The sequence below is a fragment of the Protomyctophum parallelum genome (genome assembly GCF_964188405.1).
Source record: "Protomyctophum parallelum genome assembly, chromosome: 2".
NCBI lineage: Eukaryota > Metazoa > Chordata > Actinopteri > Myctophiformes > Myctophidae > Protomyctophum > Protomyctophum parallelum.
The window spans coordinates 39564114-39636202 of NC_139699.1; the positions used below are offsets into that span (position 1 = coordinate 39564114).

The 72089-nt window shown below is 41.6% G+C and overlaps 3 protein-coding genes across 10 annotated transcripts in view; all 3 read right to left on the bottom strand.

Annotated features, from left to right (window-relative positions):
• Window positions 1-22972: 22972 nt before the first annotated feature.
• Window positions 22973-40766, bottom strand: LOC310879709 (kinesin-like protein KIF23). Of its 6 annotated transcripts, XM_083794528.1 has the most exons (24): window positions 40683-40766; window positions 38907-38973; window positions 38642-38770; window positions 38152-38257; window positions 37554-37690; window positions 37347-37459; window positions 36796-36966; window positions 36208-36249; window positions 35641-35753; window positions 34943-35064; window positions 34576-34678; window positions 34047-34126; window positions 33834-33953; window positions 33376-33535; window positions 32237-32398; window positions 31897-32063; window positions 31365-31538; window positions 30466-30669; window positions 28325-28639; window positions 25466-25702; window positions 24728-24816; window positions 23954-24011; window positions 23702-23742; window positions 22973-23329 (listed from the first exon to the last, which is right to left on the bottom strand). In XM_083794528.1, exons 1-24 carry the CDS (start codon window positions 40694-40696, stop codon window positions 23314-23316), a joined length of 2940 nt encoding a protein of 979 aa, XP_083650654.1. In that variant the 5' UTR covers window positions 40697-40766; the 3' UTR covers window positions 22973-23313. The 6 variants fall into 6 exon arrangements, with proteins under 6 accessions (XP_083650654.1, XP_083650655.1, XP_083650657.1 ...); XM_083794529.1 differs by lacking the exon at window positions 36208-36249; XM_083794531.1 differs by lacking the exon at window positions 28325-28639.
• Window positions 40767-48164: 7398 nt separating this feature from the next.
• On the bottom strand, window positions 48165-59963 carry LOC310855256 (membrane progestin receptor gamma-B-like). 2 transcript variants are annotated; one of them, XM_083760190.1, is made up of 8 exons: window positions 59821-59963; window positions 58648-58775; window positions 54267-54472; window positions 53394-53520; window positions 52723-52767; window positions 50671-50767; window positions 50136-50280; window positions 48165-49283 (listed from the first exon to the last, which is right to left on the bottom strand). In XM_083760190.1, exons 1-8 carry the CDS (start codon window positions 59872-59874, stop codon window positions 48985-48987), a joined length of 1101 nt encoding a protein of 366 aa, XP_083616316.1. In that variant the 5' UTR covers window positions 59875-59963; the 3' UTR covers window positions 48165-48984. The 2 variants fall into 2 exon arrangements, with proteins under 2 accessions (XP_083616316.1, XP_083616317.1); XM_083760191.1 differs by having other exon boundaries at window positions 58648-58799; window positions 59821-59930.
• Window positions 59964-64131: 4168 nt separating this feature from the next.
• The window catches only part of bbs4 (Bardet-Biedl syndrome 4), a 19835-nt gene continuing 11877 nt past the window's right edge, over window positions 64132-72089 (bottom strand). For both annotated transcript variants that reach the window (XM_083760188.1, XM_083760187.1), the window contains exons 10-15: window positions 71853-72005; window positions 70028-70199; window positions 69699-69768; window positions 68947-69091; window positions 67540-67744; window positions 64132-64969 (exon numbers count right to left, since the gene is read on the bottom strand). In XM_083760188.1, coding sequence (XP_083616314.1) covers window positions 64818-64969; window positions 67540-67744; window positions 68947-69091; window positions 69699-69768; window positions 70028-70199; window positions 71853-72005 — 897 coding nt within the window. In that variant the 3' untranslated portion in view covers window positions 64132-64817. The remainder of the gene's footprint in view (window positions 64970-67539; window positions 67745-68946; window positions 69092-69698; window positions 69769-70027; window positions 70200-71852; window positions 72006-72089) is intronic.

Below are 72089 nucleotides of genomic sequence, written 5' to 3' on the forward strand. Positions count from 1 at the left end.
ATTTCTGACCACCCACAGTATATCAATAGGGTGGTCCTACTCCTATTAGCTTTAAATAGCATGTGCGGGGAAACGTATAGGTCTCTTCACCTCTCTCTCTCTCTCTCTCTCTATACAGTGTATCGTTGGTTCTCCATAAACCTGCTGGCAGGAATCCCTCTAGCGTTTATTTGCCCACAGCATCAGATTGAAACGTATAGGCTGTTGGCATTGCGTTTTCCTTTTCCTGAGATGTTATTCTACATAGAATATTAGGCCTTTTTTATTTTCAGTGGTCAGCTCATGTCTAATTCATTCAAAAATGATATGCATTCCTCCTGGTCTGGTCTGCATACATATAACACTCTCCTTGAGTTTAGAGTGGCCTCCAGACCTGCAATGCCAATGGTTGAAACGTGAATGAAGAGAAACTGGCTGTTTTGACTGTAACGTGGTTTAGTAAAACACTAAAAAATTATAATAATTATATGCACCACATGGGTTGTGGGTTCGAATCCACCGCTGGTGCAACCAGCTTTGTCGGGCGTCTGTGCGAAAACAGACACCCATGCAAGGTTTTTTTTTTTTTTGAGCACTGAGTGAATTAATTTACATGTAAGCGATACAAATGTATAGCCTCTACAATGAATTCATACTACTGTATACGTTGTGTCGTTTGATAATCAGTTATATGATATTATTTAGCATGACTTTTTGTACAACATGTGGGGGAGAGAGGAGGGAAGGAAAAAGAGGCTCAGTCTGCATTCTATGATCCTATAGTTTACTGAGACACTACACTGTCTCTCTGCATTCTATGATCCTATAGTTTACTGAGACACTACACTGTCTCTCTGAATTCTATGATCCTAGTTTACTGAGACACTACACTGTCTCTCTGCATTCTATGATCCTATAGTTTACTGAGACACTACACTGTCTCTCTGCATTCTATGATCCTATAGTTTACTGAGACACTACACTGTCTCTCTGCATTCTATGTGATCCAATAGTTTACTGAGACATTACACTGTCTCTGCGCATTCTATGATCCTATAGTTTACTGAGACACTACACTGTCTCTCTGCATTCTATGTGATCCTATAGTTTACTGAGACACTACACTGTCTCTCTGCATTCTATGATCATATAGTTTACTGAGACACTACACTGTCTCTCTGCATTAGATTATTAGACTAGATTATGTATTTTCTATGACGGTACTAAATTGATTGACATTGTTTTATATTTACAGACATGTCAGCCTTCCGCTGCTGCTGCTGCGGATGCTATTGAGGCTGCTATTGATGCTGCTGTTTCCATGTAAGAATGCACAAAACATAATAAGAATAATAAGAATAAGAATGCACAAAACAATCATGTGTATAGTTATTATAGTCATCACAGGTTACAGTAAAAAAGAAAGTTTACTAATTTTATGGTTTTGTGTATTCCTGTCTTAGATGGTGAGTCTGCAACTCCGGGATGGTCTAGAGTCGGGTGGCAGCCGACAGAGATCCGTTTTACTGCACAGCCTGGGAGCAGGTGGGGGTATAGCCGAACTACCAAATGTACTTGAATTACTCCCCCCCCCCCCCCCCCTCCCTTTTGAATACTGTAAAGCTCAGGTTTACATACTGTTTGCACTACATGTTTACTACTTGACATGATTGCACAACTGTATATTTATATATTGTAAAAAGTCTGATGTGTGGTGGAAATAAAAAGGGACAGGCATTCACAGTTCACATCATAGTTATGCCTTCTGTCTATTCTGCACACTTCCCAGGTTTTTGGTAGGGACGAAGTGTTATAAAACGGCAAAATGGAAGATGATAGAAACTAACTTTTTTTTGGAGAGTATAGACTATACCTTCAAATCTTTGGATATATAATATGTTCACATGGTCCGAACAGTACATTTTCTATGGATGCATGTTTCTTGGTTTGGTTTTAGTCAAACAGATTTTTGAGAAACATGGATCCACAGAGAATGTACTGGTCTGTCCACGTGGACATAATATATATCAAAATATACCGTGGAATGTCTGTATGCATCACACACAGAAAGTGAGTTTCTATCATGTTGCATTTTGGCGTTCTGGACCGTTGTAGACAGATCGGTGTCACTACATACAGCCATCTGTTGAAAAACCATGCTATAATCTGAGGTTCATATTTCTATAATGCAAAATGTGAGAAGCTTATTTTTTTTAATTATAGTCGACACCATAAGGTTTAATTTGAGATATGTCATGGATATGTAGTCCTAGTAGAAAGTACTTTGAAAGTACTTTGAAAGTACTTTGAAAGTACTTTGAAAGTACTTTGAAAGTACGTGTAACTCTGAAACTTTTTCTGTGTGCTGTTTTGGGTGAAAACGGGCTGTATTCAGCAGCTTACAGCTTCATACCGGTACATTTTATCAAATCAGTTTTTTTCCCCATGATAGCAGACATGTTAATCCTTATTTTAAGATATTGTGTGTTCTCAAAGACAAAACAGGGAATATTCAATAATTCTTTAGATATGTCTCTAAATGCTTGGCTCTTGTCTCCAACCCCTTGGCTTTCCGTATCACATGGCTCGAATCTGGCCTCGGCGCTAAGAGTGTTAACCACTTATACATACACTGATGAAGGCTGGACAGCTGAAATGTCATTTTGATGTAGAACATTTTAAAATAACAAAAAAAACAATGTGTCGCATTGCGACACATTGTGCACTTGTGTCTGTAGATCTGCTATTTTCAAAAGATTTGTATGCATTTGTAAACTTGACATTCTACATAATGAGTATTTTCTACTTTTGGTAGCCTACTTAAAAGTAGTCTATACATTTTGATACCAATACTTTTGTACTTTTATTTAAGTAACAGAGACAAAGTATTTCTATATTGCAGTATTGATACTTTTACGTAAGTAAGAAATGGGAGTACTTTTTCCACCATTGATAAACCAACATACCATTCTAAGCTAACACAACACCGACTCCCCCACCGCCACAAATCACTAAGCAAATAAATAGACTAGTGGCTCACGTTAGCAGGCCCCGGCCAAATCCGCGGAGGAATTTCAAATACTTTTTCGATTCATTTTCCATGAGGTCTTTTTAAGTAATCATTTTTATCAATATGAAAAAAATATTGTGTAAATATTTTCAGGGAAGCTTGGCCCTACTTGAAATTGAATGGTTTTCCCCTTTGCTTACCCCCTGCCCTGCCTTCTCCAAACAAACAAATACACACGCACGCACGAACACACACGCGCACACGCACGCACACTCTCTCTCTCTCTCTCTCTCTGTACAGTGGTGGGTAAAGTATTCACATTTTTTACTAGTAAAAGTACTACAGTGTAGAAATACTCTGTTACAATTAAAAGTCCAGAATTCAACATGTACTTAAGTAAAAGTACAAAAGTATTGGTACCAAAAAAGTATAGAAAGTACTCATTATGCAGGATGTCCCGTAAATGTATAAAAAGCAGATCTACAAGCTCACAATGTGATGGCTGAAATGTATAGACTTAAGTGGTTAATGTAAGTTTTGTAATAATAATCCAAATCTACAGAGTAACTAATTTGAGTTTTTCGCTAAAGAAGCGGCTTGGACGCTCATGTATTGAAGTAGGCATGACTCAGTCCGTTGCTCTCCCCAGGTTGGCGGAGGGTGTGTAGAGCCCAGGATCACATTAGATAATTGTCACAGGGTGAAAAATGGTTGCAAAATCGTGGGATCAAAATTATAGAAAAAAAAACTGTACGTAAGTACAGCACTTGAGTAAATGTACTTAGTTACTTTACACCACTCTCTATGAACCACTGCACCTTCTCCAGATACAGAGGGTTAAAGAGGGGGGGGGATTGATCATTGTTGCTCCCCTGCTGCTAGCCAGATAGACATGAACAACGTGAACACTTTTGCTGAAAAGGGTCTGTGTGTGTGTGTGCCCATGCAGGCCAGGCCGGGCCAGGAGGACAAAAAGTTATATCAACAAGTCACTTACATCAGTGTTGATTTCGTCAACAAAAACTATGACCAAAATTGTCCGTCGACTGCCTTTTTTCACTGACGAGAACTAAATAAAGACTAAATGAAAACTAAGCTGAAAACTATGATGACTGAAACAAGGACTAAATATAATATATTGACAATTTGGACGACACATTTCAAACTACACTAACTCAGGTGGAAATAGTTGATCTACAGAATACAGATCTGTATACGGCTATTTTCAGCATTCCGACCAAGTGTAAAATCAGGTTTTATGACGCCATCAAGGTCCGCGAACATACATTTTGTCAACAAAATCAACTGGAGATTTAGTTGACTAAAATCACATATTTAGTCGACTAAAACTGAACTAAAAACAAAAAAATGCAGGTTTACTGTCAAAATCAACAGTGGGTTATTTACATTATAACAAAAACAAACAAGGCCAGGAGAAAAGGATCTGCTAAGGACTCACGTATCGACCGGGGGCGTTTTCTATGTTTTCGACCCAGAATCATCTTCACGTGGCTTCGGGCAGCCTGCCATGGCAGACAAATATAATATGGATTTATATACAAAGAAAGTGCCTAGTTTAACATAATGAATATTTAATCATGCATGGACTGTAAAGCAATTTTGTTGGAGTAATTGAAAGCAGACTTTTGTCTAAAGGCTTGGGGAAAAACGCATGCTCACACGCATGCCGCATGCGCATGCACGCAGTTAGAAATCTACTAGGATGGGAAACGGAGAGAGAGCACACACAACTATACCTACCCAACCTGCACATCGGGAGTAATTCAGGTTCAGGTGTCTTAATTCGCTCAAGGATATATATATATATATATGTACTTAATTGTCAGGCCTGTTGAGAACCACTATAATCAGCATGTACAATCACCATGGCCCCATGGCATTTTGTTTCCTACATTTTGGGCGGCAGTTGCTCAGGGCCAGGGGTAGAGTGACCAGTAGAACAGCCAGATCCAGTTCGATCCCGGGCTCTCCCAGAGTTAGTGTCGAAGTGTCCTTGAGCAAGACTCTGAACCCCTAATTGCTCCTGATGTGCAGGTTTGCATGGTTTCCTCCACCATCGGTGTATGGATGTGTGTGTGTTATGTAATGCACAAGTCTCAGGTGAATCCAAGCAATGTTATTTTAGTTCTGGTTATCCTATTTCGACTGCAGTCAGTTATCCTATTCATAGGATAACTGGAAGGAAGTCTGGTGACCACTGGAGAGACGGGTGACAGCCGTAATGTAGACAGCACCCAGGAGCAGTATAGGTTGGCGCCCCAGGCTAGCCTGTGTCTTCCTTGAGGAAGCCCAACAAACCCACGGTGAGGCCTTTAGGAGGGCCACGGTGAGGCCTTTAGGAGGGCCATTCAAGCCACAAGCGGAGCCTGCAGCACCACCGTTTCCCAGGCTCAATGGATTGTGTGGCCCTGGTCTTTCCCTAATGGGACTGATCGAGGGTAAGCTAAGTCAGGACTTGATCACCCCGGCATGGGTCACCTGAGTGAGGGGTATGATGTTACGAGACCCGAAACCCAGATGCCCATGCTCACTGAGGATACATCCCAGGTGCATTGGGGCAGCGGTGGCCGAAAGGTTTGCGGAGCGGTCTTGATATCGGAAGGTCGCTAGTTCGTATCCCCGGACCGGCACGTTAAAATTACCACAGTTGAAGTGCCGTTGAGAAAGGCATTGAACCCCTACCATGAAATGTTCTATGAGCAGGGCCTGGCTGTAAACAAGTTCTTGTTTAGTCCAGTTACCGTGGGTAAACATGGTAACTTTGCTAACTTTGCTTTGCATCCATGTCATGTTTTTTTCGTTCCTCAATCTATGTAAAGTGCTTTGGATAAAAACGCTATACAGTAAATGCACCATTTACTTTTTATTATTATTATTTCAAAACATTTTCAAAAAATAATTCTCAAAAACATTACCCAATGATTTTAAGAAATAGAAGAAACAAATCTAAGAAATTCCATAAAATACAAAACAAATGCTTAAAATGGTGGTGAAAATAGCTGATCTACAACCTCACAACGCGGCAATAAGCAACGCCTTGTGAGCTTGTAGATCGGTTGATGTTCAGTTTGGGTCCCGGGCAAACATCTAATTTCTAAAAGTATCAATAATACAATGAAGGCCTATAGAAATACTCTGTTACAAGTAAATTCCAGTATTAAAAATGTACTTGAGTAAAAGTACAAAAGTATTGGAATAAAAATGTACTTAAAGTACCACAAGTAGAAAGTACTTATGCAGAATGTCCCATTTTCTAAGTTTTCAAAAATCTGTTGAAAATAGCAGAGCTTGTAGCTCGGCTATTTTCAAATTACCAAAACCTATAGGGCTGAATTGGGAAATGTATGATTTGTAATGATAATATAAATCTACAAAGTAACAAGTAATTGTAGTGGAGTAAAAGCAGTAAAAGTACAACATTTTCCTCTGAGATGTAGTGGAGTAGAAGTAAGATAATTGAAAATTGGAAATACTCCAGTAAAGTAAAAGTAACTTGGTAATTAAGTGCAGTACTTGAGTAAATGTAGCCTACTTAGCTACTTTACACACTTTACTGAAGCGGTATAGATAAGCACAATGATTAAGGCTTACTGTATACGGCTGTTACGAAATGGTTCAAGTCTAGGGGTTTTACTGCCCGTAACATGTATGAAAGAACAACACGGCTCATAAAAGAGTATTTGGTTTAATACTCAAATGACAATAAATAACAAAGTGGCTTAAGTGCATCACAAAATGGTGGACAGAATGGCTCTGTGAGCCCAGAATTATGGAGTGACTTACATGACGGATGAACAAACGACACAACCTAACACACAGACAAATGGAACTACAACTAAACCTGACATGAAACACATAAGCAGTCGGCTGGAGGGAAGGCCACACGCTGGAGTGCTCCCACACCACACGCAGCAGTGTTCCCATCCTGAAGTCCAGACAGAGAGTGAGCTTTATAGTCCAGGAAGCAAGGCCTGAGCTGCCACAGGACCAATCCGAGGGCTGATCAGGCTCCAAGCCAGGCCCTCCTCAGGACGGCAACACATTAGGGACAACAATGCTCAGCACCTGCAGGGGACAGAAGCAACAACCAGTACCAGGCAACATAATAGGCACTCCTCCTATAACCTGTCCTATAGTACCTGCTAAACAAGCCTACTAATAACTATATATAGATATGATAGCATCAGCTCTATATATTTATCATCATTAATCAAACATAATCAAAACAGCCAACAGCTGTCACAACGGCACAATGACTTACAAAAACAATAAGGTTAAATTGATAAATTGTTACATTATTTTTCCACCAATAATTAATCAGTGACAATAATTGTGATTAATAATTATGATCACAATATTAATTAAGCAAACTAAAACATGAAGAAACAAGAAACAATGCATAAAATATTAAAACAATATGTGCAATCAGGAGGCTTTGTTCCATTCACTCCTTTCTAAATACTAAGCTCCTAAAATAAAAAAAGAACATCGCCAAACAGACTGTGACAATGGTAGTCACAGCACACCACCTCAGTCTGCACAGAAATATTACAGCAGGAAATGGGGTAACGTGCAAAAATGGAGTGGAACATGAGCGGATTTGAGGAAAGTGTTCACTTGTGCAAAAATAAAACAGGTTATCAGGTTTATTTGGCGATTCCCTCCCTGGCTGGCACCCTTCATAAATCTGCTTAGAGTGCGGCCTAACGGCTTCATTCTGCCCACAAATCTCTGCACTGCAATAACACGCGCCGGCGAGCACAGATTAATTTAATAACTCTTTAATATTCTCTGTGAAAAAAGGAGGGAGGATGACTAGAGAGTCCAGGGCATACGGGGTGCGTGGTGAAAAGGGGGAGAATCCCATAGAATAGGAGAAATTGCAACAGACTTTATATTATTACATAATTATGTTCATAATTCTATTGGAAGACCGAGCAATTCACAGACTGGGAAGCTAAGCAGAGCTGGGAGTTTGAATATTATGAATAATGGCTGTTTTTCTCTCTCTCTCTCTCTCTCTCTCTCTCTCTCTCTCTCTCTATCGATTACTCACCCCATGAAGACTTGAATTCATGATTATTATTATTTTTTTGCATTCCTAAACCAATAAATTGATGACCAGCAGTGGTTCCCTATGGAGACACAAAGAGGCTAAGCCTAGTATATATTTGGTTGAGACCATATATTCTGATTGATGACAGTGTGAATGCCTCATTGCTTCCAAATCACCTCACACGCTATAGAGGTATGATACACAACAATAAGACCTAAAAGACATGAAATCAAAAATAACTTTATCAAAAATAAAGGTCAGGTTTATTGCTGACCTTTCCAGTTTAGTTAAATCCAGCAAGATAAACACTTTCCTCACACCTCTATAGGCCAGTCAATCTAAGCTCAAAAGGGGCATGACCCAAAAGAAATTGCAATAGTAATCATTCAATGTTTTTATGATCCTTAGGGTCATCCAAATAACAATAAAATGGTTGTATTGAAAAATTGTGGATCATGGTAAATTCGGGGATTGAAAGTTGGGGTACCATTAAATAAAAAACCTATACAAACATTTACTTAGTACCATGTGACATGTCAAACTAGAGGGTTTTCATGTTTCTGAACTCATTCCAAGAATTCGTTTTGCACGAAAAACACTCCTTGGGCTAAATTTGGCCATAGCCACTTGCCCAAATGTGATGTCCTCATCACATTTGTGATGACGACTATGGCTGTTTGAAACAGGTTGATGACTACAAGCATTTTGGTTCATATATATCTTCTTCCCAAAAGGACTTTCAAACTAGGAAGGGTATGGCCTGGTCAGGTTCAGGTTCAGGTTCAGGTTTATTTGTCATTTGTATAGATACAGAGTATACATACAATGAAATTTATTTTGCTCAGAGCACTCTCCGTCTTACATACACAGGACATAAACAAACATCTATAGTGCAAGAAAAGACAAAAAACAGTAAAAGAAAGTGCAAGTGAAGTGAAGTGCAATACAGTTCAAGGTCAGCTGTTCAGCAGCCTGACTGCCTGGGGGTAAAAACTGTTACTGAGACGGGTGGTACGAGATTTGATGCTCTGGTAGCGTTTTTTGGAGGGGAGTAGTTTGAACAGGGTATTTGCGGGGTGGCTGGTGTCTTCCATGATGTTATGGGCTTTTTTCATACAGCGAGTGGTGTAGATGTTATGGAGACTGGGTAATTCTGTAGTGCCGATGATTTTAGCTGCTGTTTTAATGGTCCTCTGCAACCTGTTGCAGTCCTGAGCGGTCGTGTTACCGTACCACACTGTGATACAGCCAGTTAAGACACTTTCAATTATACAGCGATAAAAAAAAAAGCCTGCAATGACATGCATAAAATCTGGTCATCCAAACTTAGTAAGAGGTTCAAAGTAAAACTATTTAGGACGAACGTCGAGCCAATTCTACCCTATGGCTCAGAGACATGGACACTTTCAAATAAATTAGAGAAACGGCTGGATGGCACTTACACCCGCCTTCTAATGAGAGCTCAAAAACTCTCTTGGAAGAGCCATGGGAAATCCATGATCTCGACTGCAGTCGGAAAAATATGATGATGATGTGTGTACAGGGTTTGATGAGGTCAGATCAACATATGGAATGTCAGAACAGGTCAGCTCCATATATGGAGATCTAAGGGTGGCAGCGTGGGCAGTGTCTTGAGTATACAGGGTTTGATGAGGTCTTGCCATATATGGAGTGTGTCTTGAGTGTACAGGGTTTGATGAGGTCAGATCAACAGATGTCAGAACAGGGAAGCTCCATATCTGGAGATCTAAGGGTGACAGCGGGGGCAGTGTCTTGAGTGTACAGGGAGGGCCCAGGTACGGTCGGGCATTAATTTGCAGGCCTGTAGGTGATGATCCAGTCATCTCCGTGTATTGGCTATCCAGAGTTTGATGAGGTCAGTGTCGAGACCTTTATATGGAGACGGCCATATATGGAGTGTGTCACGAGGCGTGATGTCATGAGGCGTGATGGACATGTTTTTCAGGTTTTCATAGTAATCTGCGACCTACGGTCACTGCATTTAGTCAGCAATATAAGCTCTGTCAGAAGGACACTTCTGCTGCAGAAACAAGCTGTCAACAGATCAGATTCAGGTCTCATGGTGGTGGAGGTGAGGCCATGGAGAGAGAGAGTAAACGCAGTTTGCACACATCCTAATGGGAATGTGGTCCATTTGGCTTCAGCCTACAGCAAAGTTCAGTTCCCCCCCATCAGTGTTTCCCATTGGAGGGATCACACAGTCAACAGTGTGGAGAGGAGGGGGAGGGGCAGAATGGAACAACAGACAACACTGACATCTAGTGGCAGCACTTGAGATGACAGTGTGAATGTATTTATAATTGTCAAGCTCACCCAAAAAATGACTTATTTTCACACATGCCATGATGAAGCCTTGAATTCATGTTTGTTTGTTTTTCTCACTTTCCTAAAAAAAAAAATTGATGATCATGCAATGGAGACTCACTGGTCATCAAATTATTGGCTTAATTAAAAATGCAACAAAAACAAAAAAAAATCTCCATGAATTCAAGGGTGCGTTCGGAAATGCGCTCCGGGAGCGCACTCGCCTATTAGTTTGCATTGCACAGTGCGCTCAGTGCGCTATTTCCGAACGCGTTCATGCGACGCATTGTGAGCTTGTAGATACACTATTTTCAAATGGCCTAAACATATATAGGGCTCATGTGGTATGTTTTGAAATAACAATCAAAATCTACAAAGTAACTAGTCACTAAAGTTTTCAAATAATTGTAGTGGAGTAAAAGTACAATAGCCCTATCCACACTTTTCCTGGGCTGTGTGTGCTCCAGTTCCTGTCGATTTGATCCAATGAAAGCCAATGAAACTGGTCAGATGACCAATGATATCCAATGAAATCAACAGGAACTGGAGCACACACAGCCCAGGAAATGTGTGGATAGACTATAGTATAGAGCACCGAAGTCTGACGTCAATATCGGTAGAGGGCGCAAATCCACGGGTTCATGTACTTTTATTTGCATTGTAATCCCCATAAGGGGATTTTAGATTGCCGAACTGTGTTTGAAAAATAAACAAATCATCAGTGCAGGCCGCTTCACTCAGATGGATATGAAGAATCAACTGACTGTGAGAAAACGCTATTGTTACTGCTACTGAATTAGTTATATTTTCGCTAGAAACAGACTGTATCATATATGAGTGACTGACTGTCATAAGCGATACAGAGACACCTCCCTGACAATAACGCAGAGACAGCTTGATTATTTTTGGACCACAATGCTTATACGTAGTAGAGGATATTAAGATCACCTCATGTTATTCTCCATAGAGAAATTACTTCCGTGAACCAGGCAAGAAAGCTTAGAGAAGGAAAAGACGCCAACGTCATGGTGTCACGTGACTGGATGCCGGGGCTGCGCCATGACACCCCACCACGCCCCCATGTGCCAAAACTCACACTGGAAGTTCGATGAATACATGGGAGTGGATGGGAGACCGCTGGACATCTTGTAAACAAACATTATTTATGAACGATAGCGACCTTTGTCATATAATCGGTCCAGGAATATAATAGAAGACATATCACAGATTGTTTTCCGACTGGGTGTTTTTCGACTTGCTAACTGTTTAATTTTATTCAGGAATTTAAAGAGCACAGTACGGCTCTGGGCTGAATGGGCTTAACCTGACTCCGCCAGCTGGTGGCAGTATTGGGTTCACAATCCTACTTCCTCATTTGCGGGACTCGGTGTGATATTGCGATTATGCTACAGTTACCCTTAAAAAAACATGTCAACTCAATGTCATTGTTGTAACTATGATATCGATAGAAATTCATAATTTTGTAATGTCATATTTAGCCATACGAAGCAAAAACCATAGCGTCCGTCCCAGCAGCAACAACAATCCCATAGCGTGAAGTGACCTGGCTCAGCCAATAGAATGAGGGGGGGGGGGGGGTGGAGCTAGATATGCATTTGTTTGGAAACACTCACTCGCTTCTGTGTACAAACACTGGAAACTTGTCTATATCACCTTTAAGGTCTTCAAGGTGTTTTTGTTGACCAGTGAGGAGATCCTGTAAAGGAATCTTGTTCTTTGATTGACCTTTTTGATTACGTTGGTGGCCATTTTATCACCGGAATGATTGGCCTCCAGGATGGCGAGGGGAAGAGTGAGTGACGTCAGGACGTCGGCGCTCTATTTGCCTCTGAGATGTATTGGCGTAGAAGAAAAAAGTATTTGGAAATTGGAAATATTCAAGTAAGTAAGTACAAACACCTCAAAGTACTTGAGTACTATATACTTAGTTACTATCCACCACTGTCAACCTGGCATCTTTATGTCAGGTATGTCATTGAAGGCAAAATGTTATTTTGTAAAAAATAACAAAATAAAGCAAATGATAGCATACAAACTGCCCGCAACACATCTCATTGTGAAGCTATTTTCTTTCAAAATTGCGTAAGTGTAAGAACAAGACAAGAAAGAGACACTTCATCATTCTCTGTTCCCCACACGTTGCTGTGCAGCTATCTGCCTGCATCGATCTCACCTGCAGAAATAAATAAATGGTAAATCTATTGTCTTCTTGGCTCTTGCTCGTCTCTCATATATTTTCTCATCCGTCTCTCTTGTAGCTGTTTTCTTAATGAGAAGAAACAAGTATGAGAAAGTTCTGAGAGTGAGAGCTGGAGACTTGACATTCAGTAATTGGGTCTTATGATCAAAATAAGAACATTCTAATGGTGAAACAGAAAATCTCAAATGTACCATGAACAAGACCAAGTCTTTGCCACAGACACATTTGTCCGTGCTCGGACATCATTTATCGATGACCGCTGCGCTTGTGTTTAGTTGAGAAAGAAACACACACTCTACTCAAAGTATTTAGTTTGTGAAAGAGTGGTGTAGCTGGTGTTGAATCTAGCGATGGAATAGTTCCAGCTCTGTCTCCTCGTGGTGTGTATCTCCTCAAAGAACAGGTGTTTCGAGCGAGTCGGCTGACAAAGACAAAAGATTTGTTTGCCCAGTCAGTGACGGTCATTCGTGCAGCGAGATTAAACACCACTAAGGTCAATGTTGAACCTGTTAAAGCACTCGACAAAGAGTGGCATTACAGATGTTATTAATGTGTGTGTTTAAACTTGGGTACACACACTCCCTCGTGTTGTGTGTGTGTTAAGGGGGTGTGAGAGGCTTTTAGTTAGATCAACAGGTGAGCCAGTCAGGTAAACAAGCAGCTCAACGGTGGCTTGTCTGTCCTGAGTCTCCTGACCTGTGTGTAGTAGGATATTACCGCTTTACCCTCGGCACACAAAGACTGCATTTACCTTTCAACGGGGAAATGAGGAGCATTTGAGGGGATTTCTCAGGTCACATGGAGCCTCGTCTCAATTACTCTGAGAGTACTCTGAGAGTACTCTGAGAGTATGTGCGCACACACACATACAGTACATACACTCGTATAAAGCCAGATGTAACCAAGTTTAACTCTTTCAGCGCCACCTGGTGGTCACCAGTTTAGGCTCTGAGTGCCCATTATAAAGAAAGAAAGAATTTGTAATTCTATTATGCATGTAATGTGACCTGTACCCCATTTTAGAGGAATTTTCAAAATATGGATGAAAAAAAAAAATCAATTGAAAATCAAGACGTCTTAACGCCCGTGGCATCCATTACAAAGACGGCAATAAGACGGGATAACGTCCCTGGCACTTAAACAGAGATGGACCTTTGTTTTAATGTGATTTTCAATCTGTGTGTCAGTAATCAGTATACAACACGTGATGCTGATTTTCAATGTCTGAATGGTATTGAAAAGCCACACATGCATCAGCTGGATGAATAGAGGAATGAAGACTAGCTGTTTAGGAACATATCGGCACTCATGGTCCCTTACACCCCATCCAGGGCCCTGAGGTCAGCTGACCAGCGGCTCCTGACTGTGCCCAATTCCAATTACAGGTCCAGAGGTGACCGTGCCTTTTCGGTTGTCCGGCCCCAAACTCCGGAACTGTCTGCCCCTTCATATTAAGTCTGCTCCCTTCTTAGAGGCCTTTAAGTCTTTACTCAAAACCCATTTCTTATTTTCTTCTCCCTGGCTTTCAATGTTTGACCTAATTAACCTGTGTACTTTTTGTGTTGCTTTGATTTTGTTTTACTATGTTACTTGTGTCATGTTTCCTGTACAGCACTTTGGTTGGCCTCCTGGTCTTTGAAAATGTGCTCTATGAATAAAATTTGATTTGAACATAGGTATTGTTTAACAGTGAGTCTCTCACACACACACACACACACACACACACACACACACACACACACACACACACACACACACACACACACACACACACACACACACACACACACACACACACACACACACACACACACACACACACACACACGTTTAGCCAAGAGCAGCATCAACAATACAATCCTATAGTTCAAATTTAACACTAGACATTCCATAGTGAAGGTATCATCTATCTATCTAGTTTGATCAGATCTGATAATTTCTTATAGACTATAACTTTTGTCTATACCTTTAATGTGTCCAAATTTGACAATCTCATACCTACTGATGGAAGATATTGCTATGCTTTCTATGCACGTATTACCGTTGTACAATTTATCTTGCAAAGGTATTGAATATATGTGCATAGCTAATGCTATGCATATATGCTTTTGATATTTTGGTAAAAATAAAATGAGAAAAATGGGAAACAAAGACCCCAGTTCAACATGAAAACCCCATTGTTTGCTTTGAACACACACACACACACACACACACACACACACACACACACACACACACAGTTGTACAAACAGAGATGTTGAATCTGGTGGAGATGCAGGAGGCGGTGAAGAAGGCAGTCGTATATTTTCCATTACAATGGTGTGTAAAATAAAATAGAACTACAGGGTTAATTAAGTCAATACATTTCCACACACACACACACAAAAGCAACTGATACTATTATTTAAACACACTAGCCATATCTACATTATATTACATATTAAACCAAAGATAAAAGAAACATGGCCGGTGTGTTAAGTCCCTTATCAGGTCTATACAGTGTCATTGTACCTACTGTACCCTAACCTACACTAGTCACCCTGATTTCCAAAGGTATGATGGTATAATCCTGAAAAATAAATACTGTCAGGGTTTAACTGTAAACTAACCTCAAGGACACTTCATTCAGCAAGAGAAATAAAGGTTAGAAACAAGACTGAGGTCAAAAGGGTTCCATAGTGATATAATAAACATAAATAAATAAGTTTACAGAGTTAGTGTCTAAAGGCCTATTCATAGTCCACTTTTCGGTGAAGAGTTGGTGGTTAGTAAAAACAGAGAGATGTGTTGCGTGAGTGGTGACCACCGCGGCGTGACGTCACATTGTAGTTTTCTGTGGTCACCTCTTCACCGAAAACTGGACTATGAATAATTGAATAGGCCTTTAGTGTCCTTGAGTAAGACTCTGACCCCTACATTGCTTTATTGATTTACTAATTCAATTTCAGCCACTTTCAGCCACTCTTCCAAAATGACATGGCACATGTCTGTCTTGAGCTTGGTCTCTTGTTTTAATTATATAGGCCCTACTGTAGTCCTACTGGTTTTTCCTCAATCAACACAACAATCTACCTGTGTCAAACAGTGTCAAACAGGGGTCATGTATAACCTTTGCTGCCAGGGGCACGAATGGGTGGGGGACGGGTGTTAAATCCCCCCACAATGTCACATTTGCCCCCCCAAAAGTGATTTTAGGAGTAATTTATAACCATAAATAAATAAGATTTTTAAAACACTTATTTAATAGAACCGGCACCCACTTTTGAAATCCTGCACTCATAAACACGATATATTTTGACGGCTGTATTTTGTCCACCCCTGTGTAAATAAAAAAATGGTTTGGCCCGTTCCCTGTAAAAAGGGAACTCGTTGTCACTCAATGTTACAGACCGGGCCTCTGCAAGGCGTCGAGCCCCGGCCTCGCATCTATAGTCAAGCACATGGAGGCACATGGAGATGCATTGTATTAAGCCCTCAATGGCATTAACGACACTTGGCAAGTTATTGTTTTTGAATTGATGTTGTAAGAATAAACGTATAATCGCTATATATATAATATCGATATATATATCGTATCCTGGCCTCTGTATTGTGATACATATCTATCGTGAGATTGCAAGCAATATCCACCACTATATATGGAGTTATTTGTCAAGCATGCCCAAATATGGAGTCTATGCAGACGTCAGAATGACGTCAGAACGGGCACTGCACTCCCTGTGGGGGTGTGGAATGTGTGTGTCGAATTTGAAGTCGGTGGGGCGAATGGTTCTCGAGTTACGTGGATTACAGTACACACACGCTCGCACACAGCCGGAGACATTTATAGTTATATATGGGGGCTATATCTTGCGCCACCCCTTAACCCTTATCCCTAAACTAATTTGCCATTTTTTACTATTTAAAAAAACCTTTTAAAATAGTTAAAATAGCCGATCTACAAGATCACAATGTCTCGATGTAGATCGGCTAGTTGAACAAATTTTATTTAGTTTTTCGTCCAGTGTTACAAGAGAGTACCTGACTGCCAGATTGCGGCAGTATTGAGTTCACAAGTTCCTGATCCTGCCTGCATCTGGGCTCTCTCAAGCAGAAACGATGAACCGGAAGCAGCGGGACAAACATTTGATATCTCCATAATAATTTCATGTTGTGGTCTTGTTAGGTTGTGTTTACATTTGCGCTGTGGCACAGCTTCAATATGTCATAAGTCTCGCGTTGATCCCGCCTCTAGCGGCCGCATACGGCTACATATCGCTCCGGTCTGATTTGTTCCGGAGTACATAATCTCTGCCCGAGAGATACCAGACTCACCCTTCTGGCAGAATGCAAATGTTTTCCAGCAGGGGAAGTGGTTCCACCTGGCTAACATGAGAGCACAATGCAACGAACAATTAGTTTAAGAGAAAAGAAGGAGCTGTTGATTGTGAACGCAGTGAGCCACTTACTATGACAGCAGGGGCTGAGTGTCTGTGTGTGTGTGTGTCACGCTGTGTGGTGTCACGCTGTTACACCACCGGCCCGCCACCAGAGGGCGCAGCTGTGGCACGCACGCACGCACGCACACACACACACACACACACAGGGCGCAGCTGTAGCACACACACACACAACCACACACACACGAGCTGCGTTCGCTTCACGCGTTTGCGCGTCTTACTTGTAATATTGTTAAAGACAACATTTTGAGACACATGGGGAGGAGGAAGCACAGCCAGGTAAATAATAATAATGCAGTTGTGCATTTCGGGGGGTTTTGGGTAGCGTGGTGGCACTGGCCCAACTTCTCTTTAGTCCAACCCCATAATCCCACGTTTTGGGGCTTTGACCCCCCTGGGGGGACAGATTTTTACGGCGGCAGCGCTTTGACCCCCTCTTGACCCCATTTGCGTGCCTGTTTGCTGCGTGTCACTCCCCATCTCTCTCTGCATTTCCTGTCAGTCTACTATCAATGAAGGCAGCAAAGGCGCAAAAAGATATCTCAAAAAGAAATAATAATTCTTAACCACATGAATCCTAGCATCCGTATTCTGAAATTTGCAGATGTAGCTATGAGCTTGCCTTGTAGATCTGTAATTTTCAGCCTAGAGATGTAGATTAGTTAAAATCTTTCATTGTGCAGTAAAATTACCATACCATTAGCAGAGATTGAGCTTGTCTTCGTTTGTGTACATGTACTGTATGCAGTATGTACTTAAGTAGATCTCCGCCTACATTTTTAGAGACAGACTGTGACAACTACACAGTAGGCTACACACAAAAAAGGTGACAGATCCAATAGTGTTCTAACGCAAACACGAGGTACACAACGTATAAGAGGGCCAGTATTTAAGCAGCCATTAGCAAGTGTTTGAGTAAAAGGAGTCATTTAGAAACGACGCTCATGTGTCATGTGATATTTGCTCCCGTGCTTAAAGGCTGGCTGGTTAAACACAGGCAGGGAAAAGGAAGGGTCAATATTTTCACAAGCAAAGCTTTGGAACACATGCCTGTTGGATTTGGGATCAACTGATAGCCGTTTCCCAGGTTTAGCTCAAAGAAAGCTGCCTCATGGTGTTTGGCCACGCAAGAGGTTAGATAACAGGGCTTCTCAATGCGGGTGCCGTGGCACCCTGGGGTGCCTTGACACAAGTCCAAGAATGCCTCAAAATACTTTGGTAATGAATCAATGTCACTTCAGTTTAACCACGTAGAGTCATAGACCTTCTATACTTAGTCCCTTCACCAAAAATAGCAGATCTACAACGCTTCAGTTCACGTTGTTGTGACACGTTGCCCCCAGAATAGAAATGCTGGGGTTTGAGTGGTTAAACCAACGGCATGCATATCCATCTTGAACGTGATTAAAGCACTCCACGTCTCCCCCTCTCTTTATCAATCTCTCCCCCAATTCTCCCCCCCCCCCCACACACACACACACACACACAGAGAGAGAGGCTGATCTGTTCTTTTTGTATGACCAAAAATGGTCCCCAATATGTCTCCGTGAGGCTTGAGCTTGGTGGCAGGCTATGACGAGCAGTGTAGCTTGCTTGCATTTTTCTCCAGCTGTGTATGCCTAGAAGCAGGGCTAAAGCAGAACCTCCGTGACCGTTTTGTTAATAATTATCAGAGTTCAGTGCTGTTTGGCAATATATGATGCTAGAGCTAAAGAACATGTTAATATGGCTGCTAAAGAAGAACGGTTACTGTCCTACACTGTGTGTGTGTGTGTGTGTGTGTGTGTGTGTGTGTCCACAGAGATGGTGTGTAGGACAGTGGTTCTCAAGTGGGAGTTCCAGCCTCCCAGCTAAATTAGTTAGAAAGTAAACCAAGTGGACCCTTATAAGGGTCTGTAACAGAGAGTGCAAAAATGGAACCAAATGGACTCTCAGAGTTAAATTGACATTTATTGCTGATAAGCATTTTTTTCAAAATCGTTTCAGGCTATTATTGTTGTAATTGAACATTACAGTATCATTACAAGTACAAAGCATGACAATGAAATAAAAATGGTACGAGTACTCGGTCTGAGAAAAATGGTATCGGAACAACTCTATTTTCAATCTGTCCTAATGGAAACAAATACATGATTCGCTACGTTCCGTGAATTTGTTTTGTCACTGTCTTAGGGTGCCGTGGATGAAAAGGTTATTTACAGTGGTGATCTGAGAAAGATGCTAGACACCACGACTACAGACTTCAACACAATTATAGTGTGTCCCTCTACTGTACATAGTTTATAACCGTGTATAATATGTTGTTTTTTGCATAGTACTGTATAGTCTATGTCATTAAATCTCCTGATGAACTGAAAATGGAGGACCTTAGTGCTTCTATGGGTATTTCAATCCTCCTATGAGACACAGACTGAGTAGAAAAAAATCGTGCCATTTTATCATGATATTGGTGAGGACATATGAAGGACTATATGAAGTGAAAAGTGGTCCTTTAACAGGAACCAGAACAAGTGTGCTCCCCACCCCGGCCTAAACAGACCCGACATGACTCTGGCTGCTTTTCAATCACTGGGAAGTGACCTGAGAAAGTTACAAAGTCAAGTTAAAAGAAGGGCTCCCCATGGGCGGCTGTCAGCATCTAGATTTAAGGCATCGTATGCATGGTGGATGTCTCCCTTTTGTTGCAGGCGCTGATGGCCTTGCCTGCCGTGCATCCATTTCCCTGGGTGGTAAACATGCCTTAGTGCTTCTATGGGTATTTCAATCCTCTTCAATCCTCAAGCAGACCTTGAACTGAACTGTGATTTCATCGAACTGTGCTTATTCTACAAACTTGTTAATAAAATGTTCACACCTGACTGATGCTTGGTTGAGCCTCTTCAGCACCCTCTGGTGGACATATTTATGGACACTGACAAATGGCTGGTTTATGAACGATCGCTTTGCCTTTCTGGACAACAAGCCATCTCTCATTGGCTGCCGTAGTGCCCATACTAGCAAGCTATCATTCTCATTGGCTGCCGTATTGGCTGCCTCGTCTCTAGGTAACCAGCCACTTTTTGCCTCTAGCCAACTTCTCAGTCATGGCGATGCTAGCTAGAATGTCATGAAGTCAAACCATCAGACACTACATTTATGAAACTAAAGTCAAAGACAGTGAGCACTGCTGGTGATACGAACGGGTAACTACGTGGCCATAAACATTGCCTAGACCTGCATGAGAGCACACCGGCTGATTTAATGGATAACAGTAACACATTTGAGTCTCAATCGAGTCACTGTACCCGCGGACCCCCGTGCAGACTACCGGGGACCCCTGCTGTACCCGCGGACCCCCACACAGACTACCGGACTCCCGGGCCGACCTCCGTGGGGACCCCCACGATTTTGACACATATGAGAGATGTTCTTTAATACCTGCCAAGCCAATGTCAACACTACAACCGACAGCTGTGCATGAGGTGAGGGTGCAACATATAATGGTTTGGGGAATGGCCTATCTGAGAGTGTACTAATACAACCAAATGGACCCATAACAGTCAATTTTTACATGAAGTCTCAGTTTATAGTTATAAAAGGGTCCTTTGGTTCCATATAGCCTACACTCTTACAGTTACATTCACCTGGACATGCAGATCATGTTGTTTCCACATACATAAATACAGATATTTACATGTCATAGCACAATTCTGGAGATATAAGGCAGCAGCTGGTAATTAATTGATTAATTCTTGTTCATATCAAGGTCCATTATTTATTCAGCATTTGAGCCACAGACTATGGAACCATTTGATGAGATTTAGCCTCTCAGACCCAATACTTAGAATATGTTGTTATCGTTGGATAATATTTTGTCCACAATTCCATGGTGTATTGATGTGGTAACAATAGTAGAGATGAGATACAGGCAAACATTGATCAAAATAACAACTATTCTACATTCTCCAATTGTGTAGACTTCTTGTAATTTAAGTAATGCAGATGTTTAACAATAATTAACTATTGAGCATAAAATGACTAGAGAGCGTAAAATGATTTAATTTTATGCTCTCTAGAGTTAAAGATCTAAAAGGGTCCATTTGGTATTTACATTCATTTTGCTGGGGAATCACCTGGACCTCAAGGACCACTGGTGGATCACTGGTTGAGAACGAGTGGCCTGACTGACAGGGCAGTAGTGAACTAATTATTGTGATTTGCACATGGTAAGGCATTTCACAAAAAAGCCAAAGGTTTCAAATATAGGTGTTGCTATATGGCCATGCACTGTGGCCAGCAATTCTAGAAGATGTAGGCCTATGTAGCTGACCTTTGTAGTCTTGAATCAAAAATGTATTTATTTTTTACATTTTATACCCAGACTCTCCTTGTCCATTTCCAATCATCTTCAAAACTACTCCAAAGCCACAAAGAGTCAACCAGGTGCTCGATGGAGGTGCAAAAAAGTAAAAAATAAAGTGGACTGGTGCTACATAGTGGGATTGGAATACTGGGGGGAAAAGGCAGCGACCAGAGTACTCAAAATGGTTTAAAAATGAGGCCAATTCATTCAGAAATTGAATCAGTCTCTGCTTGAGGATGTGTGAGGTCTGCTGGACTTTTGATTTAAAAGTATACTGTGATGTAATGCGGATTATGGATGTATTATGTACTTGTAATTGTTTGTTGGATGTTGTGTACTGTTGTTTTGTCTGTTTTTGTCTGCCTTTTATTGATCCTGTATTTAAGGTTTGTTTTCTGTTGTGGGGTGTTTCTGGGGTGAAAATTCAATGTAATTATTCTTGTACATTATACTTGTGGGGTTTATTAAGAAAAGCTGTTAATGCCACCACTTATAATTTCTCAACTCCAGTATTTAAATAATGCTTCTGTGAAAATAAACAAAGAAAAATAAAAAAAGATGAGGCCTGCCCTGGCCTGCAGGGTTACCTGCCCTGATGAAGACTCCTGTGAGTCGAAACATGTTGGCTGTTTTCTAAATAAAGTGCATTGATATTTATCCACCCTCTCATTTTTAAACCATTTTGAGTGCTCGGATCGCCGCCTTTTTTTCTACTCCTGTGTTGACTCCAAAGCCTTTGGTAAGAAGATAAAAGGGACCGGAAATCTGTAGTACAAATTATAATCAGATACCCTTATTAAAACCGCTCTACTTGAGAACCCTGCTAATGGGCAAGAAATCAAATGAGCCGATAAATCTAATAGGAATCTCACACTTCTTATCAAAGCTAAGCTTTAATTTACTACAAAGCAATCACAGCACTTTCAGATTTTGTTAGACATCGATGAAAGCTCATCATGCTAGAACAATGATGAATCTGAAAAGCTGTGATCTCACCATCATGACTTCTCAAGCATCCACTGCCAAATGAATCCAGTGGGGCGATGGATCTTCAGTCAGTCGCAGGGTCAGTCACATTTGAATGGGTCCCTGCTGGCCCTCAAACAAGTTTAGGGATGGGACGATAATAGTTATGGTTTATCGTGATAAAAACGCTCACAATAATCACAGTGCAGACATTTTAGTTTATTGTGCAATTGTCCTACACTAGGATAAAGGAGCATTTATGGAGCTGCAGATTCAGTACCACACCCTCAATACATCTAGACTTGTAAAGAGAATATTTGGTACGCTCTAATTTAACTCACTGGTTTTTGCTATAATAATCGTTGACCTGTAATTTTTATATAGTCTCATCCCTACACAAGTTCCCAACAATGTCTGATCACTTAAATATGGTGGGTGCCCCGACGCACAATACACACAATATTAGCATACACTGAAATTGGCAAAGAAGTGTAACTATAGAAACAATTTGCTTGCCAAAAAGTGTGTTATCAAAGACAGCTCAAACTCAATTAAAATAATTAAAAACCAAGTGCATTACTATGTAACAAAGCTAAACTTTATTGAGGCATCTAATAGGACATATTGAGCTAATGTTCTTTGACAAACTGGCATCAAAATATAGCATTCCTTAATAAAGTCTTTGGGTATGGATAAACAACAGCAAGTACAATAATGTAATGGTTATATACAAATCTACTAAGATGCAGGTGCCGATATACCTAGAAAAATATTTTGTGCGATTAAAAAAGTCAAACAAAGAGATGCATTGTTTTCAGTGAGGTATACTAGTATACCTTGCTGTTGCAATAAAATATCCAGCATTTAAATCATGTCTTATATTTAACTAGACAAAAAGGGGAAGGGAAAAATACAAGACAAGGAAGGCTTCTTGTGTCCGTTGACTGCGTCAATCTAAGGTTTTCTGCGCCTGGAAGAATGAAACAGAACAGTTTAAGATATTGCATTATTGTTCATAACTGCAGGTACATGAAGTTATATTCCGTTTCCCACCTACTGTACATAATTATATATTAGTACAGTGTTTCCCAAACTTGTTTTAGCTCAAGACCCCAATCTTTTTTTTACATTGGCCTGCCAGGACCCAAACTAGTTAAAATAGCAGTGCAAGCTCACAAGGCAACGCTTCATGCTGCGTTGTGAGCTTGTAATAATTTATTCTTTAGAAAAATCATTAATTTATGAAAACAATATTTTATATAATATTCTTTTCTATTTATTGTTGGTCCCAACCCACTTTTGGGGAAACCGTGTATTAGTACATGTATTTGGAGGCACTTACTTTTGATAGCCCTGAGCTGCAATTATACTGGAGAGTGGAATCTATTTGAGTGAGAGACAAAAAAATGCATGTTACACAAAGACATGCTCATTAAAACAATAGAGAATATATTTAAAAGCAGATGGAAGGACAGGCTACCAGTTGCCTAAACAAACGAGTTGTGTAGAAAACAGGTATTTTAGGCCTCGACTGTGCTCCTTTGAGTGTAAAAACACATTTATTTAAAGTAAAAGTGGACTGCTCAGTGCTTACCACATTTTCATTGATATCGCCTGCAGGACAATCTCCAGACCCTGATCTCCTCTTGCGACTGACAGGAAAGAAAAGGGAGGAGAAAAAAAACATCTAGTGAGTTTTGACATCTTACCATATTTACCGTGCCTAACCTTAACCAAATGTATTGATAAAGAATTATCCATTCCACATTCACTATGAGACCTCCAGATATTTATACATTAATTACGAAATGTCTATCAAACCACTGGGAAATGAAAACCTTTTAAGCAGCCGTGTGCTGCTGCACCATTTAAACTCAAGTGGTGTTAAATGCACCTGTATTTCAAGTTGAGGCATGACGAGTATAGTTTCACGCAGCCAGACTTTTGCCTCCCTCAATTTTCAAATGTTTCCAGTCATTCAGTCTGGCGCGTGGAAGCTCTGATCATGAGCAAAATATACTGTATAGCAGGAGTGAAGCCTCCTCCCCACTGTTTCGTCTTTACAGTCACACAAATTTATCCTAATATAAATCGAAATCATCCAAGCAGATTTAGCTTGCTGCTTAGCAGAAATGGAAAAATGTTTTTTAAAGATATTTAAAAAATATATAGTTTTGTGAACTGAAATGCCAGCTTCCTTGCTCACATTGGTGAGGTGTAATTCCAGACTATATACTAGCATTCATAGAGTGTGGAATAGTTGTCAGGCTATGCGAGACTATGACGAGGAATACATCCTGCAAAGAAAGTTTTTTTTTTCCTCCTACTTTCTTACATAGAAATGGCATGCCTCCATTTAATATTGTACCTTGGAGCAGTTGCAGACTCCTGTCTCAACGTCTCAATGTCAGTAAACTGAACACACTGACCACCACCTCTGGTTTTGAACACGTCTCCCTGAGGATGAAAACACACTCAAGATAAGAGAGAGACAACAGAAAATTACATTACGGTCCCCAGCTAAATGACGGAGTAACCAAATGGATCCTTATTCAATCTTGAACTCTTGACAGTGTGAAATGAACCCTGGTCACGAGTAAATAAATATCCCTTTTCTTAGTTTTGTCTCCTTTCCTTTTAAATAATGAAATAAATTCCATAAATTAGAAAATTATTAAGAAGTAGTGGAAAATAGCTGACCTACAAGCTCACACACAATGCAGGGCAAAGCGATGCATTGTGAGCTTGTAGATCTGCTATTTTCACTTGTCTGGGTCCATTTGGTTTAATTTACTCTCTCAAGAGTTCAATTATTCTTAAACATCTGCATTACTTACAAGAAGTCTACAAAATTAGAGGACATAGAATAATTACTATTTTGAACATTTGTGGTTAAATACAGCATGGAACTGTGGACAAAATCGTCCAACGACAAGTCGACAACAAAATATTTTACATTGCGGGTCGGAAAGGCCAAATCTCAGACAAATGCTGAATAAATAATGGACCTAAAAGCATTAAAATGAAGCATACCAAAAATAAAAACAAAGGATAAGTCCCCCAGAAGAAGTGTCAAAATAAAAAAAATGTGCCATTTTCTTTTTACCTTTATCAACCTGGTCTCAATCTCGCCATCGGAGGCGAGCTCCTGGTGTGTGAGCACATATTTGTGGCATTTTGACAGCGCTTTCTCGCTGGCGGCCGACACCTTGATTGCATTGGGTAAGATTGGCTGCAGCACAGTGCCTAGGTCCAAATTAGAAGCAGGCGTGTGGTCTACCCATTTCTCCCCAGCACCCGCCGAGTGCGAGCGTCTGTGGTGCGGACGGACCGGTAGAGCAGTCTAGTGGTGACAAACACCAAATCAAACCCAAGTGAGAAAGAAAAACCAGGAAAATTAATTTCACATGATTATAGGCAAGAGAAGTGGGTTTAGTGGAGTTAGTAGCTACAGCTTGTGTGTAGACCTGTCACAATTATTACATTCAGGTAATCACAATTATTGTCATAATCGTCTGTTTTTTTTTTCAGACATAAAAAAGCAGAAATAGCTGGCCTACATCAGCCATTTTGCATTTTTTTTATTTAACTATAAAATGTATTAAAACGTATATAATTTATTTTAAGCTATTAGTCATATCTGCATGTTTTATTGCATTTCATGTTTTATTCATGTTCAATTCCATGACACAATTAAATAGTTTATCGGAACTATGACAATTAATCAACTTAAATCTTGTAATTGTGACAGCCCTAACTACTGCCGGTGTTTAGCAAGCGTTAGTTAATGCTGGTGAATTGAGAATGTCGGCATTACTGGAAGATCTACAGCATGAACTGAATGAATAGTCAACACTTCTGGGTTCCAAATTAAGTCTTTTTTGTCGTTTAGTCAAATCAAGACACCAAGAAGTGTTCAAAGAGAGAAGAGCTTAATCCTCCAGCAACCCGTTCATTTTCATATTGTTCTTGGATTAGAAGAAAGCGTGATTCTGAAAGGTGAAAGTGGTGCAGCTTGAATAATTTTATAGAAATCATCAATAGTAGTAGTTACATCTCAATAACAGCCAAATACATCAAATGGCATTTTGAGAAATGGGGAACATGACTAACTTGAAGAAACTGTTTGGTGCTGTACTAAACCTACATTATGCGTTGCGTTTATAGCTTCCGGTTCTGCTAGCTGTGAACATCTTGACCCCAGACCAGGGTCAATAGTTTGTGAAATTACCAATGCATTGTACAAGCTGAGGAAGGGCATTATAGGGCAAATACTACCCCCAAAACATCCACATAGCACTAGTAGTAAAAAGTACATTTGGAGTACAGTCCTTGCCTTCTTTATTATCGTCTAATTCAGTGGTTTTCAACAGTGGTCCTTAACCCATTCTATATGGGAACCCATTTTGGTGTTGGCATCATGTTATTCTTTAGCTATTGAAAAATAGCAGATCTACAAGCTCATACGAGCTTGTAGGTCTGCTATATTTTGAAGAATCGAAGAACGACTGACATTTTTAGAATCTGATCTCAGGTCAGAATGGGTTAATCAGACCAGTGTGTGTCCAGTGGAAACCTCGTATGAATCTGATCTCAGGTCTGGGTTAAGGCGGTTCCGGGTGGTCCCCAGCTAAATGATAGAGTTGGTAACCAAATGGACCTTTGTAAGATCTTAAACTCTTGAGTATAAAATTATTTTTACGCTCTCAAGTTAAATAATTGTCAAACATCTTTATTAAGCCTATAATTTACACAATTAGATAATGTAGAATAATTGTGATCAACATTTGCCTTGTGTCTTTCCTAATGGTACCACATCAATACAGAATGGAATTGTGGACAAAATATTATCCAAAGATTACAATATATTCTAAGTTTTGGTTCCGAGAGGCTACATCTCATCAAATGGTGTTCCATGGCTCAAATGCCAAATAAATAATGGACCTTGACATGAAGGGTTGAAAACCACTGATCTACATTAAGGATCGAGCACCCAGTTTTCCAGTTAGAATCATGAAGGTATGTACTATTCAGAATCATGAAGGTAGGTACTATTCAGATACATGTACGGCAGCTATAGATGCATGACTAGAGGTTCTACAAGCATGGCAGCGCAGTCTGCCCTACCACAACTATAAAAGCAGTTTTAAGAATGTCACCAACATGACCAAAACAAGAAACTCATGCATCTACTTGCTGTACTATGGATAAATTTTACATAAAAAGGCAGACTACAAAGAACACACCCTAAAAGTGGACATTCTATAGCAGTGGTTCTCAAAGTAGCACCCTAGGGTGCTAGGGCTAGGTCCAGGGGTGACGCTGAAAACGTTGACAATATTTGGAATGTGTCAATATCCCTTCAGTTTAACCACTTAGACCCTCTGGGCCCTATTTTGCTAAGTCTTATGACTTGACTTAAGACCTGGAGGCTTGGCCAATGCTGTTTAGCTATTTTGATTGGCCAAACAGCATTGGCATATATCTAAATGACGGAGCGGTTGCGCAAAGACCTGCCCGGCAGCACTGTTTAATGCAATTTATTTGTGCAAGTTATAAATATTTTTTGTTGAATTACCCCCCCAGAATAGGGATGCTGGGGTTCAAGTGGTATGCCGAGGCTGAAGATATTTTCAATCTGTCTAATGGAAACTGCTATTCTCTCACGTTTTCCTCCGTGACTCATACTGACTCTCTTAGGGGGAAAGATTTACATATTTATGTACCGCAATACTGCATAAATGTAAGGTTGTATTGTAACAATGAAAAAATAAATACATTTTGAGAACCACTGAAATAGTAAAACTGACTACATCAAAATTATTAATTAATTAATTAATTTAATTAATTAATTAAAAATTCCAAAAAGGTAGCACATCCAAAAATTAAACAAGCGGGGGACAACATTCCCATTTCTTTATTGGCAAACACCAAATAAGTTACGCTAGTAAAACTGACTACTAACCCTGGGACCTGACTCTAGGTTCAGCCCGTGGGCAGCATGGGGTCTGCCAGTGCCAGGGGTCTCTGACCCGGTGTCTGTAGCCCAGCGCTGGCCTCTCCTGCGGCCCACGCTGCTGCTGCCGTACTGAGGGGTTCCCTGTCTGGTGGTGGGGTCTAGCGGGAGCTTCTGCTCCCAGTGAGAGATGACAGAGGCTACTGAGAGACTACTTGTAGAGGTGGTGGAGGTGGAGCAGGTGGTGGGGTGGTGGTGGTGGGGCTCCTGACCTGCTCTAAGGCTGGCTGGGGTTTGGCAGAAAGGAGTTTGGCTGATCGTGTCCTAAAAAAAGTGAGTGAAGGAAGGGGAGCAGTGTTGATTTTGCGTCGACTAAAACTATGACGAGAATATGTCTTTTGAATACCTTTTTTCCACAGAGGAATACTAAATAAAAACTAAGCTATGACTAAAAGTAAGACTTAATGTTAGGGACGGTATAGTAGATAAGAGAACCAGTAGAACTTTAACACAAGTCATTTTGTATGCTTTTGGTTGCGCTCTGAAAATATCTAATCTAGATCTGCTACTTTCAGCAGACAACCAAGTGTAAACTCAGCCATTACGACAATATCAAGGCCTGTCAACATACATTGTCGACAAAATCAACTGTAGATTTAGTCGACGAAAATCTTAAAATAATTAGTCCACTAAAACTAGACCAAACTAAATGAAATTTTATTCTAAAGACTAAAAGAAAATCCAAATTTGCTGTCAAAATACACACTGAAGAGAGTCAAGTATTGAAGATAGATGAGTTTTCCTCAAAGAGTAATCATGTTAAAGTAAAATGAAATGGAATGAAGCAGAATAGAAGCTGAGGTTCATGCAAAATGTGCGACTCACACACAAAGATGCCAATATCAAATAGTGATGTTGAACGATACGCATCCTATTCCTGCGTCTGACACATAACACACAAGTTATTGTTTCACCCTGATGAACTCTCAGAGACAAACTGCACATACACAAGGGGTAACATCTGGCCGGGGCTGAGACGTTGTAACATCCAGGACGGGATGCAGGAATAGGGCAGTCAATGAATATTCCATATTGAATATACTGTTGTACATACTGTCTGGAATATGGAAATAAAGTGGCAAAAATAAAATGCGTCTCCAGGCAGTCTAGCCACTGGGCTTTGCAATATTGCAAGCTTACAGCAAGTTCCAGCTCTCCCTTGCCAACCGCCATGCAGAAAGACAAACCCTGACTGGATAGATCACTCTAATCACACAATGGCATTTTTATTTTATTTTTATCCCACGATTTTGTAACCCAGTTTTCTTTTCACCCAGTGCCAATTATCTAATGTAATCCTGGGCGCTACACTTCCTCTGCCAACCTGGGGGGGGCAGCGGACTGACCTCATGCCTCCTTCTATGCATGAGGAGTCCAAGCTGCTTCTTTTCACCTGACAGAGGGGAATTTCCCCGGCCGGACGTAGCACGTGGAAGGGACACGTTATTCCAACCAGTTCCTTTCCTCTCCATCAGGCTAGCCAGGGGGAGGTAGTTTTAGAGACCAGGATTACGGCATGTTTTTGTGAGGGTATCTACCCTAGGGGACACGGGGAGAACATGCAAACTCCACACAGAAAGGCCCTATCGCCAACCCCCGCATCGGGTATGGGCACTGATGACGCGGAGGAGGGAACACGCCGCCAGTGCCCACAGCGTCCCCAGCGGGAATCGAACCCAGGACCTTCTAGCTGTGAGGCGACAGCACTACCAACTGTGCCACCGTGCCCCCCACACTGGCGTGAATGTGCCACACAATGGCATTTTAATTGATTCAAAGGGATTAACATACCGTAGGTCAAGCTGAAACAGCCAATCAATTTGGAAATTATGGCAAAGTTTAAAACAAAATGGATGTTTTCAAATTTGGGATTTTAGGCTATGCGTTACATTTTTAGATACTACAATTGGTCCCAAAAAACGACAAAATCTCCCAGGCTGGGACCCACTTGAATGTCACTCACGGTCCCGGCAGTACTCGCTACACTGAAAGCGGGTCAACATCACTGTAATCCTACAACATTTACGTAACGAACAGACACCCTTTGAAATCAATTACCAAATAAACGCAAAATACAACAAATTACTCACGGGTGTGGCTGTCGGCGAGCCGGACCTCTTCTTTTGCGGCGGGGCGTTGCGGTCTCTCTCTCTGGCCGGTCTCTTGGGCGTTTCTAGTTCGATGGGAGCGCCGCCGCTGCCCTCCGTCACGATGGCCTTCAGCTGCTTCAACTTCTCATCCTTGACCCACAGTTTGTTCTGCATCTCCAACTGCTTAGCATTCACTCTCCTGTCCTGTGGACGTGAGGAACACGCACAATGCATTCAGTGGTTTTACTTTTAACATCTCCCAGAATACTTTGTAACAGTAGTCTCCAGTAAATAAATCTGCGGATTTAACATCTCCCAGAATGCCTTGCAAACAGTAGTCTCCAGTACTTTAACCTGCGTTACACCTAGGAGTCGATGATAGCCATCGCTTATAGTGAATATAGAAACTCTCATTTCAATCGTATCTCAGAGATTTAACTGTATGGTGAAGTTGTCATGTACTAGTATGAATTTTGAACTTTGAACTTTTGTTAAGCTGCACATTCAGTACCACGTAAACCTTCTGTATTTGATCAAAACAGACCTGTAAAGAGCACACTTGGTACGCTCTTATTTCAGTCGACACGTGTTGATTCAAGTGGTTAACAAAAGTGGCATTTTAAATGATAAGCTTATTTTGATTATCGTGATAATGTTGTTAATCACTGTTATTTTTTGCTACAGTATCGTCCCATCCATGGTTACATCAAGAATACTTTGGGCTTTTTGGTTTTGTTTATCACCAAAAAGAAGGTGACACACATTAGGTTTGTGGGTTTCTATTCAGTTTAGTGAGAATATTCTGACCCACCCCCATCCCCAAAACTCAAATTATCAATATTTGAATTCAAACCATCTGTGGTTAAAAATACACCATGTCACCATCAGGGTCAACTTACACACTCCTTCTCCCACTTCATCTTGGTGTCGACGACCATGCCCTGCATGCGCTGCTCCATGCGCCTCCTCTCACCGCACTCCGTCTGCAGCCTCTGCTCTCGCGTCTCCAGCTCCTGCTGCAGCGAACGCTTGTCCTCTTCATATATATTGGTGGTCTTCTGCAGGATGTCGATCTGGACGACGACAAGCATTTTATTACAAAAGTGTCCAAGTTGTAAACAAAAACTATACGAAATAATTAATTGCAAATGTTTTAACTACTACAGAAAAGCTTTCTTTTTGGAATTATGCAGCCTTATATTTAGGACTGAGGCAGATTCTAAAAACGTCTCCTGACCTAAGTTCTGAAAAACAGATATTTATTCAAAAAAATCACAAAAGTTATGTTGCTATACTGTACATAGCACAAGAACCCCAAAAGGGGTTTCCTGTCCTGAATGGGTTAAAAATAATAAATAATAAAAGTAGCATGGCAGGCCAAAAGATGAGTACTTGAGCAGATTACAGAAAAAGGAGCATTAAGGAGGAAACCTTGTATTCCAGCATTTTGGATTTCTTCTCCAATCGTTCCATCTCAGCCTTCTGATTCGACATGATTTTGTCTTTCTCTTCCAGCTTGGCTCTCTGCTCATGAAGGTAGTTCTCCTTAGTGGCACTGAGGCTGTCGAAGTCTTGTTGCATGGACCGCAACATGGAGACTGAAGAAAACAACATGGTTAGTTGGTTACTATGATGAAGTAAACACAAAGACCTCAACATGGTGACTGTGACGAGTGTGACGTAACCAGATAATCCAGACCAAGCTGTTAGGGCAGAGGCTATAGCAGTTAAGTAGCATATAATTCACAATACCAGAGCTATAGATCCTTACCTCTGTTCTTGAACTGCTCACTCATCATTTGGCGGATGTGAATCCTTCGCTCTAGAACGTCTATGAGACGAGGCAACGTCTGGTCATCTGCCGGGTCCACCAGCTCACATGGAGGCAGGGGAGGAAGGCTGTCCATGAGCTGAGTCAGCAATGTTGGGTCATCTGTTAACAGTGAACATATGGATTCAAGCAAAATAAAAACGGAAAATGTTTGTGTATTAGGTCACATTCTCACCAGAGAGCTTTGCTGCGATTAAAACGAATCCTGCTGCGCATTTTCAGAAAGTGCGCTTCGTTTGACAGGTGTGAAGGCTCATTCGAATCCTAATGCGCAGCAAAGAACCGCATTTTACTCCGCCCAAAAACGGGGGTTTCGCTTCGCTTCGCTTCCAATCGCACTTGACTACGATTCGGTGCAGGTGTGAATGCAATCCGCAGACGGCACGACACATGCACGTTATGAGTGTAATTTTATCACCATAGATTTCCCTGTGTAGGCTAGTTTATTAATGGAACACATTGATAAAGGTCCCCCCTGCTGCGTTTCCAATTGCTGCGAATGACAGTGTGAAGGCAAACCGCAGCCAATTAAATATGCAAGAACCTCAATTTCCCAGTGTGTTAGTAGCACGGCCTGGGTGCGGCAAGTCGTGCTGCAAGTACTGGGAGCTGATGTGGTAGTTGTTGTAAGTACTAGTGGGAGCTGATGGTAGGTGTGGTGCTCCACCTCAGCATCCATCTCCCAGGGGTTGTAACAGGGACAGACTGTTACTGGCGGATACCAACAATAAGCCACTCCCAACCTACTTAGGTGTGACCAAGTCTTAATGTGTGACGGTGATTAATCGATTAACTATTAACATCCCTACAATTAACAAAATAAGTTATGTTTTAGTAACAGGCTTTAAACCTTTGCTTTTAGACAAACAAAATATCCAAGACTATTAAGATTTGATGAAGACATGTTGGCTTCTATGGAATCCAAATAACTGAAATCAGTCGTGGCGGCTGAGAACTTTAATCCAGTATAGAATTAATTAAATTAATAAGGCTTGCAATTGCGTCTCTAAAATGTTTCTAGACTTTCTAGATAAATGCACTGTTCCCAGCTAACGTTACAGTTTTCAGAAGCACATTACCAGGGTTGATGGGTCCCCCTCGCTCGTCCAGATTGCGTGACAGCTCCTCCTTGAAGGCCTGGTTCCTGTGTCGACGTCCAGAAGCAAGCACACAGATGGGCCGATCTACGGGTCGGGCTACTTCCACTTCCTGTGTCATCTCTGCAAAACGCATGACCAGCTACAACACAAAACATGGCAACCAATGAGAACTGCTATCAATTATCAAATTCGTCATTTTAACTGATTCAAGGATCTATTGGAGTTAGCTGGTTTTGTCACACAAGTACATTTTAATGATTTCCATTTGCTTCAATATTTTTTGACCAACACTGTGCAGAAAGGGTGTTCAATAGAATTGAATTATCGAGACAAAAATAATGAAAAAGAGCTAGGTGGTTTCTGCAGGACAGCGACTATAATATACAAGTACAACTTCATGTTGATTTTAACAAACGTTCAGAAATTGTCAGTCTTACCATCGTTTCTTCATAATCATCCGCTTTGGGATTGACGCACACCACCATCCTGACCTTTCCTTCACCGTCAAAGTAATTCTTGAACAGATGTGTGACTTTTGAGTCTCTGTATGGCACCATCTGCTCAGAAGAGGAGGCTCAGTTAGTGAGAACCACAGTTACTGAGAGATAACCAAGAGAACGTTAATATAAACAAAATATACGAAAGCCAACCTTATTTGTCCCACACATCTGGTTCTCTCTCAGAACCTCTATGCACGTGCGTAGTGTCATCAGAGATTGGTTGATGTTGCCTGTATTTGGGACATCACGACAGGCATGTCACTTAATAGTCTACAGTAGGGCTCTTCAACAGGCTGTCCTCAGAGTTACTGGGTCCAAATACTTGTTAGATTAACCACCTGAACCATCCATAGTCTAAGGAGAACTTTAGCCAAAAATAGCAGATTTACAAGCTCACAACGCCGCACGCTGTGAGACGTTGTGAGCTTGTAGATCGCTATTGTCGGCAAAGAGGTTTGGTGTAATGGATAAAAGAGCGACGAATGCCTGAAAATACAAATCAACATGAATCCAACATACACTATGATCGTGCTGTCAAACGATGAAACTATATGGTTCATCTCTCTGTCAACCGAGGGGTCCATGGCCTCAAAGACGTTGAAGACCCCTGGTCTACAGTGGCATGAAGGTACATTCAAATCCAAGTCTGCACAAGCAACGATGCACACGGTGAACTGACCGGCTTCACGGAGGCGGCTGCCCTCGGCTCTGGTCCTGCTGGTGCGCTCACTTCCCGCCAGATCCACCAGACACAGCTGACTCACGTTCACCTGGTTCTTATCCTGCAATCGTGGAATGAAGCAAAATAAAATCTCATGAGTGAAAATGTTGACCAGTTGAAGAAATCATAGATCGAGGCTTTAACCTTTGATTTTATGAAATGTCTGAGACCATTCATGTTTATTATACCGAAAATAGCCGATCTACAAATGGGCTATTTTTTTGGTGCATGACATGCTTTCATAGAAGGCTTCTATAGAATCCAAGTCGCTGAAATAAAAATAAAAAAAAGATTGTGGGACAGAAATGGGAACGTCTGTGTTCACCTGGAGAATGTGATCCCCATCTGCGTCGAGTGGTGCCTGGGCCAGTTTGACTGTGAACACACTGTGGGAGCGAGAGGACTCACGGTTGAGCTGCGTGTTTGCAATTCTTCTTTTCTTTTGACCTGGAAAACAGCAAACCGTTAACATGCCGTACGCATTATTTGTTTTAGTATAGAATGGTATTGACCCTGTATGACCAACAAATGCAGGTTAAAGGAGAATTCCAGACCAGCGCTATCCATCGTATTATATCCAACAACCAGTGGTAGAGGGAAAATAATACATTCACAGGAGTTTATCGCAGCTCGGAGCATTGCGCGCTGGTTCTAAAGCCCAAACCACACAAAAGGGTCGAGACAAAGCGGTTTTAAGGTCAACCACACCAATGCAACTCATTGGTGTGGTTTGGGCTTTAGGCTCAATCGCCGTGTTACAGAAGCCCCTTTCGGACAAAACACTGCAATGACTTTGTAGTTTGTTCATTATTAAAGACAGATGTGTAAGAAAACAAAATGAAATGAGCGATCAAAATAAGTGATTTAGCCTAAGACCCAGCGTGCACGGTCAGAGCTGCGCTGGGGATGTTATGAAATGTTTCACCTCATTATTGGATATAACATCAGATTAAGATAAACCGTTACTTTACACCGGAATTCTCCTTTAACTTTAATTGACATAAGTAGTTATGAGAGGCTCACCCTTCCAGAAGACTTCAAAAGCCTCCTCTGTGGATTTCACCTCAACCTCTGTGCAGCCAGACACATACATGTTGTGGTTCTGATCTTCACGCAGAATTTTGGACTGTGGCGCTCTGAAAACAGTTATTAACATGCATTAAGTTTAGAACATGCTTTACAACAATGTGTCTTTGCTGAGTCATGTCATGAAAATGTTGAAAGTTAGTTCATCCCAAAGTTGCAAACTGAAATAGCCGTTGTAAAGTCAGGGCAATTGGTAGACGCACAACATGCATACTGAAAACCTCCAGACACTGCACACTTGCACAGACATTCAAGGAAGCATAAGCAGTCTCCAATCCAAATGAAAAATAGCCGAGCCATGAAAAATAGCTCATTAATGAAGAGTAAGCAGAGGGCTAATAAATAAGCGACTTAAATATGCTACATACAGCCTGGATGTTGGATGAGGGGGGGAATGGGTGGAAGTCTATTAGTGGAGTAGGAGCCATTTGAAATGTCAGCTACAGGCAAGACGTTACAACTAGGATACACACTACAGAAATGCATTATTCACTGGTGACATACATGAACTCTGTGTTCCGTACAGGTGTTCCTCCACCAAGCCACCTAGTAAAAACAAATAGGATTTTTCAACCCAAATACTATTGCGCAACGAAGTCTGACGTAATTCTATTCTATCTGGGTTTTGCCATAGACTTATTGTTTGATATTGCGTGAAATATAAACTGTATTCCAAAAATAACCCGGCGGTTTGACTCATATGGATATGAAGAAATCAACTGACGGCGAGAAAACGATACAGTTACCGCCACCGAATTAGTACTTTTTTCACCAGGGACAGACTGACACCTTTTACCAGGCTTTCAGGTGAAACATAGTTGTATATGGATTCACCACAATTACGTATATCAGCATATATTATATGTGCACGAGACGAGTGCTAAAACTTCTGACTCTGTGCGTACCTGCAATAATGAACAAAAGATGAACAATCTGCACATGCATAAAGTGAGTGGGACTTTTCTGTTTGTAGTATTTTGCCACTCAGTAGGCGTTCCCGCATATCTTCCGGGTATGATGATCATGACCCGCCCTCTATTATGAGCCATAATTGGTGTTTGAAAAACACACCCTAACCCAGTCCGTGCTTACTTTGGTCTGATGGGGTCATATGGCGTGTCTTCCAGGAGATCATATATGTAGTTGTTGTAGATCTCGATGTAAGACACAAAGACGCTGTAACAACTGTCTTCATCCACACTTGAGGATTTGCACGCTTCTTCTGGGCTGATCATGTCTGCAAACTCTGGGTCCGCCTTTTGTCTGAAAACGCAGAACCAAATATATCACACACACAGCCTCATGTACAATTGTCTAGATCTGACCGTTAAGCGTTAACCCATTAAAACCTATGGCCGATTCTACAAATACTTTCAAAATCAATAGTTCTCACACTTTCAAGATTGATCAAGTTGTCTAAAACAGTAGATGTAAAGTTTGTAGCACGGCACGAAGTGATGCACTGTGAGCTTGTATATCTGCTATTGTCTAATAGTGGTGTCATGGTTGTAGAATGCAGTACCACACAGTGGTAGATCAGAGGTATTCAATCCTCTGTCCTCAGCGACCTCTCTCCCTATGCTTTCCTGTCCAACGCAGAACTGAGCAAAAATACTCTTTAAAACAGAAAATAAAATCACTACCTTGAGGAGGGCGTTTTGGGCGGCAGCGGTTGACTCTCTCTCTTCTGTCTCTCCAGGAGGGCGTCGACTTGATTCTGGATCTCCATCCCGTTCTTATCGTCCGGCTTGAAAACCTGACGGGGACGACAAGCAAATGTTCACAGTCAAAATATTCGCTGCTAGTACTTGAGATCAACAACATTAAAATACAATTGAATGAATCCTTACAAATCTCTTGGCCTGCAAGGGGCCGATGCTGTTGAACAGCATGTCTAGCACACGAGGAAGCAGTCCGCCTTCCCCAGGGTAGCCAGTCATGGTGAAGGTCTTGCCACTGCCCGTGACGCCATATGTAAAGAGCAGACCTGTGCAGGGAATAGGGATTAAAGCAAAATAAAATCCCACCAAATGTTTGTTAATCGAATCTGTGAAAGAGTGTGAAAGGACTAGCCCACCACACACTAGCACCGTTTCATAAACAATTAGCACAATGTGTAGAATTGTGATGTACATACAGTACACCAGTACAGTACCAGTTGAAGAATGTTATGAAATATCTGAGGCCATTAGGATTTAAACTTAAAATAATGAATAACCAAAAAATAGGCCATCTACAAGACACCGTAAATGACCCATTTTCTGTGCATGACATGCTTCTATAGAATCTAAATGACTGTGAAATCAGTTGTGGCGACTGAGAAAATCGATGAGCCTGTGTGAAACAAGCAATATCCCAATTCAGTATTTTGATCCTTAAAACTCATCAGAATCAGAAGTAACATTTTCAAATACTTATGAACACAACGTTCTGCTTCTGCTCGCTTACCATTCTTACAACGAATTAGATCCTCGACCAGCGGCATGGACACATCTTCAAACAGCTCCATTTGAGTGGTTTTGATGCCAAACACCTTTTTGAAGGAGTACTGCGTCTGACAAATACAAAGAGAAGAACAAGCATTATGAAAGCCGCTGGACTAGATCATGTTACCACTGTTTCCCCAAACAGTGGGTCAGGACTCAGGACCCATTTATGGGTCACGACAAGGACCCATTTTTATGGGTCACGACTTAATTTGAGAAAAACAAAAAACAACCTTATCTAAGATATTACATGGATAAAAAAATATATATAGATGAAGAAGTAGTGAAAATAGCCAATCTACAAGCTTGCAACATGGCGTGAAGCAACACGTTGCGAGCTTGTAGATTGGCTATTTTCACTAGTTTGGGTCCCGGCCGGGCAAACGTCTAATGATCTCTCTTTTGGGTCTCGGCCTGAAAAGTGTGGGAATCGCTGCATTAGACCGTCATACCTCTTTAAACTCCCCGTTGCGGTTGGCTTTGAGGCCATCGGGAGGGTGGAGCTGAATGGTGCTGTTGCTGATCATTTCAATGCAACATTCCACGTCCTCTGCCCCCAGTGGACGTATACGGCAGTACACCTACACAGAAAAATACAGAGATTAAATTGTATTATTGAATACAATTCCAGCCCACTTATTTTGTTTTTTTATTTGACAAGAAGACAGTTTAAGATTAATACAAGAGCAGAGTGAAGATGTCTTGTTGTGAACTTACGCCAACTGGGTCTTTCTCTGTGTTGGAGGTCTTCTTTTGGCCATGCCTCCGTGGAGTTTTACCTTTTCTGTAGAAGAGTAAAGATGGTTTTAGAGGCTACATGGATCTAGATGTGTAACGTAAGTTAACGTTACCTGTAACTCCTCAACTCCTAGACCCCTTTTCCACCGGTTGGTTCCCAATGGGAAACTGTTCAGTTATTTTTGGTTCTTAGTCCATGAGCCAGAAGTTACTCCAAAATTGGATCATGAATTGAGTGGGCAAATATATATTAAAATATTGTAGTGACTTTCTAGGGACATAATTCAAACTAAGGCCTGACTCACACTTTCACAACAGATTGATGTATAGCTGATGCATGAGACTTGTTTACTGATGCAAGCTTGCAATACACATTTTGTTGTATGAGGGGGGCAGTTGAAACACAGCCGCCTGACTCACACTTTCACAACAGATTGATGTATAGCTGATGCATGAGACTTGTTTACTGATGCAAGCTTGCAATACACATTTTGTTGTATGAGGGGGGCAGTCGTCCCACTGGAAATGCATTGGGGCAAGATGTAAACAAACCCTTTGCTTACATCTAGCATGCATCAATGTTGTATGCTAGATGCGAGCCTTTGCATGCATCAGCTATACATCAATCTGTTGTGAAGGTGTGAGTCAGGCCTAAGAGAGTGGGCGGGGGTTCCGGGGGAAACAAGGAAGTGGGGGTGTGTGTGTGTGTTGTTGGTATGAGTGAAGAGTGTGAAATAAACAGACATGCCGTTCTGCACATTCTGATTCAAAGATAGAAATAGCAATTCGTCTTACTTGCTATTCCTACATTGGTGGATGGGTGGATGTGTAGTGACTTTCTAGGGACATAATTCACCCTAAGAGAGTGGGCAGGGGTTTCGGGGTAAATAAGGAAGTGGGGGTGTGTGTTGTTGGTATGAGTGAAATAAACAGACATGCCGTTCTGCACATTCTGATTCAAAGATAGAAATAGCTATTTGTCTTACTTGCAAATGAATATAATTACAATATATTAATTTACTTATATTGATCCTAAGTATTAAACAATTTAATATTAGGTATAGGTTTTGCCCACTCAATTCATAATTAACGTTCCAATTTTGGAGCTCTGGCTCATGGACTAAGAACCAAAAAGAACTGAATTGTATTGGGGACCAACTGGTGGAAAAGGGGTCGTGGTTGTTATGGTGGTGGGTCCATAGTACAGTTCAAAGCACTTTGGGAGGTCCCCAGTTCAAATATGATTATTTTGGGGGGGTCCCCACTGCTCTCCAAGTCAAATTATGTTGGAGGGTAGCGGCCTGAAAAGGTTGAGAACTACTGCTCTAATTATGATGTCTGCAGTGCCAGAACAAGCCAACCGGAATAACCGGTGTGGAATGGAAAACATCCGCTGCCTGCCTGCCTTAGCCTTTCATACGTTTATAGCAGACTCTCGTAGATGTATTTATCAATTCTAAATACATCTACGAGAGTCTAAAGCTTCGGCTAGCCAAAGTATGTGACAAAACAATCAAAATATATACAGGGGGTACAGCTTTGTGTGAACAGAGCTACCGGTAGCTCACTTGCTAGTTCTCTACATTAGTAGACTTGATACTAGCTAGCGAGCTAACGGCTAACCTAGTTCGAGAGTGTACGTTAGCAAATAGCATTAGCTCCAACTATTTACAAATAAAAGTGCGTTAGTTAGTGACGAATCATACATTACATGTGATTTCGTTGAAAAGATAATACAACTGCTTTGTTTCTCACCCTGGCCGTTGCATTGTGTTGTCCTCTTTCTTTCCAAACAAACTGAGATTGAAGAAGGTCGAGTCTACTCGGGACTCTGGTTGAACTCTCCTCTGTCTGTTGTGCTGCAAAATGGATTTGAAAATGTTTCCCTCTTGAGGAACGCCGTCGGTTGGTCCGTTTGGACCAATCACAGAGCAGACGGCGCTATCAGCTGGTTGAAAGAAGGCCCGCCCACTAGTGATACTCCAGTAATACCAGTATCGCTTGTGTGGGATGGGGGGCCGGGGTCCACCCAGGATAACACTTTTTGTGTTATCATTTTAGTTTTGATGTCTTACTGTACCACTGTACATCACATGCTTGTTTACATTTCTGTCTAATAAAGTATTCTAATATTGCAGCATCCCAGGGTTGGACAGGCGAGGGACTTCTCCTCTGGGCATCCACACGTTTATTATTCTGATATTGTGTTGTTTGAGTCATGGCCTCAAAGAAGCAGAATGAGTTACGTATGTGTTGCCATGCCTGGATTTGACTGCCCCCTCCCTCTTACCAGTGGTGTAGTAACTATAAGTGATTTTTTTTAGCACAAAAATCCTACGGGAGCTGTTTTTTTGACGCCTCGTACCACACCATTAGTAGTCATGCCTAGTTTAGTTTGTGACTGGCTTCAGTGTCGGTACATTCTCCAAAAGCCAGTAATTCCACAATCCAGTGGCATGACATAATATATCTGTACCTCTGCTGAACGTCAAGAACAGCCTCATCAGAGCCTGGTATAGGTGGAATTAAGTCCCCCCATAACTATGGTCGGTTCACTTATCTGATATCAGATCGCTGAATAAATGCCTAAATGTAATAAAGGTTCTCATTGTTTCATTTAATAAAGGGTGGTGTCAAACAAAGACTGCCAAAGTATGCATTTGTTACACTGTTGTGCCTGGCTGTCATGGCCTTCAGACCTCCAAAACAAACCAATACGACTACTATTCTCTTCTTCTCTTCCCACCTAATTCCAACACACTCTGCTAGTTTGGGATGGCTCAAGGTAAGACAGGGTTAAGCAAATAGAACTGAGATTGGTATTTAAGACAAAGTCAAAGAGACACATGATTGACACCCACACAGCCATAACACTGGAGGGAGCGACAACGATCTGGTACCACCCAAATTTAGAATAAACATTGGAAAATACTCATTCTACCTCTCTGCCTCCAAAATATAGAATGCCATCCATTCCATTAAAGGATGTGTAACACTGGTTTCTTTCAAAATTGCCCTGAGAAAACACCTATCATGCAGGAGACCAAAAGGGAGGGTGACCAGATGTCCCTCTTTGCGTGGGACAGTCCCTCATTTCCAAGACTTTTCAGGCGTCCCACAAATTGAGACCCTGTCCCACATTGTGACTGATGACAGGCAATTGCATCAGTGTTCAAATGCCCTAATAGTTAGTCCCCTAATAGTTGACCTTCTGTTGTAAACCTCTCTCATTGTCTCTTCCTGCACTATGTGTTTTTAAGCCTGTTAAAATAGCATAAACATAAAATAAAGCATGATTTTAAAACAAAATGTGAGACACCAGAGGAGTTTATAAATGATAGCTAATAGGCCTATGGTCGAATATGACATCAAGGCATTTAATAGAAACTCAAGTAGTAAGATGCTAACCCGGTACTCCAGTATCACTTGTGTGGGACAAGTGGGATGGGATGACGGGGTCCCCCCATCCCACTTGTCTCACACAAGCGATACTTCTGTCCCTCAAATGAACAGTTTGTAATTGCAATTTGCAATTTGTTGATAATATGTTATAATATTGTGTTAATTTTGTATGAGCATGCTATGTTAATTGATTAATTTAATACATATGACCACAATGGAAACACTTTTTGTGTTATCCTTTTAGTTCTGATGTCTTACTGTACCACATCACATGTTTACATTTCTCTCTAATAAAGTATTCTAATATTGCAGCATCCCGGGGTTGGACAGGAGAGGGACTTCTCCTCTGGGCATCCACACGTTTATTATTCTGATATTGTGTTGTTATTGAGTCATGGCCTCAAAGAAGCAGAATGAGTTACATACAGTAACATGTGTTGCCATGCCTGGATTTGACTGCCCCCCCCCCCCCCCCCCCCCTCTTCCTTACCAGTGATGTAGTAACTATAAGTTAATTTACTCATAGCCTACATAAGTGCACTTGAGTTCTTTTCCTAATATGCCATAATGTCGAAGTAAATCAGTGTCATACTATTCTGTGGAAAACCTAGAGACTGACATTCAGTAATTGGGTCTTATGATCAAAATAAGAACATTATAATGGCGTGTAAAAAAGGAAATCCAAAATTTGCCACGGAAATGGCAAGTACGGACGTATATTCAACCCTGATAAATGTATTCCCAAATGTATTGAACCCATAATATACAGTAACATAATATACAATATACATACAATGTACATTTCAAACGAAAGCGCAAGTCAATACAGAAACTTATTTGTGGACGAACCATGATTAAGCATTTACGCGTCTTTACAACAGGGTCCACCTTTTTCAATTCATCAGAACATTTAGAGACGTAAGTTTTTAAAAACAAAAAAACAAACAAACAGGAAATCATCATATTAACAAAGTAAAAAAGGGAAAAACATGTAGGCCAGACACTGCCCCCGCTGCCCCCACCCTTCTCCATATATGGAGCTGACCTGTGACATTCCATATATTGATCTGACCTCATCAAACCCCCCATGCCAAACCCCCCATGCCTCGCCCAGCAGTCTGCTGTCACCCAGGCGGATATGTTGATCTGACCCCCCATTCCAAAGTGCCAGCGCTCGCCCAGCAGTCTGCTGTTACCCAGGCGTACTTGTGTGCAAGGCGCAAGTTGGCACCTCGACAGAGTGCATTTCTAGTTATAAAGTTTTCATTCAATCATTCAATTCTAGGCTACAACTAGTGACAACAATGAACAAGGGAATCAGAACAATACATACAGTATGTACCAGATTACAGAACTGATAAAATAAAGCAACAAAAGCAGATATTACATCACATAATCAAAATGTAAGTAACATGCGACCTACAGTTGTAGATTTAAGTCATATGTATCCTACGAAACAATGTGTATCAACAAATTACCTAAAAACTTCATTGTAAGTTCCTTCAACGTGTTTTCCCAGTTAGTGGCCTCCAGAAATAATATAAATTCAAATGTTCAATTCAAAGGAGCTTTATTGTCATGATAACACTTGCATTGGCGATTTAAACGTATGTTTAAACATACATTTAAATTGCCAAATAAAATGTAAAAATACAACAAGTAAGACGCGCAAACGCGGGAAGCGAACGCAGCTCGTGTGTGTGTGGTTGTGTGTGTGTGTGTGTGTGTGTGTGTGTGTGTGTGTGTGTTTGTGTGTGCTACAGCTGCGCCCTGTGTGTGTGTGTGTGTGCTACAGCTGCGCCCTCTGGTGGCGGGCGGGTGGTGTCACAGCGGGACAGACACACAGACATGAGCAGCAGGGTCTCATAGTAAGTGGCTCACTGCGTTCGCAATAAAACAGTTGAAAATAGGGAAATTAGATACAGTTGGAGGGGGTAGAGCATTGTGTAAACAGAGCTAAGTCACATTACATCATTATATACATGTTATACATATATACAGGGTATAAAGCTTTTTGAAACAAATAGCAGCAATCTTTTGCAGTCACTTTGGGACAAATAGCAGCTTTTTCCCCTCTCAAAACTATTTAAAGAATATCAAAGCCAAAGAATACCAAACCAACAAACCATAATGGTTTGTTGGTTTGGTTTCTTGAAGATGGTGACATCTGTCACCTGAACCCCGGCATTATTCTGGGGAGAACTTTGGCCCCAAAATAGATTGGCGAAGAGATATTGTGTAGTATAAATGGAGAAATACAGTCCAAGTCCAAGGACAGTTGCAACCCCAGGTCTGTTTTTATTATAGTAGGCCTAAGTGTTTAAAGCTGGCAATCTACTTATAGAACTAGGAAAACAGACACACGTCTCTGACATGTCGCTACAAATAAATGAGATGCATGCCAGGATTGGACTTAAAAATCACACCCGTGTGAACTGCGTGGTGAAACTCTGTGTGGGGGTCTCCGGTGGGTCCCCGGAACTTCCAGACCCACAGGAACGTGCCCAGGTTGCCAGCCTGGTTCCGGCGAGCCGCCCGCGTCCGAAATGGTCGAGAAATGACAGAGTTACTGTGTGGGGGAATTAGCATTTAGCAAACACCTATCTCTCTCTCTCTCTCTCTCTCTCTCTCTCTCTCTCTCTCTCTCTCCCTGTAATTAGAAGGCAACAGTGCAACACTATCTCTCTCTCTGTTTCTAGCACAACAGTGCCACTTTAGCCCCTACTGGTACTCTAACATTGTGACATAGGGACATAGGTTAGGACATAGGGACATTGCTGTTCTTTGGAGTGATTGCACCACTCAAAAACAGGGGCATTCTTTTAAAACAAAACCAAACAATGTAGGCTACTTTACACCAGATGGCGCTGGCAACAACCTGTTCCACATCTGGGGATGGAGGAAGCTCCTAGAACGGAACCATTCACATTTTTGTGAAAAGGGGCATAAAAACAATTCTGGTCATTAAAAAAACAGGAGGAGCATTAGAAAAGGGGATATATATATATATATATATATATATATATATATATATATATATATATATATATTAATGGCCTTCCCCTTTATATATTATATTATATTTAAAAAACAGAATTATAAGTCCCATGCAGCATGCAGCTACTTTGACATAGGAAGTGTAATGTACAATCATTTTGAATGTAGGCAACGCATGATACGCATCTACTTAATAATATAAGTATTGCAATAGTCAATAGGATATACAGTGAATATCAGCAGTGGATATGAGCATGAGAAAATGAGATGAAAGTAGTAAATGGTACATATCAGATACAGGTGATGGTATTCCTGCTGGGCATTGCTGCCTGACGCACCTCCTCCAGTGCCTTTTGAACAGGTGTGCTGTGACACCTCACTGAACACCTTTGTGGGCCTAAACGGTTCATCAGCTGGGGACCACCATTCATCAACGTTTCGCTCCTTTAACCCCAGTACGTCTCATGGTGGCGGAGCGGTGGCAGGGATCTCTCCCTGCCACCCCCTGCTGATGCCCTAGGTGTTTGTCCCCCAACTCTTATGCTTCCTCCTTAGCCACAGCCAGAAGCTGCCTTTCTCCGCCTCCTCAGCCAGCTCTTTCATGGCTTTCCGATGCCCCGCTCCTGTGCATCCAATGTCGCGGAGTAGGCGTCCAGTTGAGGAACCTACGAAGCCCCTACACCCCACTTCCACAGGGCAGATAACAGCTTTCCAGCCAGCCTCCCTGCACTCTGCCGCCAGGTCTGAGTACTTGGCTCGCTTCCGCTCATAAGCAGCCTCCAAACCTCCCTCCCATGGGACAGTGAGTTCGACCAGAAGGACTGTCTTGCAAGCCTCTGACCACATGACTAGGTCTGGCCGCAGCGATGTTTCCACGATCTCCCTGGGGAACTGGAGTTGCTTCCCCAGGTCGACCCTCATGGTCCACTCATTTCCCGGTGAGAGGAGTCTTGCAGTATCTCTCTGGCGGGAGGGTTTGACACCCTCTCCAGCCCTCGCAAACTTGATGGGATGTCTGCCTGGAGCGGAAGGTCTGCTGTTTGCTTCCTTTCTGCATGACTCTGACACCTCTGCCAGCTTTTTCAGAACTTGGTCGTGTCGCCATCTGTAGCGGCCTTGGGACAGCGCTGTCCTGCAGCCCGACAGGATGTGCTGGAGGCTTGCGTTGATGGTGTTGCAAAGGGGACAGGTCTCTTCGGCACCAAACCATTGGTGGATGTTTCGGGGACAAGGCAAGGTGTCATATGTTGCTCTGATCAGGAAGCTGAGCCTAGCTTGGGGGATCTTCCACAGGTCAGACCATGACAAGGATCTGTCTGTGAGGCCTTCCCATGACGTCCAACGTCCTTGCTGGCCCTGGGACACCGCTTTGATGTTAAGGCGTTCCTGCTCAGTTCTTGCCACTTCTGCCACCACCATGGCTCTTCGGTCTTTTTTGGAAGCCTTTGACCAGAACAAGGGAGTGTCACCCCTACCGAGGCCTGCTCGACCCTCCTGGACTCTGCCAACCACCTCGCGGTGCTTCAGCCTGCCGATTGCCATGTCGACCTCTTCTTGGGCTTTCCACTTTCTTCCTGTTCTTATCTGGGTGCCCGCTGCTCTCACCAGCTGGTCAGTGGAATCCCTCAGCTCCAGCACCAGCCGAGCCTTCTCTTGCTTGTATCCCATGCTGATGGATCGCAGTGGTAGTTGCAGCGTGTTCCTACCAAAGAGGCCTACGTCTGAAAAGCATCTTGGTAGACCCAGCCACTTCCTGATGAACGAGTTAGCCACCCCGTCCATCTTGCTTACCACTGAGGAGGGGATTTCGCTCATCTTCAGTGGCCACATCACCCTTTGGTACAGTATGAACTGGTAACACCATACTTTGTACTTCCCAGGGAGTTGGCTTTGATTGATCTTAGCCAGGCCATCTGCGAGCTGCTTCCTCACTGTCTCCCCCATCTGCCTGTCAGAGAGCTCAGCTGTGTAGATACGACCCAGGCTACGAACAGGTTGATCTGCCAGCAATGGGATATTCTCACCGCCTGCGACAAAGATGGTGCTTCTGACTCCTTTCCTGATAGACAGACTGCGTGATTTGGGGGGTTTGATCTTCATCCTCGCCCAGCCCACAAGCTCGTCTATCCTCTTCAGCAGTCTTGTTGTGCATGCTGCTGTCTGGAGTATGGTGGTGATATCGTCCATGTAGCCTCTCACTGCTGGTAGCCTTTGACCTGAAGGCAGTTTCACTCCTCCGACCATCTGCCTAGCCCCTATGAGGATGATCTCAAAGGCTGCGACAAACAAGATGGGCGAGATTGAGCAACCCATGGCAATGCCTACTTCCAGCTGTTGCCAGCCTGTTGTAAAGTTTATATAGCGCCTTTATCCAAAGCGCTTTACATAGATTGTGCATTAGCAGCATTACATTCACCCATTCACACACACATTCATACACCGATGGCGAAGGAAACCATGCACCAACCTGCACATTGGGAGTAATTAGGGTTCAGAGTCTTGCTCAAGGACACTTCGACACTAATTCTGGGGGAGCCCTGGATCAATAGGAACCTTGCGATTCCCTTCCGGCCGCTCTACCGGCCACTCTACCACTGAGCCACTGCTGCTCAGTGTAAAATGTGTACCGTTATGTACAATCTATCAACACAATCTATCCTGAATATGAAAATGAATTAAAAGAAAGTCTCAACAGTTATCAGTAGTGGTGGAAAGTAACTACATTTACTCAAGTACTGTACTATAGTAACATTGTGAGGTACTTTGACTTTACTGAAGACTGGAGTATTTCCAATTTCCAATTATTTCACTTCTACTCCATTACATCCAAATTTGTACTTTTCCAATATGTTTATTTGAAAACTTTAGTTATTACTAGTTACTTTGTAGATTTAGATTATTATTACAAAACATACATTAAACCACTTGATTTTGGCCTTTTGAAAATAGCAGCTGATTACTTTTACTTTTGGTACTTTTCATTTTGATGCCAATACTTTTGTACATTATTTCAGGGCTTTTACTTGTAACAGAGTATTTCTATATTGCAGTATTGATATTGTGAATTGTGAGTACTTTTTCCACCACTGCTTAACAGGCATTTGTCAAGGTTCTCTAGTGTAGTTCCAGAGAACACGATAATCTGATCTCATCCCTATAATGCTTCCTCACATCTGCATTCTTGTAGTTATGTATACTAAAAGCTCGACCATGCCGCTCGATCGATCCGGTCTTGCACTACTGCCAAGGGGAGAAAGATTTTAATAAATAAATAAATAATAATAATAATAATAAAAAAGGTGTAACGCAAAAACCTGTGGCCTGTAGAATGATGTTACCATAGGTGCCCAACTGCCCATCGCTGTTTGATGACATTGCGTAGAGTGAGTGGTCCTAAAGAATAATGTGTTTTATATTGACTGTACAATATGTGAAGACATTGAGGGTGAGATAATAATCTTAGAACCTTGGCAGAGTACTTATGAATAGTCTGTGGAAGTGTGGAGGCAAGTGGAGTGCTGGTAAGTGTCGGCCCTAGCAACCATGAGACACCACGTCAACCCTATAGGGCCAGTGCATATAGGTAAGTTTCACTCAGAACGGGTTATTCTGGTTGACATTTTCCTGCCTACCAGTTGGCAGTAGGCCTAGTGGGATTTTAGTAGCAGGCACAGGCCGCACAGCTCGTTGTCACGGCTGTCTTCTGGCCTTTCCTGTGACTTGTTTCTTCCCGGCTGACCGCCTCCGGAGCCCAGAGGAGAGGCAGGGAGAACAGCATGATGATGGCCAGATTCAGCAACAACGACAACAATATTACCACCAGTGTGTTGGCGAAGTTCACGGGCAGCGAGTGTGCGAGGAGCCAGGTGCGTCGTGTGGCCATGTCCAGCTCGATGGCCTTCATCTGGAAATGAGTCCCCATGATACCACACACATGGAACAGTTGATGGCTGTGACCTGCAGGGGGCAGAAAAGCAACGTAGTTGAATGTAAAGGACACTGGTTTTCAACATTTAATTTACTCAAGTAGTGTACTGTACTGTACTACTTTTTTTCTCTCTTACTTCTACTCCACTAGATATTGTACTTGTACTTTTACTCCACTGCAATTATTTGAAAACGTAGTTACTTGTAGTTTTTGATTATTATTACAAAACAAAGTAACCACTTCAGCCCTATGTACATTTCAGCCATTTCAAAATAGCAGCTCTACAAGCTCACAATATTGTAGATCTGCTATTTTCCTTCTTTTTAATACATTATATAGTTGGACATTTTTGCATAATGCTAAATTAGTAGACTGCCAAACACATACAGTAAAAGAGCTAGCCCTAAATTACCATTACATGTCTGTAATGCCGAGATGGTACAAATGGAAACAAATTGACCTGTTCCATTTGTACACTCTCAGAGTTATGGGGTCCTTGAAAAAAAGAAAGAAAGAAAAACATAATTGAGAACCACTGTCCTAGTGGATTCATAATGTGCCATAGTGTCATAGTAAATCAGTGTCATACATATTCTGAAGAAAACATGGATATTATAATGGACAAGGACAAGTCTTGCCACGGATACATTTGTCTGTGTACGGACATATTCAAAGTCAAAGTCGTATGATTTGTCACACACGTTACCACAGTAAAATTTGTTCTCCGCATTTGACCCATGCATCTCTTGGAGCGGTGAGCCTCAGCCAAGGAGCGGTGAGCTGCAGCCGTGCCACGCTCAGGAATTAATTGATTAGTTGATTTGATATTGATGAGATGCTCATAAAATATATACTATTGTTTAATAACAGTTCTCACTTACCTATGTAGTCAAAGCTACCAGGGGCCAGCCGCTCAGGTAGGTGTGTAGCAAACAGAAAGCTGGTGAGGAAGGCCAGGGAAATGTGGTAGCAATGCTGCATGTTGCTGTCAGTGTCTGTGCAGCCCTCACCCACACACATGAAGACCTGCCAAAACAGACACGCATTGTGAGCTTGTAGATTTGCTATTTTCAGCATGGAACCAATTACCAAGTGTAAAATCTGCCATTACGACACCATCAAGGCACCGCCAACATACATTTTTGTCGTCAAAATCAACTGTAAATTTAGTCGACTAAAATCTTATGATATTTAGTCAACCAAAACATTTCAGATGACTAAAATATGACTATAACTATATAATATTTGCTGTCAAAATTAACACTGCTTATTGCATGCCAAAACAATGCAATGGCACACACACACACACACACACACACACACACGTGTACACACACAAACAATGGAGGGAGGTAGAGGGGCATCATGCCTCTATAGAGATCTGTGCTCCACCCATCGTAGTAGTGGTGGTCTTACCCGATAGAACAGAGGAATGCTGTCAAACAGGTAGGGGTAAGCAAACGCCACAACGCGGAGAGCCTTTCCAAACTTTGGACTCTGGCACTCTGGGAATCTGTTATATAACAAAAGGAACTATTATCCTCCACAGATATAGTATAAAATGCTCATCTCAGAATCTAACCAAAGAAATGATACACAAACCAAACTAACTCAAACAATGCTGGTTAAGTGTCTCTGGCATTGTCAAAGTATTTCTGTGACATACATTTGTGAAATTTTGGGTTCCTTTCCTTTGATTTTGATCTAAAAACCTAAATCGATTTCGTCACACATGGTACAGTTCTCGTTTATTATCGTGCTCAGATTCATACTCAGAATGTACTGATACAGTTTGTGTTTGTTGTTATAAATTTGTAGCCAATTATCTCACATCTTCTGTCAGTGGTGCACAACCTTTTCAGGCCGCCACCCCCCAAAATAATCATATTTGAACTGGGGACCCCACCAAAATATTCATATTTGAACTGCAGGGGACCCCACCAAAATAATCATATTTGAACTGCAGGGGACCCCACCAAAATAATCATATTTGAACTGGGGACCCTCACCCCACCAAAATGATCATTATATTGAACTGGGGACCCCACCAAAATAATCATTATATTGAACTGGGGACCCCACCAAAATAATCATTATATTGAACTGGGGACCGACCCACGCTGACAAGCACTTGGAATTGTAGGAGTTGAGGCATTACATTAAGCCTATTTTCTAAATGTTTGCCTCTTTCTTATATTATTTGAAAATTTGACCAATGTTTTTATAGTATAGTTTGTTGATTACTTTTGAGACATTTTCATTTCTTTAATTTTTTTTATGTATTAAAAATATTAAATTAAATTAACTATTTACCTTAAATGTACTGTCATCTGGGACCCCCCCAATAACATGAGGGGAAGATCCCGACCCCACAGGTTGAGAACCACTGTTCTAAGTGAGCCAACATGTGTCTTATTCTTATTGTTGCTCATAACAAGATGGCGTTATCATCACTCTGAGAATCACACAACCAGTTCTAGGAATCTGTGACGCACAACATTTTCAAACACAGCCAGACACTTCTATTATTATTATCAACAGATTAGCTTGATGAAAACATGATTTACAGTTCTCCAATTGATATAGTTCATATAGGTTGCTACTGTATATAATCTATCATATATTTACTGTTCTCCATTTCAGTCCTTAGATAAAATATGCCCAGCTGAAACCACCCGAAAGTTCATTATGTTCTTTCTAGGGTGGGTCTCTTTGTTCAAGGTTGGGTGAGATCCACTCCACTGACAAGCAAGTTGCTCAATTGTTGAACAAAGAATAAATCCTTATTTAATGAAATACAAGATAAATTCTATGTGCAATCACGTAAGAGGATGGATAAGGGCTATTTTTCAGTACAACTGTCTGTGTTGCTCAGCGAATATGGTGATAATATATGTGTGTGATAGTATATCTGTTTTCTTCAACATTTCTTAGTAGTACAACTATTCCAAGCAACTGGAGAAACAATGTTGGGACCAGTGTTTTATTTTTGTATTTTTTTTACAGCAAATTTAGATTTAGTTTGAGTCATAGTCATATTTTAGTCATTTGTATGTTTTAGTATTAGTCTAGTTTTAGACAGCTACATGTAAGATTTTAGTCAACTAAAGCTACAGTTGATTTTGTCGACTAAAATGTACTTTGGGCAGCGATGCCTTGATGGTGTCGTAATGGCTGATTTTACACTTGGTTACATGCTGAAAATAGCCGATTTGCAAGCTCATAGTGAATGACTTGTAGATCTGCTGCTTTCAGAGCGCAGCTCCCCACCTGAATGCAACCAACATGAAATGACTAGTTCTTCTCTTAGTTTTAGTCTACCGGTAGTTTTTATTTGTTGACAAAATTATCAGTATATTTAGTCTTAGTTTTAGTCGCATAGTTTTTGTTTTGTTTGTTTTCATCAGTGAAAAAATGTAGTTTTTCGTGACAGTGGTTGAAACGAACAGAAGGGTGAAGGGCCTTTACCTTTTGACGATGAAATGGTCATATTGTAGGAATGGTAAGCCTAGCCTTAACAGAGACAGATGGGAGGAAAAGTTATTAAAGCATCATCAAACGTTACCAAAACAATAACAAAGTACATGCAAGAGATGACGCACATTGTGCAGTGGTGGGAAAAGTACTCACAGTTTTTAACAGTATCAGTATTGATAGTATAAAAGTATCAATATAATGCAATGTAGAAATACTCTGTTACAAGTAAAAGGCCGGTATTCAAAATTATTGCATAAGTATTGTTATAAAAATATTTTGTGTGTCGCATCGATCTTGTAGATCGGCTATTTTCAAATGACCGGAATGTAGGGCTGAAGTGGGTAATGTTTGTTTTGTGTATGTTTTCATAATACGGTAATAATCAAAATCTACAAACTTTTCAAATAATTATAGTGGAGTAGAGATATAATATTTGCCTCTGAGATGTATTGAGGAGTAGAAGTAGAAGTACTGACAATTAGAAATGCTCCAATAAACTAAAAACACCTCAAAATTGTACTTAAAGGAGTATTTCGCCCACATTTCATTGTTTCTGTCACATTCCTTAGCCAATAATTTGATAATTTGTTCCCTATGGAGACACAAATAGTGTTCCATAGTGAACCAGTGCTGGTGTGAAATAGACAGAGTAGTGTCCGCACCTGGAGCAGCAGGCCATGGCGGTGCAGAGCAGTGTGTTGAGGACCGCTATGGGGACGTAGAGATGGTGGAACGTGCTGTTAAGCCACCTGTCAGGGAAGACGTACGCTGAGTAGACAACCGCTGACCCTGAGCATGACAAGGAATTCACAAACCTTTAGATTGTGGAAGAGATATGGTGGTTTCAAATATGTTTGTATGTCTGTGCGTGTACACTGTACACTGTACACTGTACACACACACACACACGTCACACACACACACACACACACACACACACACACACACACACACACACACACACACACACACACACACACACACACACACACACACACACACACACACACACACACACACACACACACACACACACAAGCGTACAGCATAGCACATTATTAAGGTTCATGCATAATTGCATACCTTGCTGTATTATGGGCCACATCATGGCTGGTTCGGTAAGGCTTAATCATACTGTCACACTATAAGTCCCTGTCATAGCTTTGGTTTTCTGTTTGACAAAAGCTCTGGCATACGTGGCTGGTTAAGACTCACTCCTGGCTCCGGCATACGTGGCTGGTTAAGACTCACTCCTGGCTCCGGCATACGTGGCTGGTTAAGACTCACTCTTGGCTATGTGGCCGGCTAAGATCGACTCACCCATGGCTTCCACGTTAGGGTTTGGGGTGTCATACCTGTGCCTGTCGGACTGTTGGGACGTCGGACCAAAGATATGCACCCGCACATACATACGTATGTAAGCTAACATAGCAGGCTGTAGTGTGCTGAAGCCTGCACATACGAACGTATGTAAGGTAACATAGTAGCAGGCTGTAGTGTGCTGAACACTGCACATGCATACAGTACGTACATACCCAGACTGTAGAAACTGAGGGCGCCGTAATCGAAGAAGAAGCAGATGTGTCGTGCACGTGGTGACATGGTGCTGAAGGTGTGGGCACAGCTGGAGGCCAGCGGGTACGTGCAACACGCCAGGAGGAACACCAAGAAGGGCCAGGTGAAAGAGTCCTGCCACGCAGTCTGCATCAGTACCACCGTTAGCAGCTTCCATAGGAAGTACCTGAGAGGAAATATAAGCAACATCTGTATGAAAGTAATAATCTATATTTATAATATAGATTATTACTTTATTAAACAAACATAATATAGATTCTATATGTTTGTTTACCCAGGGTATCATACAGATACCCTGGGTAAACAAACATATAGGCTATTACTTTCATGTTATGACTCAATCAGAAATGTATATAATTTGTTGCACGTCAAATGGCAAAAATTATTAATTTAAATCGACAAAATCATCCATAGATTTAGTCGACTAAAAGTAGACCAAAACATTTCAGACTAAAATATGGCTAAGACTAAATTAAAATGTACTCAAAATTAACACTGGATGGTAGGCTGCATATAGTGTTTTGCGTGTGCAAATAACAACTATCAGATGTTATCTGTTGTTAGCTCAGGCCTACCAGGTGTGTATGCATATAATGGACAGTGTTTCCATAACTCAGCGCGCCTCATTAACAAAGCGACCGTAATGTGTGAGTTTCCCCATCGTAGTAGACTAATTGAGGCAACACATCAGAGAATGTTAAGCAGAGACTAGCTCATTAGTGTCTGCAGGCATACAATTCCACACCTGCAGGTCCCAGGACACACACACCCTCACGCATACACATTCACCTACACACCCTGATTCTCACGCACACACACACCCTCTCCCTGGGACTGTTCAGTCAAAACAAACATCATCTCAGTGGGGACTCTGGGGAGGACTGACTGAGGGATCACTAACCTGACACTAACTAACACACTCCCCATTCTCAGAAACAAGCGGTAAGAAGAATGCAGTCTTTCGAGGGAACTTACATAAAGTACATATCTATCAGAATGAAACACGCAATTATGGAATTATGAATGATGGGTGTGCTCTGTTGAGACAGTGTCACAGTGTTTATCTCTCAACACAACAGAACCCCCCCCACACACACAAACACATGCGAGCATACTCACGCTCGCACGCACGCACAGTTTCTTTGTCTCAATCACAGTCTATAATTGTCTCAATCTCTATTCAACCTTTTATCTACTTTATCAATAACTTAATTTAATTCTAAAAGGTTGAAATGCGTAATTGTTGTTTTGTAACCAAGTATACTCCCTCTTTTAGCCTGAAGTTCTGAGTCCATTTAACCCCTTAGGTCAGTGGTGGGCAACTGGTGGCCCGGGGGCCACATGCGGCCCCCACATTCACTCAATGCGGCCCGCAGGTTAATATCAGAATACTGATATAGTATTGATTTCAGCTGTTGCAATTCCAAACCCACTTTAATTACTTCATGACTAGTATTAAATGACTAATGACTAGTATCAAAATGTTATTGTCTTTTTATGTCCAATGTAGTTATGTTCACAGTGCATAAAGTTAACATAACTATAACTAAATGCATTTGAAATGCAATAAAAAGGTTACTTTTCAGGATTCCAATTCAAAAATAGCAAAAAAATATTCAGGTTTTCAATTCAATATAGCAAAAAATAGCTCAAAACGCGTTGCATTGAGACACGTTGAGCTTGTAGATCGGCTATTTTTGCTACGACAGTAATATGCAATGTGGCCCTCTGTAGTTAATGTGGAAATATAGTGGCCCTCTCCATCGTCAAAGTTGCCCACCCCTGCCTTAGGTTATGAATGATTTCTGACCTCAGACCAGAGTAAAGTGAGCCGTAACGAATGGTTCAATGAGTATGTGTTGTAATACTAGAGAGCTTTTAGTCCTGAGGGCTTGTTGTTGCACACAAGAGGCCTCAGAACAAAGCATGTGAATCTATAGACGAATCCATGGAGCAGTGCCCTGTACGTCAGGTGTAGCTAATCCATGGAGCAGTGCCCTGTAGGTCAGGTGTAGCTAATCCATGGAGCAGTGCCCTGTACGTCAGGTGTAGCTAATCCATGGAGCAGTGCCCTGTAGGTCAGGTGTAGCTAATCCATGGAGCAGTGCCCTTTAGGTCAGGTGTAGCTAATCCATGGAGCAGTGCCCTTTAGGTCAGGTGTAGCTAATCCATGGAGCAGTGCCCTTTAGGTCAGGTGTAGCTAATCCATGGAGCAGTGCCCTGTAGGTCAGGTGTAGCTAATCCATGGAGCAGTGCCCTGTAGGTCAGGTGTAGCTAATCCATGGAGCAGTGCCCTGTAGGTCAGGTGTAGCTAATCCATGGAGCAGTGCCCTGTAGGTCAGGTGTAGCTAATCCATGGAGCAGTGCCCTGTACGTCAGGTGTAGCTAATCCATGGAGCAGTGCCCTGTAGGTCAGGTGTAGCTAATCCATGGAGCAGTGCCCTGTAGGTCAGGTGTAGCTAATCCATGTAGCAGTGCCCTGTAGGTCAGGTGTAGCTAATCCATGGAGCAGTGCCCTGTACGTCAGGTGTAGCTAATCCATGGAGCAGTGCCCTGTAGGTCAGGTGTAGCTAATCCATGGAGCAGTGCCCTGTAGGTCAGGTGTAGCTAATCCATGGAGCAGTGCCCTGTAGGTCAGGTGTAGCTAATCGAGGCCTAGCTGAGGTGTGCTTAATGGTATGTGCAGTTATGGCTGTGCCCAGCCCCACAGCACCCTTCTGTGGATTTATCTATAGGAGATCTACACATTTAGTCCCCCTGGGTGTTGTGCTCTCATTCCAAACAAATCATGAAAGTGTGCTTAAGGATGTAAACAAATTTATAAAAAAAACCTCTTAATAATAAAATAATGCATTTTTGTGCAACAACCACCGTTATATAATGAACTATGATAATCAGACTAATGAATTTAGTCCATTGAATTAAAAATAATCAATATTAAAATTATTAATAATATTCTTATTTAAAATATATATTTTGTAATGTTGATTCATTGACACAAATTACATTCAACCTGAAGGTTGAAGTAAGATTGTTTGACCATAATATGATCATTCATCACAGTGACTATTAATAGAAATACCACAAGCTCAATGATGTTGACTCATATACATTATAATCACATATCACCTGCAAATTATTATTATTAATATATGCATGATCTCCTGCTCTGAGGATGTGCAGAGAGGTGGATATGAGAAACTGGTTCATTCACATGCCAGTGAGGTACGTGCCAGTCTGCCAGAGAACATATGCATCGCTGGAGTCAAGTCAAGGTATGATGAGTTGCTGCCTGAACCCTAATTATGCAAGCTTTTCATGTTTCACAGGTTTCCTCCCACGTGTCGCAGGACAGAGGGATACTCTCCATCAGATACTTAAACAGAGATGTCTGTGAAAACATATGAGATACATATGAGATCACCTGCAGTTCAGAAAGAATCACTACGGAGAACTAGCCCTGGATGGAGTCTACACAAAATCAATGGCACAATAGGTGTCACATGGACGGACCACATCAGAAATGTGGTCCTCTATGAGTCTACGGCAGTGGTTCACAACCTTTTGGAGGCGTGGCAGTGGTTATGGGGTAGAGTGGACGGTAGAGCAACCGGATATCCTAAGAACCGCGATCCCAGAACAAGTGTCAAAGTGTCCCCCCAAATATTTGAACCGGGGAACCCCCAAAAAAATAATATTTGAACTGGGGACCCCCCAAAAGAATCATCTGGGAACTTACTCCCCACCCTGACAAGCACTTTGAATGTATTTCGTTTTTTAGTTCGACTCTGATCCACAGGTATTGTAAAAAATAACCATTTTCACACAGTTTGCCTCTTTCTTATATTATTTGACAGTTTGGCCTATGTTCGAACAGATGTTATAGTAAAGATTGTTGATTTGATGCAGTATGGTCTTCTTTCTTTCTTTTTCTGCTCTATGGGGACCTACCACGGGTCACAGATCCAGTTCAGAGAAAAGGATGTGGCTGGAAGTGCACTGTATCAGGCACCCAGAACAAGTGGCAATCAAACTGACACTCAGGATAAAGCCAAGAAAGGCAAGATGCACAGCAGAGTTAACAACACTGTAGAGCTCTAGACTCTGATGTTAGACAGGAGAGTGTGGAGGTATAGTTAACAACACCGTAGAGCTCTAGACTCTGATGTTAGACAGGAGAGTGTGGAGGTATAGTTAACAACACTGTAGAGCCAGTTGGTGTTGGCCTGACCACACTCATCTAGCAAATATTTAATGTATTATTCTTCTAATGTATTATTCTAATTCTAATCATTTCCCGTCAGCTACGATATGAAATTTAAACATGTGTGACGGACTGACCATGTAGGCAGGAAGTGGGTCCAGATGTTGAGAGTCTCATTGGTCATCTGGAAGAGGCTGAGGATGCAGTCAGTGGCTGAGCTGCAGGGGTGGCGGTACCCAGAGATGATAGAGTCCTCATGGAAGACCTGAGACAAGGTTTAAATTAAACACTAACAGGGTGGTGTTACCCAGAGACGATATTGTCCTCATGGAAGACCTGAGACAAGGTTTAAATTAAACACTAACAGGGTGGTGTTACCCAGAGACGATATTGTCCTCATGGAAGACCTGACTGAGACAAGAACACTCATGTTTAGGTGTCACTGACATGTGAACGACACCGACCTCGACAGAATTAACCACTTAAAACCGTATATGGTTGATGTCCAGTGGTGTAAAGTTACTGTCCTTAAGTAAAAAAAAAAAATGTATTTCAAATATTCTGTACTTTTACTTCTACTCCACTACATCTCAGATGCATTCATTTAGTTTTTACTTGACTCCAATTATTTGAAATCTTTAGTTATAGCCCTAAAACATTTTGCCATTTGATAATAGCCGATCTACAAGTTTTCGCGGCGCATTGTGAACTTGTAGATTGGCTATTTTCAAAAGATTTGTATACATTTGAAAACTTGGGATATTCTGCACAATGAGTACTTACTCAAGTACAGTTTGATTCCAATACCTTTGTACTTTTACTCAAGTACATTTTGAATTCCGGACTTGTACTTGTAACAAGAGTATTTCTACACTTAAGTAAAACCACCATATCAGATCTACAGTACAGGCTCACAACACATCACATTATGAGCTTGTAGATCTTATGCTGGGGTTTAAGTCGTTAAACAGTTATAGTTTTTTTTTAATGGGGTCTTCAGTTTTAGATGCTCAATGCATTTTTATAACTTTATAATTTTTGCCCATCATATCATTAATATCAGGTAGAGGAAAATTATGTATTTCTTTATGACTTATTTTGTATTGATCTGAATTAAAGAAATATCGCAAATAGTATACAGTATTATCAACAACATAATTATAGTTATATCAACAATAGCTTTTCTTATGCTTTGAGAATATATCAGGACAGTGTTTTCTTTCAGTATCCATATTCCTTGATTGATTCACCTCAGAATCAGCATGTTAAATATCAGCATAGATTAGACGTAGTGAATTAGGAGAACTTACTTTGGGCACTTGGTTGATGGTGAGAACGCGTGGTAACCTGATAAGGCTGAGCATTGTGATTCTATTCACAAGGTGTTGCTGGACTTGATTCACCGAAACATGAAGGGAGCTGAACTGAACTGTCTGTCACCTGGTCGGGAGAACCTCTCTGTCTTTATAAGCGTGTTGTTGCCATGCCATTTCAGAAGGTCCCGCCTCTTCTTCTTCAGTTCACCTATCCTCATCCAGCAAGAATATCCAGTCTACCTGGGACACGCCCAACTAGCTCCGGCCCCTCCCATGGCCGCCTGTCTCCCTCTCCTACATATGCTGTTACACAACAAACGCCCACCTTTAAACCGTTACGACCGGGAAAGCATCGGTGTCATTTTAGATTTTAACCACCACCAACCATTATTCAAAAATAGCAGATCTACAAGTGCATAGCTATTTTTGAAAGATTGTGAAAATGTGTGTAAATCTTTGAATATATAGATTTTTTTTGCTTCTGAAGGGGCTCCCTGGAACAAAATATTTTGAGATGGGGGGGGGGGGGGGGGTGTCTGCGGCCAAATACATGTTGAGGGGTCGTTGACATGAAAAGGTTTGAGAACCTGCAGTGACAGAAAAATATGAATGATATTTTTCAGATTTAGAAGACATTTTGTAGATGTGGGTCTAAATGGATTAATTCAAGCCCAGAATTACATTACGCTGGATATTTTACTAGTGTATTTCGAGGCACAACCACACACACACACACACACACACACACACACACACACACACACACACACACACACACACACACACACACACACACACACGATAACCTTTTGCGTTTTCAAGACTAGGAAAGAAGAAAGGCCTCTTTTCAAATGAATGACTCCATTATCCTACAACATGTCTCTGGAGGACAGCCGGTCAAGCAGGTTTCAGCAGAGAGATCTCTTTGCCAAGCCAACACAAACCAACAAACAAATGAAAACAGAGCTGTGATTGCATGACATTAATGATCCGACTGGAGCCACACATATGTCCAATGAAATGCATTGTGCTTCTGTATCAACATTTTCCTCCCAGAAACACTGCAGCTGTGCAGCACGTACTTCCTATAGACTTGAAGTGCGAGTTCTGAATTTCAGCCACAGTGTTCCGTAGATGAGGCTGATGTCAATGTGACGGCCTGGGCGCAGTGCAGGAGAAGGGTGTGGGTTTCTCTGGCTGGCAGAAATGTAAACAGAATCTCTTTCATGCCTCGTTCTCATTCCCTGCATGTTTCAGTGTGTGAGTGATGGTGGCCGTCTGTCACACGCCACACCACGCCACGCCATGCCTCTTTGGCACGTTATCTTGTTAAAGCGGAGAGAAGGCACGTGTGCATGTATGGGCGCTGTCTCGCACACCGCCTTTATTGAGTATTACAAATTTGCAGTACTTTTACTTCTACTCCACTACATATCAGAGGCAAATATTGCACTTTTACTCCACTACAATTATTTTAAAACTGTAGTTACCATCGTAAGTAAAAACACCTCACGTTAGCCATTATCACAAACAGCTCTGTGCATTGGGCCAGCAAATATATTCCACATCACAAAGTTCACCTTGGGACTTCATTTGCATTCATCTGAGTTCCCAGAATTGCATGTATTCTCAGTGGGTGAATCCTACAATCGTTCACCAAAACAACACAATACTGGAGTAATATGTAATCTGTTAATATAATGTATTAAATGTATAGTGATATGTAATGTAATGAATTCTCAGGGGGTGAATCCTGCAGTCAGTAAAAATGTTTTTTTTACTTAAGTAAAAGTATCAATACTGCAATCTAGAAATACTCTGTTACAAGTAAAAGTCTGGAATTTAAAAGTACAAAAGTATTGGTATCAAAATGTACAAAAGTAGAAAGTACTCAGTCTCATTTTACAAGTTTTCTAAAATTGAATAAAGCAGATCTGCAAGCTCATAATGCGTCACATCACTGTGAGCTTGTAGATCGGCTAATGTAGAGTAGACCTATGTTTTCAAGTAAAAAACTAAAGTAACTACCGGTAATGTTTTCAAATAATTGTAGTGGAGTAAAAGTACAATATTTGCCTCTGAGATGTAGCAGAGTAATAGTGCTTGAGTAAATGTACTAGGTTTAGGTTACTTTACACCAGTGGAGGCGAGAGAGAAAATTGGCAGGCAGAACATGATTTCTTTTAGCTTGCCTCGGTTTGTTAATATGTTAGTCTTCAAACAGACTGCAGTGGCAAGAGTATAAACAACACTCAAGTGTAGCAGGAGGGCTGTGGGCCAAAAAGAGACTCAGAAAACAAGGTCAAGCGATCACAACAATCATTTCCTTGAAGGCATGATGTTATTGCCATTTCCAGGAGTGAAATGACAAGTTACATTCATGAAGGTATTACGCAGTTGACTGAAATTGTGACGAAAAATGTCTGTCGACTGCCGTTTGTCACAGACGAAAACTAAATAAAAACTAAGCTATGATGACTAAAACTATAAGACTAAATATATTGACAATTTCATCGTTAAAAAAACCGTGTTGTGAACTTGTAGCTATTTTGAGATGTTAGGCCTGAATAGTTTTAAATTAGCTGTCAGCTTAAGTTGCAAGGAGTGCACACACCCTGTACGTTTAGAAAAAACAAAGCAATGGCTGTGAATGTGATTGTGAACTGCGACCGACGTTAATATACAGTAATACATGGAATTCCACAAGCATACAGTCCAGTGCAAAGGAAACTGGTTTTGAAAGGTTGTTTCAAGTTTGACATGAAGGTTTTATTTGTCACATGCTCATACCAGTAAGTACAGCAGTGGAATGTGACTGTGTTAACCAAACACATCCAACATAATCAAAACAAAATAAGTATAGGTGTGGTTTTTAACTTAAAATAACAAAGAAACAAACACAGACTGTCTGCATGCATGCATGCGCGTGTACAAGAAACCATGTACAATCAATCAATCAATCAATCAATCAATCAATCAATCAATCACTGACTAAAGCATACTGTTATAAAGAAATATACAGGTCATCCACTCATGGCAGGAACAGTTTGAGCTGATTGCTGATTAACCACCAGTGATGTATCACATAAAATAGCACAATAAGTGCAATTGTGTGTCACAGATAATCAGACCAAACACGTATGTTTACTACTGAAATGGCTCTCACAACAAGTGTGGAGATGTAAATCCTCTCATCTGTTCCTTGGCCTGCCCGGGTATCTCCTCCCAGTGGGACGTGCAACGAGTCTCCTTAGGGAGACGCACGGGACGGGAGGCATCCATTAGTAGATGCCTGAACCACCTAGGCTAGTAGGCTGGCTCCTTTCCAAGAGAAGAAGCAGCGGCTCTACTCTGAGTCTCTTCCACGTGACTGAACTTCTCACCCTATCTCTAAGGGAGATGCCAGCAATCTGAGAAAACTCATTTTGTCCGCTTGTATCCTATCCACGACCATTTTCTTTCGGTCATGACACACAATTCATGACCATAGGAGAGTAAGAACATAGTTCTACTCCACTACATCTCAGATATTGTACTTTATATTATCTTACAAAATATGCACCACGTTTCTGTACTTGTGTATGTACGCATTCTGTAATCCACGTAACTCGAGAACTGGTCGCCTCGACTTCAAATTTGACACACACGTTCCACACCACCACACAGAGTGCAATACCCGGCCTTGAGTCGGTCAGATACACGGTTGTCCAGTACCGCCACAATAGGCTCTGGTCAGGCTCTGCCAGTGGACCTAATGACCATAAGTCCCCACACCAATTTCCAAGCTCTGCCTGAGCCAATTGATTGCCATGGCAACCACAGCCTTATTCCACATTGAGAGTCAGTCCACTTTACACAGTCAGTTTGCACTCTTCAGACATTCTCCACAGACGTTTACCAGTGCACAAGGACTTACACAGCCAGGCCTATGGCTGTGTGCATAATCTGAGGGCAAAATCATGACATAGAGAGCTCCTTATATGGGCACAAAAGGGACACAGACAGACAACCAATGGTGGAAAAAAGCGGAGAAAAAGAAAGTACTCAAATGTTTTACAAGGCCTTAATTTTGACTCGAGTTGTACTACCATGCCACAAGATGTCAGTTGGATTGAAATAATTAGCATAAGTATAACTTAGATTATTATTATTTTAGCCTTTTAAGCTTGGATATTTCAGTTTCTGTTAAAAAGTGTATTCGATACTTGAATACACTTTAATGTAGTAAACATTATAATGAACAACTTTATCAGTCAAACTTTTAGCTGAAGTGTGATATATCTCTATTTAATCATACCTCGTAACATTTATCTACATACAGTATAAGAGCACAAAAACACTATTTACATTATTTATTTACAATGAACAATAAACTAAAAAAGAGCACCATTATACAAACACATTTGTAAGGTTGCCTCTAATAAACAACTTAAAAAACATCCCTGTGCTTAGAGGTCATCAGTGATTGTCATATTATCATAATATTATTATCATATTATTATGGGGGAATGTCATTGAAGTGCAGCAACAACACAGCTTTGGTTCAAAGCGTAATAAACATCTATCTATATTCATATTCTATAATGCAAGAAGATCTTTTCAGCTTTTCAAACTGTCCTTGATAATCAATGACACATTCATGATCCCCCATTTTACGCTCTCAAGAGTTCAATTATTGTTCATCTGCATTACTTAATTTTCACTAAATATACACAATTAGAGAACGTAGAAGAACATTTATTTTGATCAACTAACTCTCCTATGGTACCACATCAATACAGCATAAACTGTGCACAAAATAACAACATATTTGGTTCTGAGAGGCTAGATCTCATCAAATGGTGGTCTGACTCTGTGTATCAAAAGCTCAATAAATAATGGCCCTTGAATATGAAAAGGGTTGAAAACCACTGAGATAGAAAATCCATTCAATGGCGTGAAAAAGAGAGAGTGATACATTGGTAAAAGCTGTCACACCGATAGGTTCCCAACTAATTGACTTCGTCCTTCTTAGACTTACTCCTGGAGGCTTTGGGTTTGGCTGTGTCCGACTCCTTGGGTTCAGGGGAGAAGGGGGGCTCACTGGGTGGGCTTAGAGCGCCGTCTACATCAGACTCTGACTCCAGGGGTGAAGATGGGCTTCCTGTAAGACAGAAACATTAGGGTTGGGACATTTTATATGATGATAGACACCCACATAAAGGTACATTCAGGTCTTTGTTAGAGAAATGATATTGTGTTGATCAGTTCAAACAGCAATATAAGCTAACAGATACAGATGTTATAGAATCAGTGTTAATTTTGTAGACTAAAACTATGACAAAAAAGTAATCGATTACCTTTTTTTCACTGACAAAACGAAATAAAAACTATGAAAAAGTAGTTTAATGTTAGGGAGGGACTAGTGGAGAAGAGATGCAGTAGAACTAAAAGACAAGTCATTAAATGTTTGGTTGCGCTCGGATGTTGGGCTATGAAAATAGCAGATCTACAAACTTGTGGCGTTTTGAGAGCTTGTAGATCTGCGATTTTCAAGTGTAAAAGCAGGCATTATGAATATGATGTCATCAAAACCCACCAAAATACATTTTAGTAGACAAAACAACTTTAGATTTAGTCGACTCAAATCAATAATTAGATAGGGAGGGTGTGCAAATTATGACAGGCAGTTTCTGCTGTCAAAATATGACTCCCCAGTCAAAAAACACTTTGTGTTTGAAATAGACACTCATGCTTTCTAAGGTGTGATTTGGGGCCCTAAGGATGAATACAAAATTAATATCAACATCCTAATACTGTCCAATCTTTAGATAGGACAGGCAGTTTGTGCTGTGAAAATATGACTAAAAACCACTTTGTGTTTCAAATGTGATTTGGGGCCCTAAGGATGAATACAAAATGAATATCATGCATGAATATCTCTGACACCCGACATCGTGTATGAGTTGTGTGTGGGAGAACAGCTTCAGAAACCAGGGCCAGGGGGCGGTGCGGTGTGTGTGTGTGTATGTGTCAGTGTTAAGGCTTCGTACACAGATCAGACGAACATGCTCTGTGCTGTCCGTGTTTCATGGCCGCCTCAATGCTTTTCCAATGGAAGTCACATGGTTTGACCAAACAGTTGTGTGTGATGGGGGGGGGGGGGGGCAATCAAACACAAGTGTTTGGTCAAACCACGTGACTTCCATTGGAAAAGCATTGGGGCGGCCATGAAACACAGGCAGAGCACAGCACAGTTGTTCTTTATGTGTGTACGAAGCCTAAGGGAACGCGTCACCACCAAAACCACAACAAACAGCGAAACAAGTCGAGTCTTTTTAGCGACGAAAATTGTGATGAATGAATGAAATATGCATGGAGGAAAGGGAGGAAACTACGACAGACAGTTGGCTTTGTTAGGACTCAGGAGGATGCTTCCGTGGTAAACTAAGCGTCTCTTTGTCCACTGCACTTGTTGCTGCTCTTGCACCTCAAGACATGACTAACTTGGAACTGTATGTGTACACTTGTTTTGGCCACATCACTATTGTAGCGTTCCGAGGCGCAGGGAAGGGCATTAATGTGGGAGGATTAGATGACAGCTGAAGTTCTCTCTTTGGAGCGCTACAGGTCACTCCATTTATTAATAAATCACACACGGCAAAAGGCCGCCAACAACAATAGGCCTACACTGACGTGCACCTCTTGCATCATCATTCAGTGACAGGCTTCAGTTCATGCAAGAGCAATGTATCCCTGAGCCTACATTATGTGGCGGGGGAGGCGGCCGCGAATAGGCGAATTAAGGCCAATAATTAGATATGAGGGGTGCAAATTATGACAGGCAGTTTCTGCTGTCAAAATATGACTTCCCAGTCAAAGAACTGGGCAAAGCCATGCTTTCTAAGGTGAGATCTGGGGCCCTAATGATGAATACAAAATGAATATCAACATCCTAATAATATGGGGTCATTTAATACTGTCCAATAAGTAGGAGGTTTTAAAAAAGTGTTGTGTTTTAAATAGATTAAGTCGACTAAAACTAGATTAAAACTAGAAAAAGTGCCCTTCTGGGCACAGGTCTCCACCAGGATAGGAATGTAGGACATTGCAGCTTGCCTTCATCTGGTGGTTGGATAAAAGGGCAACAAAAGTAAACTAGTGGGAATGTGCGTGCACAATTTCACGGAAATCACGCGATGTGTTCATGATTTGCAGCATTTTGTTTGAAACTGAGCACTCCTGTGAACTTTGGAAGCCAATCTTAACCAATCAGGATGGAGTCTGAGAAATCTGAAAGACCCGTTTCGTTGAATGGCTCTAGAGAGACTGTGTACCAATTTGCACGATGTTTGGACAAAATCTGTAGGTGTACTGTGCAAAAACTTGTTTTGCACAAAGCGGCCTCCTGGTGGCGCTATAATAGGCCGTTCTGGAAATTTTGGGGCAGAGGTTCATCGTTGGCATCCAGGGAGTGTGTGTGCAAAATGTGGCATCGACCGGGTTAGCGGTGCCGGAGATTAGCTGCTCACGGACACACACACGGACGGACGGACACACGGACGGACGGACGGAGTGCAAAACATACTCTCCCCCCATGCCTTCGGCCTGGTGGAGACAACTAAAACATTTCAGATGACTCAAATGTGAAAATCTCATTCAAAAGACTATGACTGAAACTAATTCAAAATTGGTTGTCAAAATCAACAGTGTCCTAGAAGCCCATGCCTGTACCTTTTGGCAGGTGGATGCTTTTGCTGTAGCTGGCAGCAGACGACATGGCCTGTCCCAGGGCCTGGTTGGTCCCCAGGGGAGCGCCAGGGGTTTTGGGGACGGCTGCCGAGTGTGGTTTGGACTTGGAATCCTTGGCTGGTTTGTTCCACACCAGACTCTCTGACACCTGCAGGGCGGCGCCCATCTTCTGAGCCATGTCCATCAGCTGGACGTGGAAAAACGGCCGAGATTAAGAACGGACTTCTACAAAGGCTGGATGAAACAATGGAGGTAAAGGACTGTCAACAGTGATGGTAGGGAGTGCTCCCACGGCGACTGGAGGTGGGGGTTGGGAGACAAGTGACAACTGCTTTGAGAATCTCTATAGTTGTTTACATGCAACATAAACTAATATAATATAAGATATACAGTATATAATATTTCAAGATCACAGTAAACATCCACCCTAAAACTCCTTCCTCCACACTGGGAGGAAAACGGCATCAGGAAGTTTGATGGGATGCATTTTTACACGTGAATGCTGTGACCACTTTTACATTGCATCTAATGAGCGGTCGGTCTCTTTTGGTGTTCTTATCAGCGTGACGTTGTCTGGAAATGCATCTATACCAAGCAGTGGGCTGTGACCCATTTGATCCTTTTTATGTTCTGTTTCCTACATTTTGTTTTTCATTTTTTAACATTAAAAAAAACGTTTTTCAAAATTCTTGTAGATTTGCTATTTGCACTAGTTTGGGTCAGTACTTCAGGATCAAACTCGACATTTCTACTATAGTCTTATACCTCAGGATCATACTCCACATTGCTATTAGAGTCTTATACCTCAGAATCAAACTCCACATTGCTACTATAGTCTTATACCTCAGGATCAAACTCCACATTGCTACTAGAGTCTTATACCTCAGGATCAAACTCCACATTGCTACTATAGTATTATACCTCAGGATCAAACTCCACATTGCTACTATAGTCTTATACCTCAGGATCAAACTCCACATTGCTACTAGAGTCTTATACCTCAGAATCAAACTCCACATTGCTACTATAGTCTTATACCTCAGGATCAAACTCCACATTGCTACTAGAGTCTTATACCTCAGGATCAAACTCCACATTGCTACTAGAGTCTTATACCTCAGGATCAAACTCCACATTGCTACTATAGTCTTATACCTCAGGATCAAACTCCACGTTGCTACTATAGTCTTATACCTCAGGATCAAACTCCACATTGCTACTAGAGTCTTATACCTCAGGATCAAACTCCACATTGCTACTATAGTCTTATACCTCAGGATCAAACTCCACATTGCTACTATAGTCTTATACCTCAGGATCAAACTCCACATTGCTACTATAGTCTTATACCTCAGGATCAAACTCCACATTGCTACTATAGTCTTATACCTCAGGATCAAACTCCACATTGCTACTAGAGTCTCGGAGGAGGTTGACTTTGCGCTCCATCTCCTGGTACTGTTCCAGCGCTCTCTTCTTGTCCCCGTGGTTGTAGAGCAGGATGGCAAAGTTCAGGTTGACCAGTGGATTGGACCTGCAAGATGCCCCGGTTGACCATGCATGGGGAGGCAGTAGAGACCAAGATTACTGCAGGTTTTTTGTGAGGGTACCTAGTACCTACCTTCTAGGGGACACGGGGAGAACATGCAAACTCCTCTCTCTCTCTCTCTCTCTCTCTCTCTCTCTCTCTCTCTCTCTCTCTCTCTCTCTCTCTCTCTCTCTCTCTCTCTCTCTCTCTCTCTCTCTCTCTCTCTCTCTCTCTCTCTCTCTCTCTCTCTCTCTCTCTCTCTCTCTCTCTCTCTCTCTCTCTCTCTCTCTCTCTCTCTCTCACAAATTAGCTGTGGCCTTTCAAACATTGAGGAAGATGAAACGGTACTCAAAATGAGTGGCATTAAATTGTAATGTGCATTTGACATAATTATACCGTAGTTATAGTTACTTTCTCAACATATTAGCAAATACAGACTATCGGAGGTAGTAGCCTAACTGTCTGGGTCTTCAGTCCATTATATCTAGGTTTTAATGTGGTCAAGTTCTATTCCATTACAACTTGAACCACCAATAAATATACACGTTAACGGCAGGTGTGAAAGTGACCTAAGATGAAAGATGTTTTAAAAGGTCAAATGGAAGAGACTCACTGGTCCAGAGCCACTGCTTGTTCATAGGATCGGGTGGCGTTCTCTACGTCGTCCAGATTGGTCAAGGCAACTGGTGGTGAAAGTCAGTGACAGGAATTACATTAAACAGAAGCCAAAATCTGAGGTGTGTTTAACTCTTTGTGTGGTTGTTTGGAAAGAAAAATATATAAAAAATATAAAATATTAAATGTGTCAGTGATTTCTTTGTATATTTAAGTTATTTGTCATGTTTGTGTCTGTGTCTGTGCAATTTGTGATTATGAAGCCTAAAAGGCAAGCAGAAATACAAATTGTAACGCTGCCTGTCAGCAGCATGGGTCGGTACCTACCTGCTAGCAGCATGTAGATCTCTCCCATGCGTGGGTTGAGGTTGACGGCTGCATTGAGGAAGTGGAAGGCGGAGGCGTACTGCTGCATGGTCAGATGCACCAGGCCCAGGTTGAACAGGATCTTCCAGTCGAATGGAGACAGGTAGTGCGCCCTCTTCAGGCAGCTGATGGCCTGCGAGGGGACGGGACGGGAGAGGAGGAGAGGTGTCTGTCAGTGAGGTCAACACTGTTGATTTTGACAGCACCTTTTTAATTTAGTTCCAGTCGCAGTTTAAGTCAACTAAATATCATAAGATTTTAGTCCAGATCTACAGTTGATTTTGTCGTATTTTGGCGGTGCCTTGATGGCGTCGTAATGCCTGATTTTACACTTGGTTGCATGCTGAAAATAGCCGATCTACAAGCTCGCATGATTTTGAGAGGTCCCCAGGTAACATTGAAGTGACAATTTAATGACTTATAAGACCTTTTTAAAACATCAAAAAGAAAGAAAATAATATAGCTGCAAGCAGTGATAAGTGGGGACCAATCAATAAGCCCTTTTAGGCTGCTCAACAGTGCCACTTTAGGTCACCCAGCGGTATTGCAGCAGTTCTTACCCCAAACATACATACAGAAAGACAGACAGACAGACGAGGCATGAGTTATGCCTGTTATCGCTGCTATATGTTTTGTAAAATGCTTCACGTACAAACTTCTCTTCAATTGGGATTTCAGATAATGGTCTACGATTTTTGAGTGGTGCAACCACTCCTACAACCAGCTTGCAATGTCCTCGTACCTGTTTGTGTGTCTGTGTGAGCATGAGTATGTGACTTAATAATAGCAGTAGGGGGCGCCAGAAACAGTGAGAGGGGTAGTGACTCTAATGAGAGAGAGTGAGAGAGAGAGAGAGAGAGAGAGAGAGAGGGGGGGGGGGGGGAATTGCACCACTCAGTTCACACGTGTGTGATTTTTTGTAGAACATGTCACACAAATTGCTCCAGCAGAAAATCAGGTTTAAGCGTTTTTCAAACGGCAAAAAAAAAAAAGCTGAGGACGGAGCTTACTGGTCAAAGTGACAGATGTGTTCCCCATGAGTCAAGGCACATATGAAAACAAGTGCCATGGCTTTTGGCCAAACGAGGCATGAGTTATGTCTGTTCAAAGGTTTCATTTTTAAATGATTGCAATTTGGCCAATTGGAGTAACACTGATTTCAGTGATATTTGGCATGACCCTCTATCATACTGTAAAGTATGATAGAGGGTGTACAGTATGTATTATGGGGCAGAAGAAGAATTTTCATAAAACTGCAATTTTCATTGGCTCATAAAACCTTCATTTATTCCTTTAAAAACAAATGTACTCCCCATTTTTTGTCCATATAGCTTCAAAGTTCACTGCACGTAAAAATGTCCATTTTGATCAAAGATCCCGGGAGGAGATAGATTTGAACAGTTTTTCATATAATTCCAATTTGTGGGTGATCTTAAGTCAAAAGTCAGAACATTGTTCGGCATGAGGAGACACATATGTGTATCGAAGTTGGGCCCTAACTGGGCTATACTATAAAAACTGGTCACACATTGGACAAATTGTCAAATAATAAAAGAACAAGGCAACCATTGTGAAAATAGTGTTGTGATCTTGTAGATCAGCTATTTTCACAATATTTATCTGTGGTCAAACGAAACATAATGCCTCAAGTTCAACTCCTACATTCCAAGTGCCTGTTAGTGTGGGGGGAGGTCCCCAGTTCAAATATGACTATTTTGGGGGGTCACGGCCTGAAAAGGGTTGAAGACCACTGTCCTAGATGAATGAAGTGAACTCCATTACTCACGGCGACATATTTCTTCTTGCCAAAGAAGCACATTCCGATGTTGTTCCAGAGAGGAGGGCTCTCTGGCACGGCCACGGCTGCCACACGGTACTTGTTCATGGCCACGTCGAAGTCTCCATGGGTCTGCATCATGCTGCCTGCAGCCAGGATGGCCTAGGAGGAAATATAACGTCATGGGTCTGCATCATGCTGCCTGCAGCCAGGATGGCCTGATTGATTAATTGAATAGTTTATTAG

Coding starts and splice junctions, on each gene's coding strand:
- LOC310855256 (XM_083760190.1), bottom strand. CDS start 59,874: ATGCTCAGCCTTATCAGGTTACCACGCGTTCTCACCATCAACCAAGTG. Junction 58,776..59,820: donor CCATCAACCAAGTGCCCAAA/GTAAGTTCTCCT, acceptor ACCTTGTCTCAG/GTCTTCCATGAGGACTCTAT. Junction 49,284..50,135: donor TGGTAGCTTTGACTACATAG/GTAAGTGAGAAC, acceptor TGCCCCCTGCAG/GTCACAGCCATCAACTGTTC.
- LOC310879709 (XM_083794528.1), bottom strand. Junction 33,536..33,833: donor ATGATTATGAAGAAACGATG/GTAAGACTGACA, acceptor TTTGTGTTGTAG/CTGGTCATGCGTTTTGCAGA. Junction 31,539..31,896: donor CCAAAATGCTGGAATACAAG/GTTTCCTCCTTA, acceptor GTCGTCGTCCAG/ATCGACATCCTGCAGAAGAC.